This window comes from Battus philenor, unplaced genomic scaffold (genome assembly GCF_028537555.1).
Source record: "Battus philenor isolate CCGP_79_NKW_IND1 unplaced genomic scaffold, ilBatPhil1.0.hap1 SCAF_15, whole genome shotgun sequence".
NCBI lineage: Eukaryota > Metazoa > Arthropoda > Insecta > Lepidoptera > Papilionidae > Battus > Battus philenor.
In genome coordinates this window covers 13,764,411-13,818,348 of record NW_027181677.1, presented here as the reverse complement: position 1 = coordinate 13,818,348, position 53,938 = coordinate 13,764,411, and the positions used below count along the sequence as shown (strand labels likewise).

The 53,938-nt window shown below is 34.7% G+C and overlaps 2 protein-coding genes across 2 annotated transcripts; both read left to right on the top strand.

Annotated features, from left to right (window-relative positions):
- Window positions 1–3,585: 3,585 nt before the first annotated feature.
- Window positions 3,586–22,332, top strand: LOC137918749 (toll-like receptor 4). Its single transcript, XM_068761638.1, has 3 exons — window positions 3,586–3,973; window positions 17,957–18,211; window positions 19,981–22,332. The coding sequence occupies exons 2-3, from the start codon at window positions 17,975–17,977 to the stop codon at window positions 22,324–22,326; spliced, it is 2,583 nt and encodes an 860-aa protein (XP_068617739.1). The 5' UTR covers window positions 3,586–3,973; window positions 17,957–17,974; the 3' UTR covers window positions 22,327–22,332.
- Window positions 22,333–36,435: 14,103 nt separating this feature from the next.
- Window positions 36,436–53,100, top strand: spz4 (Spaetzle domain-containing protein 4). The gene is made up of 6 exons (XM_068761723.1): window positions 36,436–36,532; window positions 48,698–48,877; window positions 50,175–50,977; window positions 51,306–51,467; window positions 52,062–52,333; window positions 52,843–53,100. Exons 1-5 carry the CDS (start codon window positions 36,503–36,505, stop codon window positions 52,318–52,320), a joined length of 1,434 nt encoding a protein of 477 aa, XP_068617824.1. The 5' UTR covers window positions 36,436–36,502; the 3' UTR covers window positions 52,321–52,333; window positions 52,843–53,100.
- The last annotated feature ends 838 nt before the right edge of the window (window positions 53,101–53,938 follow it).

Sequence of the window (53,938 nt, the reverse complement as noted above, 5' to 3'; positions counted from 1 at the left end):
CATGTGAATGTTTAGGTAATTTCTTAATTTTCGAACGCTTGTTCAGTTTTTTCTGTTGGCATCCTTGGGTCTTAAAAGTCAAGTAGTATGAATATTAATGTAATATTAAAAAAAAACCGGCCGAATTAAGAGACTTCTTCTTATACCTTTCCTGCATTTTCAAGATATCACAGATTTTATTTTAAATATCACATTTCTTACTATCATACTATATTAGTCTACAAACTTGTTTGAATATCTTATAATGGACATTTTAAGACCGCAATACTTTGTAAAATCTATCTATAAGCAGAGGAAAAATACGAACCCCAAAAGTTTATATTCACGATCTTGTTAATTTCATTCGTTCGTTCAACTGGGAAAAGGGAGGATCATACATAATGATTTTACTAGACTTGCTGTCAAGACTATTTCAATGGAATGCTATACTGATTTTAACTGAAGTAAGCTGTAAGATTTGGCCACAATGATAGCGTAACCGAGTCTACGAAAGTACTTCCGATAAAGGTATCTATCGTACATCGTAATTAATAAGATCGAATTACAAAAGACCATAGTGTTGTAGCAGTGTAAATTATCGAGGCTTTGAATTGGCGCCGCGGAGTGCAAAGTGTTAAACAGAGCACTTTAGAATAATCTTTTAAGTGACCGTGATGCACGCAATTGTTTACTGTCCTCTATTTTGTTGTACGAGAAAAGATCTGGAAATAGAATTAGAAGTCAAAATAGATATCAGCAGAATCGCCTCCCTGACGTGGGACGCCGGATACCACCACACTTTCTTACAATATACAAAAATTATAATAAAAGAGGTGACGAAAGATATGTACGATAACTTTAGAAATAAAACATATTCAAAAATTATAATTGTAAATTTGCTTTTATAGAAATACCAAAGAGAATTGTAAAATAAAATGTAAAGATGTAAAAAACGTCCCAAAGGATGGAAGGCGATACATAGAAGGTATTTAAATAAAAGCAATAATAACAAAAGAATACGTGAAGGAAGAAAATAGAATGCCAGATATTGTAAAGGACGAAAGTAGAAGAATATATAAAACTATTCTGAAAAATATAGTGAAATCAAAGTCCCTGTCGCAACAAATGATAGGAGAACATGAGGTCTCCAAATCGGTGGTCATAACTTGCCTCAAATACTGTCTTAACTATATTGTGTCTTTAGATTGAAACACATTTAAAACCCTCATAGTTTGAAGTTGAGGAATGAATTTTTTGGGAAACTCAGTTTGCTTGTTATTTCTATCGAATTTTGCACTAGGCGTTGCATATGTGATCCTTAATAGATATAACATAAATAGATAAATAATTGTTTGTGTCAATTATAAAGTAAATTAACACGTAATTAACGGAAAAGCAAATTCTAATCATATTTACAAAGTGTTCGCTATCTTTATAGACACGTTTAACTTGAACGTAAACAATCGCAGGAAAGGCGAGAAATCCGCATAAATAACTTTTGTTTAATTACAGATCTCTCTGCACGGGAGACAAAATAAACATCATCGAGAACTATGTCAAGTTGTATTTGTATAGACGTTTCTATTTGTCTCATAACATCTCAATATGATTCGTGACCGAAATCTGCAAACGTTTCTGTGTTCATAACAATATTTATTTATATTCATCTATTCAGAAACGAAAGCGATTATCGTATTATAGTTTTAGATCCTTTATGACTTGGCATAAGATGGACAGACGATCTTGCGTCCCTGTCTGGTAAAATAGTGGGTCAAAAAGTTCAACCAGGAGACATCGACCTTCGCTACTTTAAAAGAGATCTTAGACTAGACCTATTTTGCAATCTGCCACCTCCTTTGTAAGCGACGAAAATTTTCTGGACAAAAAATGGAAATTCTAGATAGATATTACGCTGATTTGAAATTAAAGAAATAAAACAGAGTTATAAGGCTTGGATAAGACTGGAAATTTTTAAAAATCATTTAATATAACTAATATGTAAATAGATTAAACTGATAGAAAAAAATGTAAATAACGAACTCAATAAATATAACAAACCCACTGTGATATGTCAGGGGTGGAGGAGAAGAAAGGAAAGTGGTGTTTAGAAGAACACTAGTAAGCTAGAGAAATGAGAGATATAGTAAAGAAAAATAGAGAACTTAATGATGCTGAAAGTCAAAATGATTAAAACCCTCTGCCTTCCACGATATGGTTGAACAAGAGGCAAAATAATATAAATCCGCGGAACTTGCAAATTACATTTGGTCAAAAAAGACAAAGACGACCGTGTTAAATTCGCCTAAAAGCGCTTGAAATTCGCTTGAAATTCGCCTAAAAACGCTTCCTAAGAGAAGAAAATAGAAAAGAGAAGAGAAATATAGAGGAGAGGCCTGTGTCCAGCCGTGGACATCACACCGCTGAAACAATGATGAGATATCTTACAAACAAAAAGACCTTCCGTATAGTCTATAACTCACAGGTTGTTTTGGTCTTATACATAATACTTTTGATTTATATTTTTTACGTTTATTAACAGCATACAAAAGTATTTATATTTATGTTTTAAATTTGCAATTATTTTTCAAATGCCCTGATTGGTTCTTATATTATTATGAAAATAGAAAACGGGACTATATAATAACCATAGAGTAAAATTTTTAATTCATTCACTTATCTGGTGATGAAAAGTTTTCATAAATTGACACCGTTTTTCCGGGCTATATATTCAAAAAACTTGACATTGATATGATTACTTTAATATTTAATGGAATCAGGCGTAATTTTGCGGAAGTACATCCTAAGTAAGAAAAGGACCAATATTTAGCTACTTGCACATACTGTCGTAGTCGTGCAATAAAGTGCACCGCCCGCCAGCCCGCTGATAAATGCGCATGCGGCAAACAGAGTCTCTCACAGAGTTTCTGTATTTGGCACTAATCGGTGTAACATTACTCCTGAGGATGCCCCGTGGAGGGGTGAAACACGTGTTGAGTGATTTAGCGGTGGAATTCGCATTATTTGTCACATGCGCATTTATCAAGAAGAATGCAATTATCATTATGACAGCCGATACACGCCTACTGTAAGTTTCAAGCTTCGCCTAAATATCGCTGACCGGCTTGCGGTTTCCAACTAGCGATTTCCCGCAACTTTGAATAAGGGTTCTGGTGATGATTTATTTATTTATGTACACTAGTAGTACACATACATTAAAATTGCATTAAAAGTTACTGTATAAATAACGGTTCTGTTATGTGTTTCTTTATGGGTGACACGACATTCAAAATTTACAATAGCAGCAAGAACATCAGACCATATCAAATAGACTGATTAAAAAAAGATTGAAGATAACAGTGATCGCACGAATGATATATGAGATCAATTTGATTCTAGCATACTATCTTGTTATAAAAACCTTAAATTTAAAATGTTTCAAGTAATTTATCAACAAAATATAACCTACCTCCGTAACAATTCGGTAATATCGTATATGTGTTAATATCTTTGTTATCATGTGCAAATATGGTTGGCGAATAGCGAGCGGTATGTAAGAAATCTTTGACCAAACATCGCAGACGAGTTTGTTTCCAGCCGAGGCCAAACACAAACCTATCGCGTAGCATCTCAAGCAATTTTAATAATTTTTTTACGAGTTAATTTATTTAAAACTAATTACAATATTTAATAACATATATATATGTGAATTGTATGTTTGGTGATAAAAGTGATGGATAAAACATTAAATAGTGTATAAGTGTAAGCACAGATGGCATATATAAAGTTAATACGTCTAGAAATATCGTATGTGAAAATGTACAAATATTAAGTGTGTAAAAATTTTGGCGTTTAGTGAAGGTTGCGACGTGTAATGTATTGTACAAATAAAATGCGCTAAATGTTATTTAAATTGTTATGGATAACATGTTTGGAATACGAAGTCCAGGGATTGTGAATTATCAACTAATTCTCTGCTAACTGGATTCAGTTTAAGGTAAATATTTATTATAATTAAATTAAAAGTAACTCATTTGATAATTGAAACTAACATATTTTTTGTTTGTTAGATCACATGATATTATATCTCGAATGTAAACAAAACAGTTTTTACATATTAACGTAATTAAAATAAAAATTTCCTTCGATAATTCAGAGAGAGATTAGGAGTTCCACCTACAAGGTGACTTTTAAACCTGGCCGCTTTCAACTGGAATTTTGGCGTGGGAAGAGGGGAAACGTATGTCCAGCAGTGGAAGTCATGCAATTGAAATGATAATGACAATGCCACGCATACTAATACACACTCATATATAGTTTTTTTTATAATCATCCGTATTAATAATATTATTAGTACATTCTTTCTTTAATTTTATTTACGTATGAGAAAATAAAATTCTTAATGCCTGTGTTATGTGCTAGCACTGAATTTAGCAAACTAAATCAATTTTTGAATTAAAAAAAACTATGAAATTAAAAATAACGCTTATTAATGTATTGGATTATTCTATGATTAGAAACATATTCAAACTGTTACATCATTGATAAACTGTGTTTATGATGTACAAAGTAAAATGATTTCCTTTGCATTTATAAATAAAAAGGTTTTTTCATCATCTTACATAGGAATATAATGTATATTATTTATAGGAATAAAACAGTTGTGTTACTTTAAAATTTTAGTATATATAATATGGTTATCTGTGTTTTTTTTTGGCACCCGTTTTTAGGGACCTCTCGTCTTGTAATAATTTTTTTCAAATATGTACATTTATTTCTTCTTTTATGCGTCATATCTTACATTCTTTATTTTTTCATTCGTCACAAAATCTTTTATTCTTATTTAAGTCTTTCTTTACTTGCATAGTTTTCCATTCATTCTTCATGTCATTCTTTATATCTTATATCTATTTATTACAATTGAGTCTTATGCTATAATAACTTAGGTGTACAATACACGTCTAGAAGAAACCTATTTACTATTTCCTTGAAGACTCCTAAGTTATAGTTGGTTGGAAACAATAACGCCGGTACAGTGCCCGGCGATAAATGTTGCACATCGACCTTTGGAAAGAGACAATCGGCTAATTTCGGCTTCGTAGAGCGTTATCTCTGTCGCACGAAATAGAACGACTGACAAAACGTCAAATAGATAGTGTGAGACAGAGATAGTGATAGATACCAAAAATAGATTGCATTTAGCACACTCTTATATATATTTTAGTTGACTATATCTTTCTTTTAATTTTTTTTTCATTCCACGGCACATTGAGCCTGGTTCCCTAACTTCCTAACAGGTGCTTGAATGCTCGATTTTTTCAATAAAAATTCGTTGGTTAAGTTTCCGCTCCCAATTAAGCTACTATTACTTGATTTTTAGACCTATTGAAGTGTTTAAACAATTTTAATTTAACGTTAATCACCGATTAACAACGATTAAGGTCACGTTTACCCATATTTACCCTAATCAACGAAGTATCAAAACATTGATTAGATAATTTGCGAATTAGGCAAATTGATCATAGATTAAAATATATAAGATATCTTTAACTAAAATATCAGTTTGTAACTAAAAGATAATTTTATAGTTACAAATACGTTGTAAGATATATTGAAAACATAATCTAGCTATCGTCGTAGCATCCCCCAAAGATATCTATGGTGGTATTATACCATAATCGACACGCTTTGTAGGCGGGTTGGTTGGTTTTGTGCGCTGTGACAATCCTATATAATAAGCGCACGAAATGTGAATTGTATAAGGTTGTATTCCTGAAATCGAACCTGTGATATACGATCAAAAGTTTCATTTCATGAAACTAGCCATATATGTATCAGGGGTAAGTAATGTCGCTTTAAGTTAAATTCACACGACTACATGTTTAAGAAGTTTTTATTTCCAATCAACAATATATTCACTTTCGTTATCAACCTTTTGCTATTTAATATACAAAATAAATGCCGGAGCGGTAAAAATCAATAGGATTTTCTATAAAATATTTCGTCAGAAACGACATTACTTTCAGGTACCCCTAATATATTATAACAATATTTTTTTAATACATAAACTATTTATTACTATTGCGTTAGTTTATATATTGATACAATAACATTACAAATATATGAATTTTATTAAAAGTGACATCCATAATATGAATAGGAAATTTACAAATAGTATAACATATATAAATAATAAATATATGACACATAAAATTTTATTTAAAATACACCTTAAATCAATTAGAAGTAAATGAATTGGATATTAAATGGTTGAAATAATGAATAATGTCATTTTAGGTTAGAGCAGAGTTCCCCAAATTTTTTTGTGTCGTAGACTCCTTGCCATGATTTTCCGTGTTGGGTAGACCCCCTACTTACCTGATATTGATTTCCTGTAAATTTCTAACTGTAGTGAAGTTTAGTGTTGAAAACTTAAAGTAAAAACACATGTTACTTTATACATTTATTAATTGAATTTAAATTAAAACTACTCAAAATACTATTTCTAGGTACTTTTATAAATAATGTAAATGTTTTGATATTATAAGATAGTATGATGTAAGTAAATAGATAATATTAGTGTATGTGTTGAGATCCACTATCGTGGACCCCCATTTTCATTTCATGGACCCCCAAATTATTTTTCGCTGACGTAGACACCTTGCAGGTTGTCATAGACACCTAGGGGTCGATTTAGACCACTTTTGGAATCACTGGGTTAGAGGTATATGAAAACTTTTTATTTATCAAGATACACCAGCAGTACACATAATATGTGTACGTAATACGTAATGGTCCTGTCATGTGTTCCTTTATAGGTGACACAAAATTAAAAATTTACATCATACATCGCAGAAAGATCGAACCAGATCTAATAAAGAAATTGAAGAGAAAAGTGATCGCATGTTAGAGAATGCATCAAGATTACGGCTTTAGGCACAATAAATACATTTAAAAAAACTTTTAATTTAAACGGTTTTTTGATACCCATATTTTGGTGGTTGTGGAAAAATATGTACCTAGTCCGCTATATTGGAACGGCGTCCATCTTGAATTTTAAATTTTGACATAATCATCGTGTTTTACTAGTGTAGCACTTTCATTTGATACCTATATTGAGGGGGTTAAGGAAAAATATGTAATCCGCCATTTTGTATCGGCGACCATCTTAGATTTATAATGTTATTGATTTTATTATATTGTATTGTCATCTAAATTAAATGCATGTACCAAATTTCAGATAAATCTGAAAACGGGTAGTTGCTTAAATTTAAATTTCTAATTTTAATCCAAGTAAATTCCGTACGGGTCGAACTAAATAAAACCGTTTAAAAAGAGCATTTAATTTGAAAATGTTCCCTTCTGCGCGCCGTCTTCAGGCTGTGTTTAAAAATACACAACCTAAATTAGGAATTATTAAAATAACTTCTAAAGATTGTATAAGAGCCACGAAAGACTTTATTTAAATAAAAAACCACAATGAATTTTAACATATATATACACTTTGTTGCTCACAAAATAGTTTGCTTAGAGAAAAATGTAACAAAGTTTATTATCATTGCATAATAATGCACATCTCTTTTTCGCTAAAAAATTAATATATATACAGTCTTATATAAAATATTCTACTTGATCATATCAAGTGGAAAATAAAATACATTTTTATTGCCAAATAGCGACGACTTGGTCGTGTATATATTAGCAAGTAATACAAACAATTGACGTCAGAACATCGTGGGGTATCGTCTGAGATTTTAATATAAGCGCAGAGTCCACGCTCCGTGTCGCTGGCCAGTACGACCGGAATTTTTTCATTTAAAACCATTCTTGGGCGTTAGAAATTTGAAAGCTATGTTTGTTTCTGTTTTGTTGTAAATAATCTTTTTAGATATGTGAATACACACTGGGATCAAGGTCACCCAGATAGCAATCAGAAATGACTAGATCTTCAGAAGAACCAAGATCACGTAGTAACCGATGGCCTTTGAGGCCGAAAGGTTTTAAAATGGCGACCACCAGCCAGTGCGGCATGAGTGGCTTCCTAACTAAGTAAATGAAGGTAGCGCTAGGCCGATCATTCTGACGATCATTGGTGGAGTTCTGTAACTTGCAGTAGCTCTCTATCAGCTGTAAAAACGGAGATTAAACACACGACTTCTTTTTCGCGTCAATAGGATAGAATAGAAAAATATAATAGCAAAGAAATACATTCTCTCATTTCTTATAATAATAAAAAGAAATAGAATAATAAACTTCTTTTAACTTCAAAGCGCTTAGACAATGTTGTTAAAGTCATTGAAAGATGTATACAGGTCGTTTCCACCTGGTTTAGTTTGTAATCTATGAGGAAGACCACCACGTGGACGTGCTATGGTTGATATGATAGTAATAACGCAAGCATTATGATTACCTTTATATGAAAAACTTCAACTATAACAAAGAAATATTAAGATGTGTTTACAAGTGGATAAATAATAAAAATTGTTTATCCATATTACTATCTATTTAGGATCACTTTGATCACTTGTTTACTTCATGAGAGACCAATTTGATAGAAAAAAGAATCAAATTTTACTTCTAGACGCACACTACAAGGCCTCCCTCAAAGATACATATGGGAGGATGTACCATAAACAGCTAATGTATCATTTCATGTTATTTGTTACCTTATTGTATAATACATAGACTTTGAAACATTAAAGTGACACTTGTCGTCTTTTCAGTCTATAGACACCCCCTAAAGTCAAAAATCTTCTCCAAAGATATCTATGTATATACCATACTCGCCACAATTGGCAGACGGGTTGGTAATCGTAGTATCATGGTATGCAGGAGACAGTGCTGTCCATCCTCTGGTAACTGAGTGAGAGTAGGGACAATCTCTTTATAATTAATGCACAGTGTGAATTATATAAGATTGTATATCGGGAATCCAACTTGGGACCTGTAATCTAAAGCATTATCATTATCAACGGCGGGCGGTTCACTTTGTTGCACGACTACCACTGCATGTGCGGAAGCGGCTAAATATTGGTCCTTTTGTTACTTACGATGGACTTCCGCAAGGTAACACCTGATTCCATTAAATAATCAAAAAACCCCCTGTGGGGGTTGGGAAACACTGTGCCAAGTTGTAGGGTAAAAATGATCAGTAATAAATACTTTATTTAATTATTTTTATTTATCTTTGTTGACGTAAAATGCCATATACTTTATTTTTTTATATATTTATGATTGTACCTTAACTAACAGAGACACCAGAGAGGCATTTTCTTCGGCTGTATATTACTAAAATTGATACAGAAAATATTTTATTTTTAAACAAGTTCACGGTCACTCATCAACTTTTCAACTCGTAAAAAAACGAATCGAATAAAAATTGAGGTTATCTGCAGATAAGCGAAAGTATCCAAGATAGTTCAGAAGGTTGACAAGTTGACAAGGTTGAAGTGACAGTGGGGAAGTCAAATCGCGCTATAACCTTAAGGTTGTGTAATCCCCCCACGGACTCCCGTTTTACCGGTCTTATAGGAAGTTTAAGCCACTATTCAGCAATCAACTTTTGCAGCTGAAACTGTGATAATAGTGGATAAAATTATCTAATGGAATCAGGCGTTACCTTGCGGAAGTCCATCCTAAGTAAGAAAAGGACCAATATTTAGCCACTTCCGTATTTCACCGTTCCACGTTCTCTCTCTCTCTCTCCCTAAACTCTGTGTTTGGCACTAATCGGTGTAACGTAACTCCTGAAGATGCCTCGTGGAGGGATGAAACACGTGTTGAGTGATTTAATGGTGGCAGTTGTGTAATTCGCATTGTTTGCCGCATACGCATTTATCAGCGGGCTGGCGGGTGGTACACTTTGTTGCACGACTACCACTGCATGTACGGAAGTGGCTAAATATTGGTCCTTTTCTTACTTATATAAAATTATCATCAAAACTTTACTATTCACAAGAAAATCATGACTCTTATATTTAAAAATCACCATCAAACAAAGTGTAGCTGGCTGATATAAGCGACCAACAAACTTATTTACTTCTCTATCTGTATCACCTTATCTATAATGCGAAAATGTGGTGTAAACAAAAAAAAATAAATGGCACGATTTCATTCAAATACATACATTATCTGTGTTTGAAAAGATCGCTATGCACACACCTACTAATTATAAGATAATGTGGAACTGTATTAATGGAACGTGGAATGTTTTGTTCAAGCCCACACCTGAATAAAGACTTTGGCTAGTATATCAACAAAAGTAACATTGAAACTAAGTTCCGTAGATCGTTTCTGAAGTTTTTTTCGCAACATCTCAAGGCGGTAATGCTTTTCGAACCTTTATGTAACTTTAGAAAATATTCCGATAAACAAATATGCAATCAATGGAACTGCGGATATATCACTGAACCAAACTCTCAAGGTCACGTTGGCCAAATATATTCATTGATCGTTCCTCTAGTGAAATGATTGTTAATCGGACCTGTTTGCGAGGAAGATAGAGTTACTATAAAGTGATTTCGTAAGAAATCACAAATCGAATCTAAAATGACGTAATCTGGACAAGAACCAACATCATCTATCACCATTTTGTGTACTACATTGGAACCATATAAATGTACGATGAAACTAACGCAGAATTCGTAACGCAGTTATAAATTATGTGTGTGTATATGTGTGAGTCTAATTTAGAAAATACTTCAAAGCTTTACGGACTTGTCACCTGTGAGAGATTAGAAACTCTATGTTGTTTTTTTTCAGCCTGTACACGCCCACTGCATAGCATATATTTCTTTCAAAGATATTTGTGAGGGGATATACCATAATTGCCCCTATTGACAGGCTGGTTGGCGATCGCAGTGCGGAATATGAAGCTGTAGCTCGAAGTATTTAATGGAATCAGGCGTTACCTTGCGGAAGTCCATCCTAAGTAAGAAAAGGACCAATAAATTATTGGAATCAATAAACCCATGCCGCGTCTACTGGCTCGAAGTCCCCACTCGAGAAATTAAAAAAATAATTCACTCAACACGTGTGTCACCCCTCCACGGTGTATCTTCAGGAGTTATGTTATGTAGTTAACGGTGGCAGTTGTGTGATTTGCATTGTTAGCCGCATACGCATTTATCAGCGGGCTGGCGGGCGGTGCACTTTGTTGCACGACTACCACTGCATGTGCGGAAGTGGCTAAACTTACTAAGGATGGACTTCCACAAGGTAACGCCCAATTCCATTAAATATCTGTGGCGTCGTCTAGACCGAATTCATGTCTATTTTAAAGAATGTCCAAATGTGTGCATCTTTGTCGAGAAGGAGGACCCTTTTGGCTACAAATTGCTTAGTAAACTATCTGCCTTATCTGCCTTGTCGTCCAGTTAGTCGAGAGCGTGTCTGAGTTTCAGGGTGGCGCAAATATAAAATACTCTCGCAGGCATTGTTTAGGAGGCATCAGCGTTTTTCTGACTATGACCTTTAAACCATAACACTTTGTTTACCAATGGCGTATACGTAGACTTATCTCGAGAAATAGTTAATAGTTTCATATAGTCTTTATTTGTTCAAACTTATTACCCATGCCTGCAAAAGATGTCCGGTAACAATATTCTATGTTTGAATTCAAATTAATTAAAAAATATAGAAACGAAATATTTAATTTTATAAAAATTAATAAAACAAGTTATGCGGATTTCAAATGACAATAATTATATAGTTAGTATATAGTCAGAATTAACACCATACACGTTCAAACCTTATAAACGCACGACATATAAAATGTTTCAAAGTATTGTTAAAAACGCATAAGATCTTTATGGCATATTTATATATTAAGTTCTTACGTCATTTATCCACATTATAACGTCTGATAACGCTTCGGAGTGATAACATAATAAATTTAAAGATTCTACAAACAAAACTGGTTAAAAAATCCTATTACAGAGTGACGGAGTTGATTAGTGATAATCACTATCATCAGGCGTGGGTAGTCTCCTCTGTCCATCTCCCAGTATGTGGGTCAACTACATAGCTAAAGTCGCGAGAGGTCGATGAATCCAGGTAGAGCTGACCTGGTCATCATGCCGACCTAAGCCCTGCAGTGGGCATACATCGGCTGAAACAATGAAGATATATCACCATCACCATATAGTCCACCCTCAGATACTTGCGATAGAACCTGTGAAAAGCAAACACTAAAATATAGATATAAAATAAATAAAGTAGTACCAAAAATAGTGCAATAAACAGTATAATATAATATGATAATTATAAAGAAAATCTGTGATAAATGTATGAACAATAAATGTAATGATGCAAAATAAAATAGTAAGGAAACCAAGAATGTAGTGGTTGAGGGTGGACGTATGGCTAATGGAATGAAAGAGAAAGACTGGGATAATTATAGAACGAAAGGAACAGTACGACAGATAAGAGGAGAATGATAATAATAAAAAATAATATGAATAAATTCTTAGAAATAAAAAGTCCCTATCCCACACGAGATAGGGGAACGAGAGGTCCCCAATAGCGGGGACCATTTAAATAAAAAAAAGGACCTGTGAAAAGCAGCCAGTAATCAGCGTCTTCCGTTGGCTTTTACAAGGTCATTTGTCCAACTACGGAACCTCTATACTGTGCTAGATGTTCCAATGTCTCCACTCTGTCGTCTTTTCTCTGATCTGTTCCGCACTTTGTTACCTGCAAACTAACAAAGAATCTTCTTATTCCCGATTCGTTCTCGTAGAGTATAAGACAGAATACAACTTGAGAGTTCATTGCTTTACTGTATGAAGGACAACAGCAAAAATTATAACGAAATAAAATTCTTTAAAGTTTGTATAGTTTCATCAAAGTATGGCATATCTAAGGACCTTTTTTAGGCTAATCTTAAAGGTCAATTTGATTCTTGCTTATTTTTAATTCATCTCTCTTAGAATACTTCTATTGAAGTAATGAAATGATTTATATAAAAACCACAGATTGCAAAGATAATAAAATGTGGTATATGAAAGTTTTTAATCTACCACATACATTCTTTTGAGTATTAACACGTTATAGTGGTAAGAAAATACCCGTGCACGTTTGCTTCCTTGTTGATAGCGAAAATAAGTAAAGCCACCTGTCTTCATCACACCTGTGATCGATGTACCGTATATTATTATAAACAGACTATTTACAAATGTGTACGTACTATTTACAAGTGTGTACTATTTACAATTGCGTTTTTTACAATTGTGTACTGTATACAATTATGTAATATTTACAATTGTGTACTATTTACTATTGTGTACTATATACAATTGTGTTTTTTTACAATTGCGTACTATTTACATTTGTGTAATATTTACAATTGTGTACTATTTACAAGTATGTACTATGTACAATTGTGTAATATTTACAATTGTGTACTATTTACAAGTATGTACTATGTACAATTGTGTAATATTTACAATTGTGTACTATTTACAAGTATGTACTATGTACAATTGTGTAATATTTACAATTGTGTACTATTTACAAGTATGTACTATGTACAGTTGTGTAATATTTACAATTGTGTACTATTTACAAGTATGTACTATGTACAATTGTGTAATATTTACAATTGTGTACTATTTACAAGTATGTACTATGTACAATTGTGTAATATTTACAATTGTGTACTATTTACAAGTGTGTACTACTTACAATTGTGTTTTTTTACAATTGCGTACTATTTACATTTGTGCAATATTTACGATTGTGTACTATTTACTACGTGAACTATGTACAATTGTGTATTATTTACAATTGTGTACTATTTACCATGTACTATATACAATTGTTTAATATTTACAATCGTGTCCTCTTTACAATTTCGGCTCGAACACAATGGTGGCATCCATATAACTTTCGAACACTATTAATAAATTCAAATCGGCGTTCGAATTTAAATATAAACGTCCAATAATAATTCAAATCTAAAAAGTATTCATAGTGGCCAGTAACACTGAACGTTTTCACATGAACGCTGCAAGTTGAAAAATAAATGAACAAATTGTTTACGTCAAACATGAAATTATCTATTATATTTAAGCAAACATATTAAATAAATATGTATAAATGATAATATACATTAGAGAAAATTAAACAAATTAATAAACAATAGATTTATATCAGTTCAAACAATAACACAGATTAAATAAAAGATAACCTATAAATGTATTAAACGTATGATGCAAATATTCAGATATCGAATGCGACATAATGCTTTTATAGACAATATACTCATACCTGTTTTTGTGTAGTAGATAGGAACCGCATAAAAAAGGATATGATAATATTTAATGGAATCAGGCGTTACCTTGCGGAAGTCCATCCTAAGTAAGAAAAGGACCAATATTTAACCGTCAAATCACTCAACACGTGTTTCACCCCTCCACGGGGCATCTTCAGGAGTTATGTTATACCGATTAGTGACAAACACAGAGTCTCTCACTCTGTGTTTGGCACTAATCGGTGTAACGGTGTATTCGGTGTAAGGTAGCAGTTGTGTAATTCGCGTTGTTTGCCGCATGCGCATTGATCAGCAGGCTGGCGGGCGGTGCACTTTGTTGCACGACTACCACTGCATGTGCGGAAGTGGCTAAATGTTGATCTTTTTCTTACTTAGGATATGATAATTTCAAAACGCCTTCACGAATAATTTGAAATAGTTTTCGCAGTTGTAAAATATTTTTATGCGGTTAAAATCATAAAAAGTATATCTTAGAATATATATCAAAGCTTTACGAATTTGTCACTTGCATAGATCAGAGATTCTATATTCTTAGATACATCCACTGCAAGCGTATGCTTTTTTAAAGATATTTTGGGGGGGAATATATCATAAAAGCCAAGCTTGGCAGGCGGGGTGGCAATCGCAGTGTGGTAATGTACACAGAGGACGTAGCTAGAAGAATTGCCGTCTGAAGTGGCAGTGGCCTGGACCTATCGCTCGTGCAACCGATAGCTGTTTGGACCGAAAGGTTCTCAAATGATTTCCACTAGCCAGTAGACGGGGGTAAACCCCCCACTAGGACACAGGACTAGGAAAGAAAAGGACGCTGCTGCCCATCCTCTGGAAACTTGTTTGTGAGCATCGGCAATCCGATGTAATTTAAGTGCGAATAATATAAAATCGTATCTCAGTAATCGAATCCGTAACCTATTATCACAAGTCTCAGACCTCAACCGCTAAGCTACCAATGTTAAAGAAACGCTATAGGTAGACTCTTTACTCCCTTTTTAAACGGTTTTATTTAGTTCGACCCGTACGGAATTTACTTGGATTAAAATTAGAAATTTAAATTTTAGCAACTACCCGTTGTCAGATTGATCTGAAATTTGGTACACACATTTAATTGAGATGACAATACAATATAATAAAATCATTAACATTATAAATCTAAGATGGCCGCCGATACAAATAGTGGATTACATATTTTTCCTTAACCCCTCAATATGGGTATCAAATGAAAGAGCTACACTAGTAAAACACGATGATTATGTCAAAATTTAAAATTTAAGATGGACGCCGTTCCAATATGGCGGTCTAGATACATATTTTTCCACAACCACCTCAATATGGTATCAAATAAAACCGTTTAAAAAACCGTTTAACTTAAAAATTTTTTACTGATTTTTATTTAACTTCTCGTTGAAGTAAACAAAGCAAACATCGGACTGCTAGACAACTATTTTTATTTAATGGAATCAGGCGTTATTTTGCGGAAGTCCATCCTAAATAAGAAAAGGACCAATATTTAGCCACTTCCGCACATTTTTTTATTTATTTATGGCCCCCGCTATTGGAGGCCTTTCGTACCCCTAATTAGTTGGGATCAGGGTCTTTGTTTACAAATAAGTTTTTCAGATTTTTCATCTTTATTCTTCACTCACTGTCATACTTCTCAATTTTTTTTATTCTTATCTTATTTTTATCACAATATCTTTCATTTTGTTCTTTCATTCCATCTTGCTTTCATCGCCTTCCTTCCATCATCTTATTACTCTTGGGTGGCTAGATACATTTTATTTTTCTTTATTTTATTACTTACATATTCTATTTTTTTTTAACTTTTTGAACTTCCGCACATCTGTGCGACTCTGTATTTGGCACTAATCGGTGTAACATAACTATTGAAGATGCCCCGTGGTGGGGAGAAACACGTGTTGAGTGATTAAACGGTGGTAGTTGTGTAATTCGCATTGTTTGCCGCATGCGCATTTATCAGCCGTCTGGCGGACGGTGCACTTTGTTGCACGACTACCACTGCATGTGCCGAAATTGCTAAATATTAGTCCTTTTCTTTTTTAACTATTTTATTAGTTAAAAACATCATCAACTCAACAGGAATTTGATTAAAATTTTCATTTTCCACACGTAAAAATCACATTTAAAAAGTTAGTATATGCGTACATGATTGTTCCAAACATAAGGTTGCATAAACAGAGAGTCTATTTATTGATGACGTCACGGAGACATCTCGTTTCTTTCTGTTGATAAGACCTGGAATTATAATAAAGATGGACGGAACAATAAATTATTTACTTTCATGTTACAGTGTTTACTAAGTCTCTTTATCTATTTTAACGACGTCCTAATAATATCCTGTTTTTATAACAACATTTCTAGCGACAACTTCCTCATCCGTGCTCCATATTGGCATCCTCAGGTTGTGCACCAATATCTGTGCAGTTGTTTTCGCCACATCGATGAACCTTGCAATCGCATCTTGAGTCTCGTCCGTGCAATATACGCACGAGTTTGTGTGACAAGATATTCCTACCACGACAGAACGATGATCGCCTCCTTCAATCATTACAATTCAACTATGTAAACAAACATATATCTATTTAATATGAGTTCATTTTATAGCATCATATATATATACGCAACATCTATACAGTGGATCAATAAAAATAAATAAATACATAATTTTGTCCGCCGTTTTTATTAATATTTTATTTATAATTATAATAATATTAACTATCTGTTTATTAAAGAACAACTAAACGAAATATGTACGTACATACAAATATTTTTTTTACATCATTTTAAACATCTGTTCCATATTTAAAACGCTGTTGTGATTATGTAAATTATTACTCAATGCTGTATAAATTTATGGGAGATTATTACAAAATTATTCACAAACATTTACTTTTGGTAGACATCTCATTAGGTAGACAGACAGGTAATGCAAGAAAGTCTACAAGCCGGTCTGTGAGGGAGACCTATGCCTTGCAGTGAGCGCCAATCGACTACTACTATGGACTCTTTTAAGACCTCTACTATAAGGGGACCCCTCGTAAAATCCCTATCTTGGATCCACAGTGACAGTTTCTTCCTAAACAATTCATTTACTTTCTTTTCCTACTATTTCCTCATTCTTCTTCTGTTCGTCTTAATATCTCTCACTCGTTTTTTTTTCCTCAACATAATCTTTTATCACTTTTTACTCTGCCTTTTATGCTTTTTTTTAAAAATATATATCTCTCTATTTTATTGACCATGAACTTTGAAATTCTGGTCTTCTCCTCGCCAGTGAAAGTGCTGAAATTCTCGGGCACCATACATCTCCGCCTCTATACTTAATGAGGACAACAGAGTACCCAGAGGTCAAGGTGACCACGAAAGCAATTACTAACAAGTACTGGCTCTTAGCCTCCTGCAGCAAACCTGGTGTTTAGCTCTGCCGACAACCTTGATACTGTCCAACCGTATCACTCTTCTTCGTCACTTCTACCAACGCTACTGCTTTCTGATATGGTTGTAATATAAGCCCGATAACATCAACCGATCAAGCAAAGTTTCTAAAAAGTTTATTCCTGTCGATTTTCTAAGTTTTTTTATCTGTTACTCTTAGGTCTAAGGTATTTTATCCGAACCGGTATTCTCAAATTAAAGTCAACAATAGATGTAATCTACAACACTAGTAACGAATCTATTGGTTATCCTCAGATTCTGTTTAAACGAGAGATGGTGGTTGCCCGCTACCTTTGGCTGTTGCTCTGCTACGCTCAGTACACCCGGAGCAACCTGCTAGAGGATTACGAACTGATCAGCAACAGCGTGGTGGCGCCGGACGAGGACCGCGGCGTCTCGCTCCCCGTGCAGCTGGCAGTGGACAAGAGTTCCGGCTGCATCTGCAGAACCAACAGGAACCATAAGATAATCGTCTGCTTTGGAAACTACGAGTGCAGAAGATTTCCGAAGGTATGGTTCTTTCATCTTCTTTAACTTTAAAATTCTAGACTAAACTCTGTTTTCATCGTAGTACATCCAATCCTAGATAGGACTTCTTCATAAATTTTCCAATTAGTTTAAGTCGTTTAGTGCCAAAAAACGCCGTCACGCTTTTCTCGCTAGTTCTGAGAAATACCAGCCAAAGGCATATAGGATGAATATAGGATAACGTAGTATAAAGATCCAATAAATTAATAAAATCGCAAGGATTAAGTAAGGTAAGGACCAATATTTAGCCACTTCCGTACATGCAGTGGTAGTCGTGCAACAAAGTGCACCGCCCGCCAGCTCGCTGATAAATGCGCATGCGGCAAACAATGCGAATTACACAACTGCCACTTAAATCACTCAACACGAGTTTCAACCCTTCACGGGGCATCTTCAGGAGCTATGTTACACCAATTACTGCCAAACACAGAGTGCAGTGTGCTGGTCCTTTTCTTACTTAGGATGGACTTCCGCAAAATAACGCCTGATTCCATTAAATATCGCAAGGATTGTTACGAAATTATGCCAAGGTAGACAGAAGATAATTTGAAAGCTTATCTGCTTCTCCACTAAACTTACCGAAACAGTCACGACCTTTGGTAATGGAAAAGATGGCTAGAGATACATATATATTTATTTCCAAAGGAAAATTGGGCAGCAAATGTACTTGTTTACAATTTTTTTTACGCCTAAACTTAATAAAATTATCTTATCATTATCAAAGCAGTGCACGAGTGTAGATATCGCCGTCTAAACACAACGCGTCAGTTGCTGTTTGCTAGAATATTATTAATTCAATAATTGATCTACAAATTTGTATGGCATAGTATTGTCTACGCCAGGGATGAGAAAGTCGCGGCCCGTTAAACATAACATCGCGCCCGCAAAGTATTTCGAACTTCATATTAAAAATTTCAAGTAAATTAATTTTTCTATTCCTTACTTTATATTTTTTTAATTCAATTGTTTATTATAGATAAAGTTTTGTAAATTATTAATTTCTGTTAGTTTACATGCAACTCGCCAAAAAAAATTTAAAGAATCCATTCAATAAAAAGGTTGCTCGCCCCTGATCTACGCTTTATTCGAGTGACTCTGGATTGTTTAATACTAAGTTGTAAATTAACTTAAACTTTAACCTTTCTTTCCTCTACATTTCTAATTACATTGATTCTTATTTCGCAACGTATATTCATTTTTTTTCTTTACTTCCAAATTTTGTCTAACCAACCCTTTAATCCTTGCAAGGTTAGTAGGATAGGGAAAGAATAAATGAACTTTTTTTTTGGTTTCGATGGGGGAAATCTTCCGGAATTCAAGATGCCCTGCCTCTGGGGGGAGAACAGGGGTATATGGGATTCCTACCCACTAACTCCCCTCCACCCCCGGTGGTCGCCCTCTGCGCTAAACGGCGGACCGCGGTATCTCCCGGTCAGGGATCGCCACACGGTCTTCCCTCGCGCCGTGCTATTTTTCGATAGCCCGTCCCGGGGTATGCGTGTATACGCTACCCCCGAAACCCTCGTGGTGCTATCACGATGGTACGAGACCACGTCGAACCATCGTCCGCCTCAGAGTCGCCGAAGCTAGTGGGAGTTTAGGACCCCCACCCTAAACTCTAGCGACTCCGAAGGCCCCGTTTATGGTAGGGGAGCACCATTCACCGGAGCGCCGTCGCGAGGCGCGTCTCTGCGCTGACGGCGTCGTCTTTTCAATTTTTTTTTCGTATTTAATAATCTTGTCTTTTCCAGGTGAGGGTTCAAAGCGATCTCCTGCGGGTGAGGACGACGGTCATGACAGAGATCCGTATCGGAGAGCTGGACGCGTTGCAGCACTTAAAGGTTCTTCGAATAGAAGCAAACCACAGACTTAGGTTCCTAGAGCCAGGAATCTTTAGAAACTTATCGAAACTACAACATCTCTCTATATCTTACAACACAAAATTACACGTGATCAACAAAGGAACTTTCGTAGGTCTTAAAAGCCTTCGCAACTTGACTCTAGTCAACAATGGATTCACAAATATATTAGATTTAACACCAGCTTTTAAACCGAGCATTTTACCATCTCTTAATGGTTTAGATTTATCAGAAAACTCCTTAGAGAAAATACCCGAGAACGCTTTTCGCGTAATGAGAGGTACGACGTTAAAAAGGCTAGATTTGAATCTCTGCAGACTTGAATACATACACCCAGATAGTTTTACACCACTATTGATGTTGAAAGAACTCAGAATAGGCGAAAATGATTTGAATTCAACATCAATAGGTAATTTTTTAACTAATATGATAGAAAAGAGTATAAATTTAACACATCTTGATTTATCAGGGCTAGGTTTTAGGAAACAACCGCCTAGAGCTTTACTTAATATCATTGCAAACTCAACTATTCAGCGTCTGAATCTAGCTGAAAATCAATTTGAAATAATCTCAGACGACTCTTTCCCACCAATGAAGAATTTGGTAGTTTTGGATTTGCGAAAGGTTCTTGCAATATCTATTGGTCCGGATGCATTTGATCCGATCAAGTTTCCCAATCTTCGAATACTGCTGTTAGGAGGTAATAATCTTCCAGGAATACATCAGAAGCACATCTCCAATCAGCAGCTATTGCTTTTAGATATGTCATCCAACAAAGGTAGCGCTTCAAACCCAATGTATTACGAAATAGATAGAGATACGTTCATATATTGCAAAGAATTGAGAGTACTGAACTTGGCTTATAATAAGATCAAGTCTGTCTTTGATTACACGTTTCGTGGTCTTGAGAAACTGAAGATATTAAGTATGGAGAACGGTACATTGTATCACATCGGCGAAAATACATTTGAACCGATGAGAAACTTGGAAATGCTCAACTTGGCTAATAATCCACTGACAGCCAACGAAAATTTGACCAGCGGCCAATTTAAAGGTTTAAATGAGCTAAAGATTCTGATACTGAAAAACTGTGGCATCAAGCGGCTGTATGATGAGGATAATATCTTCGAAATGATGCCTAATCTAACCCATCTAAATCTTAGAAATAATCAGCTGTACTACATAACAACGGAAACATTGAAGCCCTTGAAATTCCTACAGATGCTCGATCTAAGTGAGAATCTCCTCGTATCCTGGTGGCAGCCTCTATTCCTGACGGCTGGAGTTCGTCCAGTCACATTGTATCTGACAAATAATAAAATCTCCCACTTCACAATAAGCATGATACAAGACATTAATTATTTACTAGAAAACCCGAGTGCAGTAAACTTCTCGGCTGAAATAGATTTGATGGATAACGTTTTTGTTTGCGACTGTACCTCAATGTACAAGACTTACCTTTGGATGCAAGTGAACAGTTCCTCCCTGATCAAAGCTTACTTCGTCAACTCTCGTTTTCAATGCAGCAGTCCGGATGTATGGGAGGACAGACGAGTTGCTGATTACCTTTCCTCTATCAAAAACCTACGTTGTTTAATGTATGAGAAATTTTCAACTATTATGTTTCTCATCTGGACAGCTCCTTCAGTGGTCACTATACTATTATTAATCGGACTTATAACAGGGGTCTATAAATATAGAATCTACATAAGATACTGGTTGTTCTTAGCTAAAATAGCTGTTGGAAGGAAATTTATGAGAAATTCTCGCAGAACTGAAGCCATTTCGAATAAAGGTTACAGGTTTGACGCTTTCGTATCTTACTGTAGTGATGATAGGGATTTCGTAGCGGAGATGATCAACCAACTGGAGTCCAAGCCACCTCATTTGAATCTTTGTATATACGAGAGGGATTTTGAGATAGGCTCATTCATTTCGGAGTCGATTTTGAACAGTATTAACGAAAGTAAATATATACTTTTGATTATTAGTAATGGTTTTGCTAAATCACAATGGTGCAGATGGGAAACTCAGCTAGCGGAGTACCACAGGCTATTTTTGGAAGACGGTACGACTTATGACCCTTTAGTGTTGATCAGAATAGGTGACATACAAAACAAATATATGACAACCACACTCAAGTACCTTCTGAAGACTAAAATCTATCATTCCTGGGACGAAACACAGCCGGAGGAGTTTTGGAAGAAGCTGAGAAACGTTTTAGCAAAGAACGTATAGTGTATAAATTACTAAGTATTATAATTATTAGGTAATAAAAATTATTAATTTATATTTACAAATTGTTTATGTCTTTTATTCCCGAAAACAGAATGTTATATGTGTCATATGTCATTAAGAGCGTCATCATAAATAATTTTTTCATATTTTATTTTAATACGCTCTCTCTCTCTCTCTCGTCTATCACCGTTTCTTCCTTCTGTTGTCCACACTTTTGATTTACTTTCTTTTTTTTATTAATATTAATTTCACTATTAAATTTAATTTTAATTTAATATTCTTTATTGTACACGTTAAGACACATTTAATAAGTTTTACAATAATATACAAAAAAGTACAATGGGCAGTCTTATCACACAAGGCAATCTTTTATAGACAACCATAGTAGGGAAAAGGTAAAAGTACTAACAATGTGTAGTTTACGTGTACAAAAATACATATTTACAAGCAAACGAACATAAACATACATATATATACATACTTTAACATACGTTATGCTTTAGATAATTGTGGGATTCTTCTTAGAGCTGTTAGGTCTAGAAGTAATAACAACATGAAGTAGAAGTGCGTATTTACAGCTTCGTTCGTATTTATACCGATGTAAATAAAGAATTATATTTCTATGAAATTCCCCTTTTCGATGCACCGCTGACGGTGATGTAATGTAGCTCCTATATAATAAAATTCCCTACTACTTCTTAACTTCTTTATCACACTTCGAGTCATCTTCTTATTCTACTTTAGTTTTGTTGCGCTTTATTATATCGCTTACCTTGGTACAAAATCGCAATAAAATTCGGCAGCTTTCATCATCTTCCAAGAGAGAAAGATGCTGCCGTGATTCTCCTACCCAGTTTCATTTTGCACTCAACTATCAAACCTAGGAATCACTTTTATCCCCAGGGTATTATTATTAATTGCAAAACCTAAACAAGCTAAAGGTTATAACATATATTATCATTACTAGACTTTCAATTGTATGTAAAAATCAAGCAACATTTTAAAATTATTTGTTATAATCAAGTAGATATTTTTAACAAATTGTACAAATATATTGATTCTAATATTAATTACCGCATTACATTTAAAAGAATAATCGTAATTTCAAATCTATTCAATAAATAATGAAGAAAAAATTTATTATCTCGACGCCTGGCAAAATATAATAGCAAATATTTATATATAAATTACATTGGTCGTGTTATATCTTCGACACTTTATACTAAATTATAAATATTTTGCACTTTATAATACTAAATAATAAAAGTTTTATAATAGATTTTATTAAGAGAATCACAAGCGTGTTTATAACAAGCTACATTCTTTTTATATTTTCAATTGATCATTGTTTTGACATTGCATTGAGAATTCCAACAGGCGCTTTCATAAAATATTATTTATGTTTCTGATAACAATGTCATTACATGATACGAAAAGATTACATTATAATCAATTAACTTCAAGAAAATAGTGATCGGTGTCACTTAGTTAAATAAAGGCACTCTGCCAATTAAATTAGAAAGCCGTGTTCACATTGACTGCTTGTAGGCCTTTAGAAAGTTGACTCTTTTATGCACTATGATTATATGGGCGAAGAATTTAAATAGTATGTGTTGTATAGCAATTTACAATGTTCATACAATCTATAACGAGGCCTCCAAACTCTTATAAAATATTATGTGAATACAAAGTCAATATATATAAGATAATATGTTCATGACGGCGGTAGTCCAATGGTAGAGAAATGACTTGGTATCGTGGGTCGCGGCTTCGATTCCAGGGATACTTTCTTATATAATTCATACAAAACAAGTTTTCATAAGACACTGAAATCGCCAACGCGCCCGCTAAGGGTGGCGATTACAGTATATCCGCCACAGATATTTTTAGGGAAGAACCATTATAATTGAATAAACCAACAACATTTTTTACTCCAATAAAAAGTCGATTGAATTGATCATTTTCTAAATCATTGTATGAAACATCCTGTACAAATGTAATGATTTTAGATATAATAAATGACGTAATTATAAAATGTACGTAGATTTTTATATTTAAAATTACTAAATATTAAAAATTACTAAATATTAAAAATAATTAAAGTAATTTATTTTACAGTGGTCACTTTATATGATCGGAAAGAGATTAAAGATTCAAGCCTTTTGATAAATAAGCTATACACGCTTAAAGCTAAAATAAATCACCATGTAGATAGACTGATAGATGTGTATTTTATAGAACTTACATTGGTTGATAAGTCAAATGAATTAGAAACGGCTAAAACACAATTAGCACGGGCCATATCAGGTGCGGCGAGCGCGCAGGGCGGCGGCCGTGTGCAAACAATAAGAAAGTTGCGAATCCTTCGAGAAAGTTATATATCGAGAGATGGAGAGTGCATTAAGGCTGTACTTATCGAGCCGATTTCGCCGACACTTTCTACGGCGTCTTAGTGACACGGTGACCAGCTTCACGTAATTTATTAAGACAATATAATAATTTTAAATGATATATAAAAATGTTCATACCTATACTTATTTATATGTTTATCTGTTAATATAAATTCGTTTCTTATTATTTACTCTTTCTTCCTCACTGATCCGCATCTTTTTAAAACTTTTTGAGACATTTAACAACAAACTTTTTCTGTTTCTATCAAATTAAAAATGGTTTTTAAAAGTATTAATAAATAATAAATATTTATAGATATAAAAAACAAATTTAATGAATACTTTTTAATAGAAATGGAAAGAAAATAATAAATATTTAAGAAACGAATAGACATAAATTCAAATTTGGAATTTATTTATTTTCTATAATTTTCTAACATTGTAAAAGTGTATACATTGCCTATAGAATGAATTGCTAACTCTATGAAATCGAATCATAGAAGACCAACATGTGATATTTATTTATTTAGGTACACCAACAGTACACTTAAATTAAAAATACATTAAAAGTAACCACGTCAATAATGCTTCCATTTTGTGTTGCGTTATAGGTGACACTACATTAAAAATTTACTTTATACAATATTGTAGAAAAAGAAGAGAAAAGTAGATCGCACGTATGAGAAAACATTTACTTACACCTTTAGACACCAAAGTAGCATATAATTTGAAAATGTTATCTCCCGCCCGCAATCTTTAAGGTTGTGTGCTTAAAAATACACAATCATAATTAAAAATCTGTTATGGATACAGTTAATTATTAAAATGGTTTCTAAATACTCTATCAGAGCCCCGAAAATATCTATTGCGGGCATTTGTTCTAATATTCTGTGATAAGAACTGAACAAGTAAGAAAAGGACTAATATTTAGCCACTTCCGCACATGCAGTGGTAGTCGTGCAACAAAATGCACCGCCCGCCAGCCCGCTGATAAATGCGTATGCGGCAAACAATGCGAATCACACAACCGCCACCGCCAAATTACTCAACACGTGTTTCACCCCTGACGGGGCATCTTCAGGAGTTATGTTACACGGATTAGTACCAAACACAGAGATATATAAATATTTAAGAACTGAACATTCTATTATACACTCCATTATTAAACTAATAACTTATAAAATCCACAAATTACCCGTTACAATATATACAAAAATACAAAAGTGAAAGTAATACATATAAGTATGGACAGTCCGGAAATTTTGCATATAAATATTGTTACTCTAGCAGCAATGAAAAGGCGCGTGGGTGCGTATTATCTCTTATTTACTTCGTAATTTTCGCTAAAGCCTTAGTGTTTAGTTTATTTTCACTGCTCACTAAACAAATGCACTTTATCCACACGTACATTGACCAGACAAGACCGCGAGGATATCTATGAGTGTACACTATATGTCACTGCATACCGAAAAGGTTTTACGTATCCAGAAGCGCTGCAAGAGGTGTTCCCGCTACTTCTTCTCCAATAACTAACACTTTTAGAAGTGGTAGTAATGTTAACCAACCAATTGCAACCGATAATGTCGAAGTTCGGATCTTCACCGGCGCTCTTGAATTGGAATGCAAAAAACCAGACAGCAGACAGTTTGAGATCTCACACCTTGAGATCCATTCTTGGATCCAGGAAGTTTTGATCCGAAACCCCGTCCTAACGGCTCAGTTTTCGAGTCATTTATTAATTTAAATATATAACATTATTAAAAAATAAAATAAATTTAGTGCTTAAAAGCGAACCTAAAAGCTCACTTTAACTATAAAAAATGGACACTTTTAAAAACAGATAACAATAAGATTTTTTGTCATAAATATGCTCTATGTGATATCTACGTCAAAGGTACATATTTACGTTCATATAGCGACGATACTTGATGGCATATTGCGTCTTAGTGGCCAGTTCGAAGATAGTATATATATATATATATACATAAAAATGTGAAAATAAAATATATGTAAGTACAATACGTATACACATTTTGTATACGGCACCGAGAACCACCCGTGCAAGTTCGTAAATAAAAGGCAGTTGAAATATTTCTGTACCACAGAATTAATGTGTGTTGCCGGTGATGACATATGGATCCGAGACGTAGTCGCTATTGACGGGCCAGGAAGCTAAAGGTGAGGCAGAGTGGCACGATGATTGAATAAGGAAGAAGCAGAAATATGGAGATCAGTAGAAGATCTGAGGTAAGAAATGATAATAGGCGGGGTATATCGTGCAATCGCCAATCCTCGAGCTTCGCTACTTTGAAAGAGGTTTTAGTTTGGGGTCATTCTGCATCATGCCACTTCATATTAAAATTTGGAAATACTCCTCGGGCAGCAGAGTCCATTTAAAGATAATCATGCAACTGATTCCCGTTGGGACGGAAGCTTCTAGAACAACAACCGCAAACGGTAGGCGTGGGAAGAGTGGGGCCCCACAAGGTGGACTGACGCCGTGGTGACCTTCGGGAGAAGCCTATACCTTTCATCAGCTGGAAATAAACTACCCTGATCGGCATCGAGTACCACTTTAAAAACCACCAGGTATATATACACGTGGACGGTTTCGAGCATAATGAAACGACCTGGTGACGTCATCGGTCATTTGATGCCCACGCGTGACGCCATCGTCCACGTGGCGCCCATGCAGCTAAAAATGCGTATCTAATCATTGTTTATTATATATTCTATGTAGAGTATAAATTACAGGTTTAAATATCCAACAAAAATCAATGAATACACAGATAATATATAACGAAATTATCTAATATATAAAATTCTCGTGTCACGGTGTTCGAACATGAACTCCTCTGAAACGGCTTGACTGATTTTTACCAAATTTAATATGCGTATTCAGTAGGTCTGAGAATCGGCTACTATCTATTTTCTATACCCCTAAGTGATAAAGGTTGTTCACACTTAAAAATATTTTTTTATTTTTTTAACGAAATTTTTTGTTTTTATTTTTTTTATGATACAGCATACAAGAATACATACAACCATAAATTTTCACCCTTCTACGATCAACCCTTATTTTTTATTTGTAAATTAAAATATCAATTTTTTTTGCAAAACAACGTTTGCGGGATCAGCTATAATACAATAATAAAATGCATTAAATAAATTTTGATGACTACATGTAGGCTTTGTAGTGCCATAAGTTATTAGCTTGTCGTGTTTCAATATAAAAAAAATATTGTAAAACATATAGAGTACAGAGTGAACACTATATATATCGGAATTAGACGTAAAATCTTTGAAGAGTTTTGGTGACAAATAAGTTTAACATTCAGGTCTTTAATGCTGGTACACTTATAATCAATCATCGTGTATAAAATAATACTCATCACACTAGAAGATTGTCGATTTTAAACAGCAGTGGGCAAATATACGCTCTGGATATTTCCGACGGGCAAGCGCAGCGAAGTCTACCCACAAGTGGGCGGACAACCTACTTGAAAGTCTTTGGACGATGGCCGCTTCATACCGTTGGTATTGGAAATCAACGGGAGAGGCATATATCCCAATAGTGGACATCGTACTAAATGATGAAAAATATCTTCTATATCTATAACAATCCTTTATAAAGTATGTTATAAATCAGGGGTGGTCAAACTGCGACTCGCTAGCCACATGCGGCTCTGTTCGATTATTTTTAACTCCGATTGATTGTCGAATTATTTCAATATTTAAATTTATATAACCTATATCAGCTCATGGAAAATCGAAACAAATTACTGGTGTAAATAATAAAATAATAATTATTATTATTCCACCATAAAATTAGCGAATTCTAAACTACGATCATAATTAACCGGCGTCTTAAGTATTATTAGGAGTGCTGTCATATACGTGTGCCATTATACCTAACTTCAATACACATATTTTGTACTTTTAAATAAATAAAAAAAACATTCTATAGCGTGTTTTAAACGCGAATTTAATTACGGTACGCAAATTATTTCAAATTTCGAAAAATGTCTCGCAATGTCAAAGAGTTTGCCATCCCTGGTATAGAGTAAATATTGAATAAAAGCGTCTTCTTGTAAAATTTAAGCTATTTCTGATACGGTATCAGACCATACTTTGTCCTGGTCGAATTTGATTGACCATTTTCGCATTTAAATAAATATAATAATAAATATTTCAAAAAATTATTGCTATGATTTTGAATTAATGCGATTATATATTATATATTAGATATTTCAAAATCATCGCATTCCATTTATTTATTAAATATAAAATTATTTAAATAATTTTATAATCGATTACTACGAAACGCTATTGAATTATAATATATTTAAATGCAATATGAACTGTAATTGCGCGAAGTTCACAGCGAACTGTCAAACGCAATTAGTCAATATCTATCAAACAAACTGAAAGTCGGCCATGTTTAGCGCCCTTGAGACGGAATATTAGATACAAATACACCTATCCCCCGATTTACACGTTTTCGCTTTTACACGGTTTTCCAAAAAAATTTTTTTTTGTTTTAATAACCGATTTTATTACCATCTCTCATAATGTAAATATTTCTGCTTCAAACATCGAATCGGCACAAATAACTTCGAGTTATGAAAGTGAAATCGAACCTTCGATTCCGAAAGAAAGAATGAGAGTAATTTCTTTTTCGTCTTCTGTTTAATGTATTTAAAATAAAATAAAAAAAAACAGTCTTTCCGTAACATATTAAATATTTTAATTTGTCAAATATTGAAAAAATTAAAACTGTTAAATAGTAAAATTATGCATTTTCTGCAAGCTTTTCGATTTACTCGGTTTTGACTTGAAAATGTTTAATTTTCGACTTACACATTTTTCTCAGGAACGTATCAACCGTGTAAATCGGGGGATAGGTGTACTTGTATTATTATTATAGATGTTCCACAGACTGTATCGTCTGTGCCTTTTTTGCATTTATCTTTATTATATCCGATATTTTTTTTTCTCACAGTTTTTTCATGTTACAGTGTTTACTAAGTCTCTTAATCTATCTTAACGACGCCTTAAGTATGTAGTGTGTGCAGTCTATGCGGCGGTTGCCGTATTCACATCGATGAAACCTTACGATCGCATCTTGAGTCTCGTCCGTGCAATACGCGCACGTGTGTGACGTGATATTGCTAGCGCATGATAGACACTGTTATACAGCCATATGAAACTTAACATATTTAATGCCAGTCCAATTTGTGGTCTATTGTCGGAGATCCAAGGCATATAGCTACTGTTAGACCAGTATTTTTCAATCCATGAGCCATGCCCCACCTTAGCCTTTCTAAAATTATTACGCCTCCCTATATAACAAATATATATTTTATAACACACCGAAATGGTTAAACTCGTGTCGAGTCCATTTTCAAATTTAAAAACACTGTGTTAGAGTTCCCGCCCAAGATAGTAAAAAGCTTGATGGCTCCATTCTAGTATAACATTTATTTAACAGCTTGCACCAACTCCAGAGGGTCGTCCGCGCAGACTGTACCAAATCCAGAGGGTCTTCCTCGAGCGCTTTTATTAAAAAAGAAGCCTATATATGTCGACCACAAATCATAGGTCTTCCCTATAAATATCTATGGAGGAATATACAGGTTGGGCCATAAATTTTTGCACTTTTGAAACATGTGTAGAAATAAAAGTACAAATGCTATTTTGTTTATGATTTATTTACCGTAATTATCATTTATTAAAATTTATTTTTTAAAAATTACATCGTCGAGATGTGCTCCGTCTCGCCGTTGGCCCCTTACTCTCACGGCTTTGGAGAAATCAAGTGTTGCTATTTGCAAAAATTTTTTCCCCACCCTATACCATAATCGCCACACTTGGCAGACGGGTCAGATCAATATTGGTATTATGGTACGCAGAGGACGCTGCTGTTCATCTAGAAACCTGCAAGTGTTTAATGGCAATTCTATATAATTAATTCATAAAGTGTGAATTATATAAGATTGTATTTCGAGAATTGAACCCGCGATTTACGATTTCGAGTCTCAGTCTTCTAGGCTACCACTGCTCATATGAGCCTTTACATCTATTGTCAACATCCGGAATCTAATAAGTGATCTAAGTCAAGTTAAGATGGTCAGCCTGTCTTAGAAGTCCAATGACCAGCGGTGGACATTTTGCAGCTATAGGGTGGGCCAAAAACTTTTGCAAATAGCAACACTTGATTTCTCCCAAACCGTGGGAGTGCCAACGGCGAGACGGAGCACATCTCGACGATGTAATTTTTAAAAAAAAAATTTTAATAAATGATAATTACGGTAAATAAATCATAAACAAAATAGCATTTGTACTTTTATTTCTACGCATGTTTCAAAAGTGCAAAAATTTATGGCCCTCCCTATATAATGAAGATAACTAATGATGTATTGTATAAAAATTATTACAATTGGATGAATAGATATACAAATGCAGTTTTAAATTAAAAAAAATGTTTGTGCTAAGAAAATATCCGAATGTTCGCAAGTTTTTTTTTAAGTTATATCGAAAGTATCCTGCGATAAATAACTCATTAATATTAATTACGTGTAACAGACAGGCGCGGTGCGGATTTAATCGTCCACACTGATCAAGTGGAGGTAATTAAACTCAAACAGGGCCACCTTTCGATTTTAAAGTGGCAGGCAGATTTGCAACCGGCGTGGGCTCACCACGCTGCCGTTCGTTTTTCGGGACATGTTGAACTTTCTTCGCGATATACTTTCCTTATTTAGTTTAATAGTAACACACATATATGTATGTATGTATGTATGTATGTTTTTTTTCGAGGAGGTTTAAAAATACGTTTACGTATCATAGGGCCTGATGGTGATGCCCCGTATATCGGACTCGATCTAGGCGTCAATACCGACTAAAAACAATCCTCTTTCTTCGGTATGTATGTATGTATATATGTATGTATATATAATTTCTGGCATAATAATAGTGTGGCATTGATATAAAAATCAATGTGCATTGTCAAATAAAAATTGTTAATAATAACGGGTTAATATAAACACTTCATAATAAATAGCATACTGCATAAAAATTAATTATAATAATAGAATAATTGCAATATAATTTACATATACCACAATTTAAAATTAAAATTTGTTAGCATTAATTTTTTTTTTTCAAAAAAAGAAATTATTGGTGTTATCACGTTAGAAGTTGTCAAATTTTGAGTTAAATTTAGATTTTTTTAAATTTAGTTTAGTAATTAGTTTTAGTTAGCCTGTGGACTGTACATTATAAAAAAAAATGTGGGTAATTTTGATGTGATGTTCCAATAATATTTTTACAAAAACAGAAAAAAGTAGACTGGCACAGAACAAATGAAAATACAAGCTGTCAAACGACACACTGTAAATAGAAAAAGTACAAAAACACAAATAATAATACAATGAGGTTGCGCCTCGGTGCGCCGGTCAGAAAATTATTCTATATAAGTTTATATTATTTATACCCATATTTATTACTATTATTATATAGTGTTTTCTAACACATACATCCAAAATATTATTTCAACCTAGCTCACTCTACGAAACAGACTGCGCTTGTCTAGTGGTTTATCAGTAAGTTTCACTATAATACTGTTGTTATGAAAACTAATAAAAAATATTATATGGACGAGCCTAACAGATATCGGGATTTCTGAAATGTTTTTTGTTCAATGCGTAAAATATAGATAAGAATAAATAATGTACGAACGGGACTTTTAATATGAATCACATTTATATCTATAATTAGTTACCTACTATGTATAATATATTTTTGTAAATGTAAATAATTAATAAATTTAAAAAAATCCCATATTTTTAATTACAAAACATGGCAACACGATCGGGCGCCATTGTTTTGGCGCGGGAGAAAACGCCATCTTCATTCAAGATATCGTCGAGGGATAACGGTGCGGAGCACGCGCATGTGCGCTGTCCTTTTCTAGCGTACGAAAATTAGCGCTAGTTCGAAAGAGACGGACGCCGCGGGCAGCGGACGCTTACTCGACTGACCTACTGAATGGTCTACACTCTCTTGGCAGCACAACGAAACCTAATTTTTCCGTCATGCGAATTAAATATGAAATAACAATTTAGCATCTTACACGTGAATGTACATTATTTAGATCATTCACTCGTTTATTGTATGTCTGTACGTTTCAAATTTATAACCTAACTAAATTTAATTTCGTTTGACAGTGAGCGTAAGATTGGAAATACAAATGGGTGACCATAGCAAAATATATGTGTTAAAATAAACAGTCTCACTAGTAATAAATCAATTATATGTACTGTCTATAAATGTATTTATTTAATATGAATTATATATATGAAATCATGGAAGAGGAGATGCGTAGAAGAACGAAAGTTACTGAGAAAGTGGGCAAAGCAGCGCGCAGAACTGATGACCACTCCACTCCTCAAATGAAAGGAAGAATGAAAGGCTCCAAAAACAAAACAAAATACATTCGACCGTGGCCACGGTCAATCGTATGACTAATGTGATTTGATCATTTTTAATGTTTTTAATCTAATATTTTATATAAGAGTACGTAATCGCGACTGTTCTCTCTTTCTTATGGAGTTTCTTTCTCCTTCTCCACTATTAACCTTACGTAACAGAGTAGAAACAAAAATAAAGAATTAAAAAAATGTTGACGATCTATAAGAGTTCTGATAAAAGTTCCAACGTTGAATAAATGATTTATATCTTTTATCTTTTTTTGCAACAGACGACTAGCATAGACGAGAGTGTTGGTATCACTATGTATGTAACTCCTGAAAACAGTGAATCAAAGAAAATGCATCACGATGCAGTATATATAGTCTACAAGATAAAACATAGACAGGAAATAAATTATACATTCAATCCTTTAATCAATCACGCTGTATATAATAAATACAAATAATGGTTATTAGATATGTTATTTAGCCTGCCTACTGAAAATTCAACTTGGTAATCCTCTGGGTTATTAAGAAGGACGTTAGAAGAACGTGTGTGTGCTATCGGAGCGTGTGATCTCAACACATATGGGTAGAAGAAAGGGAAGCCTAGGAAGCCCATCCTAAGTAAGAAAAGGACCAATATTTAGCCACTTCCGCACATGCAGTGGTAGTCGTGCAACAAAGCCCGCCAGCCCGCTAACAAATGCGCATACAGCAGACAATGCGAATTACACAACACCACCGCTAAATCTCTCAACACGTGTTTCACCCCTCCACGGGGCATTTTCAGGAGTTAATTTACACCGATTAATGCACTCTGTGTTTGCTCTTTGTTGCACGACTGCCACTGCATGTGCGGAAGTGGCTAAATATTGGTTCTTTCTTACTTAAATAATATAGAATTGGTTGCGGCGCTACAGAACCTACTGAAACAACGGAATTCTTACCTCCAGCTATTACGCTCGTTCGAAGTAGGTCACATGGAAGAACAATCCACCGATGGGACGCCAACTGCACAGCACAGCTCACGGATCCAACACCGCAAGAGGTCCAGATAGTTCACACGAAACACACGCGTCGATAAATATGTAACTAAATGTATTTTAGGGTTCTTCAATGAAGAGCCGGCGCTTTGAAACCGACATAAACCTATTTTCGAGTTACACTTTCGCTCCACTGGAAGGCGCCATCTTGATTTTGGCGATCCGTGATTGGACGAAAGCATAAACGTCAAAAATAACCTTCAGCTATTGGCTAGAATTTCTATTTGAGTGGGAACAATAACACTGTTTGATTGGTTAGTGGAAAATTGACATGGTTAAGAAACAAAGAGTAAAAGAAAAAGAAGATGAATAAATGGTTAAGCAAAAATGTCCCTGGGAACCCTAGACAGAGGTTGTACCAGAGGTCCCCAATAGAAAGGGCCTTAAAAATCCTCTGGATTATCCATTACTTTGTTATATCCATAGATCTCTTCATTGCGAAATAATGGATTTTCATGGCATACACAAATATTCAATATAAGAGATCGGAATTAAAAAAGGACATTAACAAAGGATCACATTTTCCTATATTAAGTCAATGTTCGTGAAGTCAAAGCTAAATAAGAGTTATAATTTCAGCACGTATATATATCGGCATTTCCATGCTCTCCGTATTTAGATCAGCTTGTGTGCTGAATAATGATTGCTTGTTTAATTCAGATTAATTGTTTTGTTTATACGAAATGAATGTTTGAATTTAATCTGTAATACACTTATGTTTTTTTATCTAGTCTATTTTCTTATTTTCTGTAGATGTAGCTATTAGTCTGGAGGCTTTTACAGCTTTGTTAGAACAGAGTCCACGAAACGGAAGAGTCCGTTGAACTTATCGAAAATAAATTATACTCGCCATTCGAATTCCAGACGACTTCACATCGTACTAGGATTAGAACTAGTTCGTACCTAGGAAACAGCTCTACCTGTGTAGAAGTGTGTAGTGTAGAAGTGTGTAGTGTAGTTGTTGTGTATACGGCTTAGGACGGCAGTGTGTAGCACTCGACTATCTAAAGGAGGATTCGGATCCTTTCTCGGGTCACCTATGTTGTACGCGGTTAGAGAGGAAAGACCGCCCCTTGTACCATGTGTGGTCCCTGCTCCTTCTTTCATCATTTCACAACCTCTTACACTAAAGTTTTCTTCTGTCATTCACTATCTCCATCTTTCATATTCAAATCGTCTACCGTGCATTACCTTTCTTCCGTCATCTTTGTTTCTATACCACAGTTTGTTACATTATTGACACAGATTTGACTAGATTTTTCTATTTTACAGTTCACTATTTGTTGTAATTTCTATTTTTATTTTTATACAATTATAGCTTTTTTATTATTTCTACACGTGTGGTCACCGTTCATCTGTTCTTAAAAAAGTTAGACAGCGTAATTCTCTTTCTTCTAGTTCTCCTTCTAGAAAACCTTAGTCGTAAAATAAAGCAACAAGGTTATCAAATGCGACCACATCTGAATAAAGTCTATAACACTTAGTCATTTATTCAATTATTAATATATTTACATTATTGTACACATAGGATCTTAAACAATGATCATTAGATTAAAAAAATCGTTTATTTAACATTAGAAAATTTAAGAGAACTTTATCTGTTTTATTTTTAACTCTACTACTGCAACTGTTGAGTTTATCGCCGGTACTTCTCAGGAGGAGCTACCTTGTGAGCTGATGGTAGCTTTATTCATATTTTTGTGTTGATTAAAGATTCGAAAGTGCTTGTGACAGGCTATTAGTATAAACAATATTTTAATTTTGATTTTGAACACCTGATTTGTGTTCTGCAATCTAGTTCTATAATAAAATTAAGTAATAAAAATGATTACTGTCATTAAAAAGTTTGAACAACATCGTGGCTGTCATATGGATGTCTAATAGTTAAGATATTTCGACGTTTAATTACATTTATTTCACATTAGAATTGCGCTCCCGTACAACATTGTATCGAATGTTAACGGCATTGTAACCTACAGACGGAATGACATAAATACAGGTACGATTCCGAGATATATCGGCGGAAGTCGCTCTTGTGACGGCGGGAAACTGTTACGCCGAGATCTGGTATCGCCGTACCGAGATCGCCGCACTAGGAGCGTACCGGTTACTTTTCTTTTAGGGCTCCGAGTTGCCGCTAAAGTGCATCTGATGCAGTCCTTGACGGGGGAAGCTCCGCGCCCGTCAGTCGGTGGACAGACGCCGTGGCGGACGGTCGTCTTCATCATGCGCTTCCGTAACGCGTTCACAGTGAAAGTCCGATAGAGAAATGCGTCTTGCGATCGCCTTTCTGTTTGTGGTGAGTGCTAATTACACCGAAAGTGCTAAATCGGGTGTTCCCGCGCTTTTGTTTTGGTCACACGGGATTCATTTCTTTTGGCTATCAGTGATTTTGAGGTGGTATAAATTTGAATTGATTATATTAGGCGGCCTGTCAAAATTTTGTATGAGTCAATGGTGGCCGAGAAAGTATATCGTTACGGCAGTTTGAATAAATTAAAAAAAAATTGTATACCAAATTTCTAATTTCAAAAAAATATATATTTTCTTTTTCTTTTTTCGAATGCTTGGCTTCGTTCTTATCTAGATCAATGTGGAAGTATTCAAACAATGTTTTCCATCGTTTCAAACGGTGATAAGTATTCCTAATGTTTCGTGAGAATTCCGAGGTCATTGAACCCGCAAGGATTACATCGGAACGCCTATTGTCCTAATTTGAGGCCACACTTTTAATGGGTTGCATTGTAAACAAATACGTGTGAAGCGATATAAGAAACAAATTTATCCGCCATTTTTATTCTCATATTTTGACAGTTAATTTTTTAATACTTAAAATACAAATGGGTTTACATCAGGCCAATTAAAAAAAATAACAGTATATATAAATTGTAACAGATAATATATTCTTCCATTTCAAAACGATTCCATAATTAATACATAATTTATAATAAAATTATTTATCTGTAGCAATGATTTTGATGTATTCTGCATAATATATGATTCTAGTCACGTTATCTTATACCTCTTATAATAATACAGTCGTTTAAATGCGTTGCGGTTATTTCTTAGTTACTCCTCCGATCCGAACGAAGCTGTCATCTAGAAGATAGATAATATGGCTGACTTTAAGCATGGGCTTTCTAGACAATTGCTGACATGACCTAGGTATCTAGACCATTTTAATTTTTTTTAAAAGCGGGTCATTTTTCTTATATATCTGTCTTTGGAACTGATTTGCTGTTTTTTCAAAAAGTTTTTTTTTTAATATGTTTCACTGGGTTATTATAAAGAAATGTCACAGGTGTAAAATCATTAAAAACTAGAAAGTATAGCTTATTTATGTTAATCAATATATGATAAATTCTACTCAAATATTAATGGTTTTAGAAATTATAAATAAAAAAATTATTATTAACGAAATTAAATTAAAATTAATTATTGTTTAATATCTGTCTTTGAAGACTGCACTGGTAGAAGCTACTGACCTATCGCATTTATTTTTTAATCACGTTATACAGCATGATTAGAAATAGATTTATAAGTTTAATAAAGTTGAACGTAAATTTCGATTTTTCTCTTTTCTCTGAAAATATATGGTATTAGTGTAATGGTTATATTACATATCTTATAAATATAAGCATAGGGTAATCAGTTATTATAAAAGCTATAAAGATGTGAACTCGATCTTGATTTAATCGTCGATCCCTCTTGTGGGCGTCCCACATGCTGGACCTGTGCTATAACATTATTACGTTCTTCCGGAAAACAAGTGCGATGTACAATTATGTTGCAGTAACTAACCTAGTGTTTCCCAACGTAAAGCCCACAGGAGGGCATTTCGAAAGTGGGCTCGTGCCGAAGTTCATACTTTCGATTAACATAAAAATTATGTATGTTTCATAGAGGGGCGTAAGAATATTAGATACGTTAATATGGGGCCAAAAATCTACCATAAAAAAGATTGCTTATTTTATGTATATATATATATATATATATAAGTACATAGATAGATATGTAATTTAATAATTAGAATTAGGCGTAAAAGGTTTAAAACCTAATATTAGAGTTACAATAAATTTAACATTAAATAAAGAAATATTTAAAAATAATAAAATTGATCTATTACCAATTTTGCTTATAAATAGAGATCGTATATCACTTATGAAGCCTCTAGAATCCTTCTAGACTTATATTATGTTCCTATGAAATTTAGTTAGTCTGATATTCCTACGTACAAACACAATGACAAACAGATCGTTATGTTCGATTCGAATGTTAATATATAATAATAAATTAAAAATAAATAGATTAATTTAATCTAAAGTTTAATATATTTAATTACAAGCTCATCCCGTAAACGTTGTTCAGCAAAAAAAATTATGGGGTTGATCGTAGAGGGGTGAAATTTAAGGGTTATATGTATTTTTAATGCCACATTATAAAAAATTAAGAACAAAACATTTCGTCAAAAAATTAAAAAAAAAATTTAAGGGTGAACAACCCTTATCACTTAGGGGTATGGAAAAAAGATAGTAGCCGATTCTCAGACCTACTAAATACGCATATAAAATTTGGTAAAAATCGGTCGAGCCGTTTCGGAGGAGTACGGTAACTAACATTGTGACATGGAAATTTTATATATTAGATGAATATGAAGGAGTAGTTGCATATGTAATTCACACAATGTACATTACATACAAGAAGTTTCCAGAAGATGGGCGGCAGCGTTATGTTACATAATACCACACTGCTGTCACCAAACCACAGACGATTAATACGAAAAAATTAAAAAGAAAATCTTTTTTTTTTTTTTTTGAGAATCTATATTTCACAGACATTAGCGTCCGTGTCTTTATTTTATATAAATACATTTAATATATTAAATTGTTTTTACTCTCATTACTGCATGTGACAGTGTTTAATAAGTCTCTTAAACTATTTACGAACTTTCCTTACCGCAGTTCGTTCCGCCGAAGTGACGCTACTGTACCAGGCATGTGCGCCGCGAAGTGTTCAATGCATGGCTGCAAGCAGATGTTCGAATTTTCTCATTTGTGTTACATATTTAAAGATTTTACTAGTATATTATTAAAAAATGGAAGTTAGGTTATATCTTAGTAATTTATTTGGCTCTGATAAATCTTAAAACAGGAATCTATACATAAGCCCATATTACAAGGTGTATGCCGTCTAACACCGGCGCTGATAACGAAAACTGATTAAAAAGAAATATCTAATATATAAAATTCTCGTGTCACGGTGTTCAAACTTGAACTCCTCCGAAACGGCTTGACCGATTTTTACCAAATTTTACATGCGTATTCAGTATGTCTGAGAATCGGCTACTATCTATTTTTCATACCCCTAAGTGATAAGGGTGGTCCACCCCTAAATTTTATTTTTAATTTATTAGACAATTTTTTTGGTTTTTATTTTATTATGATACAGCATACAAAAATACATACAAACCTAAATTTTCACCCCTCTACGATCAACCCTTATCTTACATTTGTTAATTAAAAACTTTAATTTTTTTTGCAAAAGACCGTTAGCGGGATCAGCTAGTAATAAATAAAAACATCAAACTTGCCTCGGATAAAATAAAGAAACAGGGGAAGAAAAAGTAATGAATGAAGGTATAAATAATCATAGATCTAGTAAATAATTTTGCAATACAAAATATTTATATCTCATGTTCTGATTTAGTTTTGATCTAGGTTATATGTGTATATATCTCAGACTATGTGTATATTATTGACGGTACCCCAATGGTGGCAGCTCACAGTGGGGTCAAAATCTGGGTCGTGGGAATGGGGTCGATGTATCGCGCGCTCAGTGTATATACTCGCGCATATTTAAGCACGTGTGTTGTTAATACGTTCACTGCGGCTTGAGGCCGATTCAGCCTCATAGTAGACTTTGCACTGGTGCGGCGCGTAAAACTCGTGTTTTCTCTCTAGTGCGGCGGCTGTTTACACTCAACCGTATGAGATATGACAAAGACAAATATAGCTTTCCTTATGTCTGCGAAGCATTGACTCAATATTGTAAAAAAATTGATTGAAACATGAGGCAGAAAAGGCCTCAACCGCACTACTAGGAAGTTCAGCTTGAGGCTGATTCGACCTCAGCCGCACTAGCTGAAAGTTCTTCAAAATTGGGCCCGCAGTGAACGTGTTAAGCTTCTTTAAGATGCACAACAGGTGAAATGATTTTTTGTGAGATTGTATTTATATATTTTATCAGCGTCATTAGAATAATCTGATCGAACTCAAATATAATGCTATTTCACAACTTAAAGCTAGAAAGATTCCAAATGCGTCTAGAATGTAGGAATTTTAATGAAGCTGTAAAAACTATGAAAAGTAGATAAGAAGAGGACCAATATTTAGCCACTCCCGCACATGCAGTGGTAGTCATGCAATAAAGTGCACCGCCCGCCAGCCCGCTGATAAATGCGCATGCGGCAAAAAATGCGAACTGCACAACTACCACCGTTAAATCACTCAACACGTGTTTCACCCCTCCACGGGGCATCTTCAGGAGTTATGTTACACCGATTAGTGCCAAACACAGAGTCGAGTCAGAGTCAGAGTAGCACAGATGTGCGGAAGTGGCTTATTATTGGCCCTTTTCTTATTTAAGATGGATTTCCGCAAAATACCTTTTTTTTTCAGGTTTTTTAATTTTGTTTTTAAATCTCTCCAGTGGCAGATATGAAAATGATTGTGGAATTGTATGCATACAATTATGCCTTGTGTCTTAAATGATTTATTTAACTTTTTAAGACGAAAACTAGGAGCATACGGCTTATTTTTATTCCTTATATTAACATCCCATCTGTTACTATTGGGGACAAACAAATCATTATTATGGGTTTATTACTGAACATCGTTTATTAGAATATCGGGTTTATTAAAAACTTCTCACAAACAATTCCGAGCAATAAATGGACAGAAACTTTAGACAGTAGGCGTTAGATAAGGCACTTGGCAACTGCTATTAAAACTACGATAGTATTAAGTGTCACTAGTTTTAGTGAACCTATTTCGTTACCGCAACTTGAGGCTATGTCATGCGACGTAAAAAAATGTCAGCAAAATAGTTTATTATTTATTTAATGGAATCAGGCGTTACCTCGCGGAAGTCCATCCTAAGTAAGAAAAGGACCAATATTTAGCCACTTCCGTACATGCAGTGGTAGTCGTGCAATAAAGTGCACCGCCCGTCAGCCCGCTGATAAATGCGCATGCGGCAAACAATGCGGATCACACAACCGCCACCGTTAAATTACTCAACACGTGTTTCACCCCTCCACGGGACATCTTCAAGAGCCATATCACTCCGATTAGTGCCAAACACACACTCACAGAATTTATTATTTATCTTTAATAAATTAGTGGTAATTAAATGAGATTTCTATGACAAATTACAAGAACGTAACACTACATCAGGGGTGACCAAGCTCCTTGGCAGTTCGAGTCGTTATTCAAAATTTGAAATTTTTCACGAAAAAGCATTTAAAACACGCAAAAGAAAATTTAAAAAATATATATATTCATAGAAATTATATAACAAAAGTACAAAATATGTGTATTGAAGTTAGATATTATAGCACATGTATATGACAGCACTTCTAACAATACTTAAGACGCCAGTTAGTTATGATCAGTGTTTGGATTTCGCAAATTTTACGGCGGAATATTAATAATAATTATTTACGACAGTAACTTATTTTAATTTTGCATGAGCTGACATGGGTTTTATAAATTTAAATATTGAAATAATTCGATAATCGGAACCAAAAATAATCGTTGAAAGAGCCGCATGTGGCTAGCGAGCCGCAGGTTGGCCACCCCTGCACTATATAATGCTTTAACACGCTCGCTTCGTCAAAATTTGAAAAAAAAACACAATCATTTTTTTTGCATTGCGCTCATATGCATCTGTATCGATCTGATCAAATATAAAGGAAGAAGAAGTAAACATATATTTTTGTTTATTCATACACAAGAAACTTCGCTTCTAGTCCAAAGCGTGACCAAATTTTGGTTGACGTATAAAACATAAATCGCGAGGTCTTTTAGATCTCCTAACGTAATGAAAGTGTTAAGAATTTTATTTTAATTTATTGTTCAAAGATACAAATATAAATAGTTCTATATATGTGAGATTTTGATATAAACATCACTATATTTATACAGTCCAGACTGCTATTAAACTTACAGTAAATATTTTGTAAGTTTATTGCGTCTTAAAGTAAAAATCTGTGAGGACACGAAAAAATTTAAAGGCGCAGTTGGCAAACTTTTACCATATGACATAACTGTTATAGTACATTTGAGTGAATTGCAATGTACGCTGTACATCGCTAGGTGTGCTCCGTCGGCGAAAGTCCCCGTCCGTGATTTCACCTCGGTAGAAGCAATGACCCAGTTACATCGGCTCGCGTCGCGATTGATAATAAAGTCAGATCAGTTTATCTAAATCACATTTGTTTTAACGGTAAATGTACGAAGTATGGATTGTTTATAAATAATTGTTCTCTATCAACGACACTCTAATGCAGTGATAACAAACACTATATAAGCCGTTCATTTTGAAAGTGTCATAAGTCGAAAGACTTTTTCGAACAAAATCAAGATGGCAACACTAAATTTATATTTTTAAAAAAGATCTCGACTTAAAAACAAAGTGACTTACGTTATTAACCAAAAAAATTCTTGGCATAATAACACAGAATAAGACATCATTTTATTTACTTAAATTGCATCAATAAAGATTGAAAAAAAAATTCATCATATTTTAAAATCTAACGTACTATTTTTAGCCTCCCTGATAAGCGAAAAACAAACCAAAAAATTATTCATCAACCTCTGTAGAAAAAATTATAAATAAAGCTATAGAAAGAAATAAAAACTAAATATTGCAAATAGATAGAACTAATAAAGACAAAATAAAAGCAATATAATATAATAATACTAAGTAAAAATGTGATATACAATAACAATAGAATTTAAGAAAATGTAAAAAGAAATGAGGAATGAATGAAAGGCGATACAGAGCGAAAGAGAAAGACAGTGGAATTATGGAATGAAAGAAACGACCGAAAGATAATGTGACGTACGAAAGAAGAGAACGAAAATAAAAAAAAATCTGTTAAAAATTAAATGAATTTGCACAAAAAGTCCCTGTCCCACAACAGATAGGGGGTACGAGAGGCCCCCAATAGCGGGGGCCATACTAAAAAAAATAAACAAAAAAAAAACGTACTGTTTTGAAAGATACATATGCAACATAGCAAAGTGTAACACAAAACAATCGTCTCATTTATTTACTTATTACATCATGTCGAGCGAAAAAAGCTCACTGCAAAGCACAGAGTTCCCTCAAAGTGCACTCCGAAGCAAAGAGGACAGTTTTTATTTTCACTTTTATGTTTAATTAGATTAAATATAGCATTTTTTAATATTCTACATATATATACAGTGCATTAGTGTAGTATTGTACCCAGGGTATAACATATACAAGCTTTCAAATGATGGTAATTTCTTTTGGTTCGGATCGATACAAAAAAAAAACAAGTATTCTTACCTAAACTACCAGGTTTAGGAAAAGAATATAGAACAACTTCTGTCGTAAATATCTTCTGTCTAATAATTTGATTGATTGGATGACAATTATTTATTCTCTGCATTGTATTATATATTACTGTGGTTCCTGACTTATGATAAAAGGACTTATATGTCAACAATCCTGTGGGATTCTTCCTAGTGACGGTAGTTCTTGGAAATAAACACAAGACGAGGTCTGAATTAGAAGTGAGTACAGTAATACCCCGCTTTACGCGACCCCGTTATACGCGGTTTCACTATAACGCGAATTGCAAATTTCGCGCTCAAAAGCCTCGAATAACGCGAAAGAGTGCGTATAAATATAATGTAGTCATCAACTTCTCTATGGTGTCTTGTACATCTGTCAAACAATTAAAAACAGTGTTGGGTGTTATGAACGTATTTTACAAGAACGTTAACAAAACGTTACCCAAAAGACAATAGATGTATTTTTCCGTAAAAAAATAAGAGTATGTGTTGCATAAAGTGTTCCTAGAATTAAAGTGATTGATTAAAATGATTTGTATTTTTTTGTAATAATTTTTCACTATGTTTAATCATAAACCTCGTTATACGCGAATTTCAGTTAACGCGATTTCTTTTGAAACGTATCCCTCGCGTAAAGCGGAGTATTACTGTATATTTAAAACTATGAAAACAATGTTTAACCAATAAAAACCGCCAACCAATCACGCATCGAAAAAGAATTGTAGAACTCTCTCTCTTTCTACCCGATGTATGTAAAGAATTATATTTATGTCAGGGCTTAACCTATAGTGCAGGGTGTGAAATGCACACGGGCGCCGCCGTCTTAGACAACTAAGATCATTGTCTTGGACCATCATGGTACAACAATGATATGACAGAAGCGGCCAGCCAGCGCGGTGGCGGTAGTTATCAAACGCGAGCGCCCTATGGGCGGCTTTCTCGAACATTATGTTACAACTCGAAATAAACCTTATTTCACGTATCGCTTTCGATTAGCCGCTTAGTTTCGCAATAGAGATGTGCTACAGGCATAAAAACAAAGAGTTATTCTGCCGCCATAAGAAGAAAGGCCGTAACTAATACCATACTGTAAGCTATACCTACTTAAAAAATAGCTTGTTGGAATCTAAAAAAACTTTCTTGTTACGCCGGCAAAGTTAATTGTTATAGCCACGGTGGGGGGTGGAGGAGTTTAGGCCTAGGGGGCGCCAGGGTTTCATTGCACACAGGCGCTATACGAGCTAGAGCCATTCCAGATTTCTGTGGGATTCCCCTTTTCGATGCAATGCTGATGATGACCTAATGTAGGTCCTGCAATCCAAAATGGTTGTAATTCGTAGGCGTCAACAGGTTTTTTTACACATGGTACGGTTCTGTGCCAGATTAGAGCCTTATTGCCAAATACAATGAAGCAGCGTAGGATGTATTTTCAAGCCTCATTGGGTCAAAGTTGCTCAATAAGCTATGGTTATCCTCGGGAATTTCCTATGAGATGGAATCCTGTACGAAGATATCCGTACAAGAACAAAAGTGAGCATATAATAGCTGATTGATAAGTCGAAGTAGACTGGCCCTATCTGATCTCTTTCTAATTTGTTGATTACACCAATGTGTACAGTATACCCGCCTGTGTATTACCTCTTACCTCCACTGTCTCTGACAGCAGTACTCTTTAAGAGTAGAATCTTCAAACAGGACAATTGCAAGGCATATTCACTTCCAGTACATCACCAAGAACGCCAAGTTACCAGGCTCCCATATTATCCAGATATGGAGTTGTTTTCACATTCACTTCTCGATTTTCATCACGGGATCTTGTCTAATCTACACCCGGCTGCATACGTATTATCTAGCATAGACCTCTTGCTCATCAAGTACCAGAACTGCGGTATCTCGTCGATTGCCAGCCGGCTACCGCTGATGGTCACTCCTAACCGCGTGATCACCTACCATACGCCCCGCTTGTCAGACTGCTGACGACGACCACTCGAGGTATGATGTTAACCTCATAGCCACTAAGAATCCGACACCAATGATCAGTACCTACCCTGTTCACGCATGCGGGATACTAGTGTCCATAGTATTCTAGACCAAAAAAACAGACACGTAGTTCCAATTGCAAACCAACTGAAGCCGAGTGTCTCTGCAGCCGGTGTAAATCGAAGTAGCAGTGATCAGGCCACTTAGAACCGATAGCCGTTGGGGCTTTAAGGTGAAGACCACAGACGAGCAAATGCAGTCCTGGATGTGCACCTATGATGTGGAGAGACAAACTTGTTAAGGTCGTTGAAAGGCTTCCAACCGATTCTATTGAAAATGATAAAATATGATGATGATTGTAATGATCCAGAAAAATGAAAGCTTGGAAAATTTTTGATCACTGAAAAGGTGGGTGGATAGCGACTACGAGGCCGCAGCACCATGTACTTGTTCAGGTCGCCCACGTTTGATACGATAGTATCTAAAGCAATAGAGATCGAAGATCGGTACAGATGACGTAAGATAATGCGTAACTTTCTAGAAGTCATCAGTGGTGAGGAATACGATGAGAGAATAAAAAAGAACAATTTGAAAATAAAATTTGTATTAAAGAAAGTTTTATACACAAATTGGGTCTTACAACCAATAAAATGTTTGACGTTCCAAAACTAGTATCTAAGTATTGGATAGTCGAACGAGTGTCTATGACGTCATCACCTGCTCCCAAATACCGTCACTTTCACTGCGTACGAGACAGGCACGACCAACACCTGCCATTGTGGCAACACCTTACAACTCCTTTGTTCCTTATATAATAAGTGCGCTCTTACAAACTGGTTTCGAAAATGAAACTCGAAGATGAGAGAATTGAAAGTATGACGTGAGCTATACGCATTTTAACATGTAGATACTAAAATTGTTTTTAAATATACATATTCTCTATGCTACATATACGTACGAGAAAGTCGCCATTTTTTTTTCTAATAATTATGTCAGATTTTTTGACATGAATAACAAAATATCGTTCGGAAAGAATGTTCGGGTTAAATGGCGGGAAAATCGTAACTTCTCTCTTGTTGCAAATATATTGTATTCCTGTTTAAGTATTTGTTTATAAATAATAAGTATAGTATTTATAATGTATATATATATAACATATAGATTCAGTTTTTTAAATAATTTTAGACAAATGCTTATTATTTATCTCTGCACTAACTTTGGTTGACGGGTAAATGCCTAAACGCATAAATCCGCCATTACACAAGTTGTAAAAAGAGTTAATAAATATATAACCAATACATTTTTAATCTGTGAACTGTAATGCTTAATTTAAAATTTAATATAATGTTTTTATAAATTTTTTATATTATTACATTTGTTTGTCTCAACCGTTAAATTTTGTTTTCTTATTACTAGCTAAATATCGTTAAATGCCTCGAAGGTTTAACAATGTGTTGGGTCAAGTAATAAAAAAATCCTGCGGTAGATATTTTGTTGAAGAGATCCGATAAGGTGAACGGTTTTTTAGTGGTAAGATTCCTCGCCAGCTCTGATTTGAGAAGAACACGTTTTTTTTATCATTTACACTTAATATAAGTAGTCTAAGCTAATGATTTCCAAACTCCAAATATTCTATACTGTAGTACAAGTTAATAAGTTTTGTTCTAGGAACTTGTTTATTTATTTATGTACACCAGCCGTACAAATAAGTTAAAATTACATGTTCAATACATATATATATATATATATATATACATATATATATATATATATATAAATTCATCATCCTCGACATCCACTTTTGGACTTATAAAAGGACCAATAGGATCTGTTGGAAGCGGCTTACATCCAATAAATCCTAACTGCCCCAACGGCTTGCTCGCTGAGATTCAAAATGTCAAACAACATTTTTTTATATTACTGATCTGCTTCCACAGCCAAATTACATCTGTCATATATTCTCATATCTGTCCCCGTATGTTGTTCTAAAAATATGGTCAATTTAGTGTATAAGTCACTTAAGATATGTGAAGAAAAACATTCCAATACGTCATGCCATTGTTATGGGGTGACTTACCCTACTAGTTGGACTGAGGACATAGTTCAAGGTCGCTGGAGATCGCCGGATGCAGGCAACGCGGGATCTGGCATCGTGACGATTTTTAACGGAGGCCTAAGCCTTGAAGTGGGCATCCATTGAAAAGAAGAAAAAGAATGACATTGTCACTACTTTTATGATAGCTGCTAAGTCGATCATTTATGATAACTTATTTAACTCCAACTTAATAATCGATTCTCATATTATTGTCACCGATAGCCAACTTAGATCACAAGGACCCGAATGAAGTACAATGCGATTAAAATAAGAATAGGACGGGCTCTCGGCTAACTTCACTCATATAAGTACGGTCAGCATTAAATATATAAAATAAAAAAATAATAATAATTGCTTTTGTTGATTGTTTAATTTGTTTTACAATGAGCAAAAGAGGTAGTGTTTTACATCGGCGAGCTCGAGAGATTATCATCAATGTTGATAAGTACTTCGAGGAAGAGAAAAAACGTGCCATTATGTTGTTGGACCAGTTAAAACAAGCAAGAATTGTACCAGGGCCAGATGGCAATATTCATATATCGCGTGATGTATTTGGAAGTTTCATTAAGCATTTGGAAACTGCTTCGAAGGTAACCGAGCGAGTGACTTTAGCCACTGGTATTATTTTTTAACATTGCTTTTTTTGCACACTATACCAAGTTCCCGTTGTGACGTCACAACATGGCGCTAGGCCGGTCCTATTCTTATTTTAATCGCATTGTAAATGAATTTGTGTGTTTTGTGTTTGAAAGTTGATTAGTAACAAACATTATCTCCCCGCAAGTAGGCGCCGTGGCGATGGTGCAGTTCCTACGACTACGCGTCAACATGCGCCAGGCCCCACCGAGCCGGCCGCGCACGCCCCCCGCCAGCGCCCCCCTGCGACCTCACAACGCTCACCTACTGCACTACCCCTGGCAGTGGCTACCCATGGCACGCCATACGACGATTTGTACGCGAGAATCAGGTATGGCAGCATCAACTAGCTTTTATCACTTACACACTAAAAATAAATATAAAGGGTCTGTGGTAAAGAACTGTAATCTAGGAATGTAATGAAGGATGAAAGGAGATGCAAGATAAAAGATCTGCATGCGAAGAGTGACAGATCATAAATAAAATAATGAATAAAAGGTAACATAGAAAACGAAAGAGAAAGTAGAATAAAAATATAAAGACTCGTTTTACTCGAATTTGTAATAATTTAAAAAAAACTTACGAACTAGAAACTCTTTTGAGTTAGAGACACGTAACTACTTCCCTTACAATCCATTAAAGTTAACTACATTTTCTAACTTTACATAAATGAAAATCATTAATAATGAGATGGCTAAAGAAACTTTGAAATGAAGTTACAGAATAAATCATGAAAGTATCACGCACACACGCACGCATAAACACATACAGCCTTATTTTCTATTACGCCTTTAATGTTACTTTTTGTTACATAGAAGGCAATAATAGAAAAACCTCCTGCTGCAGACATTTCCAACACTGCACCAGCACCAGCAACCACTGCACCTGCGACACTTTATACAAGTCACCCGGTTATTCACAACAGAACAAAACACTACCCAACACACCACAACACCCGTTTTTAATGAGGGGCCGCCCGCTCCCTAACCGCGAACAGCGAACCCTTGGCTTGCCTGCGGTCCACGCTGCCGTCCCAAGCCGCAAGCACACATCAGCAACACAACCCGTCAAAGCTCGGTTCACAAATAGTCTCTGCAACGTGAGAACATCACCGTGCAACTGATAGGCGCCATACCAGCTTTACTTTTAGTACGTAGCCTTCCGCTCCGTGAACGCAGTTCAAATGAAGCTGTAAAAGCCTTAGGACTAGTAGCAACAACATCTACAGAGAAAATACAAATGCAGAAAAATCTAATCTTTTTTATATTAAGAAGTCAAGTATCGTAAAAAAAGACAGATATTATCATTGTATTTTATTTTATTAATTATATCTGTTGTATTTAAAAATAAAAAAATTAAGACAAAGGATTTTTGTGGCATTAGATTATTTATTCGTATTATTTTGATACGTTTTTGATTATATTACAATATATTGCATAGAACAGTTTTTCACATAGGTGTGTCACAGGGGAGCAAATTGATTGTTAAGGATTGCCCCTTTCTTCTTCACCTCCGGTGTGAAATGATCAGTAGAATTTAATAAATCGAATAAATATCTTGTTTAATAAAGAAATTATTTACTTTTCCTGATTTCGTTTCTTAATACATTTGCAATTTCTACGTTACAGGGTTTGATGAGAAGAATGTACGGCGAAGAACGTCACATATCAGTACTGAAGGCCGAACTGGAGAACTTCATAGAAGACGATGACGATGAAGATGGTAAACGAAATGAGTTCGAAGAGGACATTATAAAAGCAAAGTTAATGTACACCATGAAGAGTCACGGACGTGCCATGAAGGATAAACCTCACTTTAGACCGATACAAAACACAGATAAACATAAAAAATTCGACAACGACACATTGAAAGTGAAGCCACTAGAAAACTACATAAACAACACTAGGGTAAACAATACAGAGACTAATAACCGTACAGAAATAACTAACAATGAAACAATGGTCGATGATAAAGAAGTTTCGTACAAAACTAAACTAGAAAGCATAGCTAATATAGAAATAAATAATCTAGACCCAGACGTTATAACACTAGAAGCTGTCATAAAACAAACAATAGAAACAAATAGTATATATCCAACAATATTGGGTACCTCTAAAAGTGAACCTATAAAAGATGTAATAGATTCCAGAAATATCACAGATAGAAACACAACATCAACAACTGAATATAACGTCAACGCGACTGAAACACCAGATATACTATACGACGAAACAACAACAGAATCAAGTAAAGATGGATGGAAGCCTATGGGTCTAGATACATCAACTCTTCCACCAACGCTTCTATTCTCTGAGCACGAGAAAGTTAAAACTGATAAGACTGATAAAGTAAATGATAAGAAAGAGGAATTCCACCCGAAGCCGACGCCGATGGAGTCCGTTAGGCCCTCCGTCATCAAATTGAGAGGAGCGTGAGTGAAATTATCTTAATACCAGTACACACCTCGATGTATTGTAGAAAATCCAACTTCTAGTACTTCTTCTTGTTGTTTTCAGCCGGTGGACGCCACTGGCATGGAGTTCCCCTAAAAATCGCCTCGATGGCCGGTCCTGCGCTGCTGTATCCAGGGACTTCCCGCGAACTTAACTATGTCGTCAGTCCCCCTAGTGGGTCGTGGTCGCTTCATCGATTGCAGGAGCGATGTGCCCCGATCACTGCCATTTTACCCACTATCTTACCCGTCATCTCTATTATGGAACGCCCAAAATAAAATTAGGAAATCAATATAATATTTTCAGAAACGCCTGTGAATCCAAAGAAGAAATGGCAGCACCTTTTTGGGCTAACAGCACGCGGGGAGAGGTACTAGCTCTGCTCAACATGTATCCTTTCGAGCAGTACATACACCTGGAGACGTGCGTCCACGAGCGTAAGCAGATGTACTGCAGGGATGGTTGCAGGTGAGTAATATAAATGACTTTTAGATATTCTTTTTACAAATTCAAATTCGATGTCGGAAGGTCATTTTAAGTAACTGCTATTCTAACACAAGGTGGCCACATAACCCAATGTCATCAGAAGATGCTATAGCATTTACGCTCTGTATTGTCGACCAGTACAGCCACAAAACTTTTATGCAAAATCATTCTTGCGCGTTCAATTTGAACGCCATTTTGAAATCGGACGCCATCAGTGATGTGGTCGCTGCCGTTGTATTAGGGTAGTGCAAATTGTAAATTCGCTTTGTACATATGTGAATACGCCTTTTTTGATCACCCTTGATTATCATCCTCATCGTCAACGTGCTCGGGCGGCAAGTAACCTATGCGGAAAACCTATGGTCAGTAGTGGAAGTCATGTGACTCAAAGAATGATGATGATAATTCTAAAACCGTTAATTTCAATAAAAAAGCGGTTTTTCCATCGTGCGATTTTGCAGGTTTTTGAATTGGAAACAAGCTTTATGATGCTTAGTTCAATACAGAATCTATCTATATACTATTATTATCAGTCTTTTGCTGCTGTCTTCTAAATTATGCTATGTTTGCTTGCAGGTGTGAGCAGCAGTACCGCCTGCACCGGCTGCTGGCTTACGACCCGCGCAATGAGTGCAGGGGCATCTTCGCCGATTGGTTCCGGTTCCCGGCGTGCTGCGTGTGCAAGTGCTACGACGTGCCGCTGGAGCTACGCGCACGGTCACCCCGCATCCTTCGCCCGCAGTACGGTGCCGAGCTACGCCGCGCCCTCTACGAAGAAGCGGCGCGAGATTGGTTCTCCAACGCCTACGATGATGACGAAGACGATTTCTATTGACGCTAGTCTTGAGGTATTTATTTCAAATAGACACACCAACAGCAATACATAAAAGTTTATATTAGTTTCATTTAATAACCTACAAAATTAAGTATGCTTACCTATTGACTATGACATATGACTTTGAGATGTGGTCGTTTACGGTGGACCTCATAAATAAGCTCAAGGTCACATAGAGATTAATGGACAGGGATAGGATGGCAACAAGATCGATTCAGAAATGTGAAGATCTGCGGAAAAACTCAGGTCACTGACGTAATTCTAAGGATTTTTCGAGAAGGTTCTCTAGTAGCAGACACGGTCCAGTAGACTCGGTGTAAGTATGCCCTATACTAGGTTAAACGTCAACAATCAAGGACCATGGAAGGTACTAGATGAAAAAACACATGATTGCCTTGCAATGGGTTTCTATCAGCTAACATGATTTGAAATATCTCGTTAATAATATTAAATTTTATAACTAAATAATTTTTTATATATCTGTGAGCTTTCAAAACAAAAATATTTAATCTGTATTTTCAGAACACGACTGCTGACACTACTCTCAACTTCAATTGAACCCACCTGGACCTTCACTTTCAGCTTTGTATTCTATAGAAGCATTTTTAATTTATTTTTCCGCAATCATAATTCCAATAGAATTGCCATAATGTAATATTTTTCACAGTTATTTTGTCATTTATATGTCAAAATGTTTTTCTATTAGACTAGTTAAAATACATTGTTATTAAATTAATTATTTATTTTTTTAATAATTAATTATGTAAATACAATTTAGAAAAAATATTGTTTTTTTAATACCGTTCATAAACTAATATTTATTGTTAAGGCTAGTGAAAATGTAAAATATATTGTAAGCGTATAGTGAATGTTATTAATGTATCGTGTGTTAGAGAGATTTATTAAAGTTTATTCGTTACTACATCCTCTTTTATTTCAAAACAATATGAAAACTAAATTAGATTAAAGACATCGTGGATGATATGATAATTGTATTAATCCTATATAATGTAATATGATTTATATGTGACCTACAGGGGAACTTAACATAACCTTGCTTAAACTATTTCCTCTTTTTTGTATCTCAGATTATTTAACTTTTAAAAAAAACAACATAACCTTCAAAAATTGAATCTCAACCACAGGATTTTTAGGTAAAAAATTTAAATGACCACAGATGTAGAAATTTTAAAATTATTAAAAACTTTTATTTAGCTTATACTTTGAACTTGCGATATCATATTTAGCCTGTAAAGTTTCCTTATTATTAAAATAAAAAATCACTTCTTTTTCTGTTTATTAATTTCAATAAAAAAATGGCAATTTCATTGGTAAAAACCTTATATTACAGATTATGTATTACGTAATCATCAGTTATAGTGTCGACATTAGGCGAGGGTAGGGGAATAAGTAAACCTGTTTGGAGATACTCTATAGCCAAGCTATCTCCTATAACGCGGTCTTTTTATAACGCGATTTTATGTCCCTCGTATAACAAGTTTACACCTGCGACGCGGGTTTCTTCGCATTTATATTTCTGCATGTTCAAATTTATACCTATTTTTCGATTTCGCGTTCGCCGTTTTGAAAAATATCATCTGAATTATAACCTTTTGAA

Bases quoted from the DNA above. Each gene is read 5' to 3' on its own strand.
- LOC137918749 (XM_068761638.1), top strand. From the start codon at position 17,975: ATGGTGGTTGCCCGCTACCTTTGGCTGTTGCTCTGCTACGCTCAGTAC. The intron at 18,212-19,980 runs GTATGGTTCTTT...TGTCTTTTCCAG, and splicing joins AGTGCAGAAGATTTCCGAAG to GTGAGGGTTCAAAGCGATCT.
- spz4 (XM_068761723.1), top strand. From the start codon at position 36,503: ATGCGTCTTGCGATCGCCTTTCTGTTTGTG. The intron at 48,878-50,174 runs GTATGGCAGCAT...TCTACGTTACAG, and splicing joins GATTTGTACGCGAGAATCAG to GGTTTGATGAGAAGAATGTA. The intron at 50,978-51,305 runs GTGAGTGAAATT...TAATATTTTCAG, and splicing joins GTCATCAAATTGAGAGGAGC to AAACGCCTGTGAATCCAAAG.